Genomic DNA, 72,089 nt, shown 5'->3' on the forward strand with positions numbered 1-72,089 from the left:
ACATCAATTATCTTACCTTGTGAATTTACTGTTTAATTCAAGATACCTCTAGCATTCTAATTCTTCAATTATACAAAGAGAACCTATGTATTTGGGAAAATTAGCACAATCCTGTTAGACTACAGGGTCTTATTCTTTTAACCTTCTTGTCATCTCAGAATTTATTGTTACAATCCAAAGAATTACTGTAGTTTTGCAGTGGGAATATGCCTTTTTTGGAGACTGAATGTAAATTAGCAGAACGAGGCAGCACTCTGTGTAACTGTTAAGATCTATTAGTCATGTTAGAGACCATTGATCTTGTGAGAAATTAGCTAGAGCTATAGAGATCCATGTGAAGAAAAAGGTTTGCAAAAATATCCAGTGGCTCATCTTTCCTAACTTTTATGATGAATTTTTGGGCAAGAATTCTCAAGGAGGAGAAAAAGATTATGAAATTATCTGAGCCATAGGTAACAACATCTGGTTACTGATTTTTATTCAAGAAAATTCAAAGTCATATATAATTGCTGATAAAATATGGTGGAGCTATATGTTTCATCCCTGTCTGACAAGGAAAAATTTGTTTGGTTATAACCATATAGTTTACCTAAGCATGTGCCATCACAAACTCAAATTCTTAAACCAAATTTATTATTGGCTTAGTTATATGTGTTGAGAAGTAAAATGAGTGGTCATACTGTAATGAGATGATCTATTAACCATGCAGCACCTCATAACTTTATATTCACATCTCGTTTATTTTTTATTTAAAAAAATTTTTTTTTTAACTTATTTTTTCCAAGAGAGAGTCTTGCTCTGTTGCCCAGGCTGGAATGCAGTGGGACTATCTCAGCTCACTGCAACCTCCCCCTCCCGGGTTCAAGGAAATCTGCTGCCTCAGCCTCCGGAGTAGCTGGGATTACAAGCATGTGTTACCATGCCCGGCTAATTTTTGTATTTTTAGTAGAGACGGGTTTTTTTTTTTTTTTAACCATGTTGGCCAGGCTGGTCTTGAACTCCTGACCTGGTGATCCACCCACCTCGGACTCCCAAAGTCCTGGGATTACAGGCGTGAACCACTGTGCCTGGCCTACAGTCACATCTCTTATGTTGCTTGAAGATTTTTTTTTTTTTTAATTTCTTGTGTCTATAGAATTCTTTTAGTCCATTGCCTGAGTGAATAGTTCTGAGCTTGTTTATCTTAGGCACTGAAATGATAATGTGATAATACTTTTTACATTGTTGGAGCCCTGTTATATACCAAACAATATATTCACTCATTTCACCCAGACTGTCAACTTCAGCTCTGTAGAGACTGCTGACTTGTCAGTAATGGATCCTTGCTGTAGTCATTTCACCTTCCTGAGATTCTATATCATGATGTCAAATAAAGGAGCTGGTTTAGATGGTCTCTGAGGTTCCTTGTAGTCCTAACTTTCTGTGACTCTGAGAAAAGAAAATACCAAAAATACTACTTTAACTTCATCTCCAAAGAGCAGGTAGAAAATTGGCCTTAATATGGTAATGGAAATGATTTAAACAGCCTTTGAAAAATAGCTCTTTCAAGGTCTGGTCTAATTGGTCTTTCTCAAGCATCCATTGGAAATGATCTTGCCCCTGTATTTCTTGAAGCAAAGATGTCTTTGTCATGACAGGCCCTGATATTATACCACATTTGAGTTCAGATTCCAACCAACTGGCTTCGTGACTTAAGGAAGGTTACTTAAGCTATCTGAACCTCAGTTTCCTCATTTGTGGAATGTGGCTAGTACTAGCATTTGTCTCACTGTGTTGCTGTTAAGCATTCAATGAGTTAATCTATGCAAAGAGCTCAGCAGGGTGCTTGGCACAGAGTGAGCTCTCAACATACGTTGGCTATAATTCCTTTGTGTGGGTCTTGCTTAGGTAACTGCACTTGGATTTGCCTTTTTCTGGGAACCTTTAGCTCCCATCTTTGTGATCATCCAGAGTCCTCTGGGCTTCTTTACTTGACTACAGCTTTCCTAGCATCCCTCTTGCCTTATGCCATCCACCCTCCACCTACACATGCACATACTCACACTTTTCTCTTGCTACATGCAAACTCTCGTACTGTTTCTTGAAAGTACAAACATTATCCTGACAGCATTTTCCTTGAAAGTACTGGTTACCAGTCCTTCTCCTAGGTGATAACTCTACTCCTTCTGATACTTCAAGTTAGCAAAACTGGGGCTTGCTTTATTCCTTTCAAAAGCATGAAGGTGATGTGAGGACCATGCTCACTTGGGGATACTTTCATCCAGGGGGGTGTGATCTGTGTCAAGAATAGATAGATGAATAGAAAGTTCATTATAGTTGCCTTATGTTATACCTTTATTTCATTCCAATGTTTTGTCAAGGTACTTCTGTTCTTTTTTTTTTTTTTTTTAAATCCAAAGCTGGTAAGTTCCAAACAGATCATTGGGGTCATGATGTTATCAGGGCTGGAAATTGGAAAGTTTTTCTCTTCCACATCTGGGGTTAGATAGAGCAATTGTTCCACCAAGAGAACAACAGAGAAATAGAGTTTTCTAGAGTGCTCCATTCTTAGTCCTCCTATGACCACAGCCTACTCATTGCTGGTGGGAGCTGGAGTATCTCTACTAACATCTAAGCCAGGGGGTCCCAGATATTGGAATGTTATCACTCAGCTAAACAGACATACCACTGTAGGGGAATAATAATAATTCCCATAGGTTAGGTTCTGAAGGAGTTCAGAAAATGCCACCCCCAAACATGATGCTCCGGTGTGCTGATTACACTCAGCTGAGGCACGTGGGGAAAGCAGATGCAGGCAGAAGCTTTCTCTAAGTTCCCCTTGTCTGCCTAAAGAGCACCCTCCAAGAGGAACTCAACTGTCATGAATTCCCTCCCTGGGAATCTCATCAATCAGGGTTTCTTGGCTGATCTCACAGAAGAGACTGGGGGTCAGCACCAGCCCAGGCCGACTTCGTCACAGGCTATCACCTATTCATTTTTTCCGGAATTCATTTGCTGTCTCCTAAGTTGCCTACATCACCCACATCCTCATCCCTATGAAGAGGGTATATAAGCTTCTAGATCTCATTTACTGAGTTTTGGGATATTCAGTTCTCTTTCATGTGAGGCCCCTGTGCATGTAATAAATCTGTATACCTTTTCCCCTGTTAATCTGTCTACTGCCAGTTTATTCAGTAGACTCAATTATCAAACCCTCAGATGGTAGCGAGAAAGGTTTCCCTCCCCTACAGCTCTCTGTTGGAATGAACTCCTGCTATAATAGATTAACAAGAGAAAAACAAATTTATTAACATGTATATTTCATATATACATGGGAGACATTTATAAAAGCAGTAGTTGTCAAAGAAGTAGCTTTGAATTCCAGCTTACGTAGCATCTTCAACAAACAGTAGTCAACAATTTTTTGTTTTCTAGACAGGGTCCCACTCTGTGGCTTAGGCTGGAGTGCAGTGATGCAATCCTAGCTCACTGCAGCTCAAATTTCTGGGTTCAAGTGATCCTCCTGTCTCAGCCTCCTGAGTAGCTAGAATAGTAAATTTTTAGAGAAATGACAAGCCAAAGGAAAAGAACTTCGAATCTCTACAGGTGGCAACTTGGAAAAAGGCAACTGAATGGCAGATAAAGGGTGGTTAGTAAAGTTTGTTACTGTAGATTTCCTCTTGTACCATCTCTAGGCTGATGAGGGTCTAAAGCTGTCTTCAGTGGTAACCTTTGTTCTCCCATGTAGAGAAATGGGCAGAATACTTTCTGTTCTTGTAAATCTGTGTCCTGCTTTTGGGCTGATAGAGGGAGAACAGGGAGTTTTCCTGCATCTATTTCTTGTCTTGAGCTCAACAGTCCTTCATATTTTGGGGATATTCTGGTCTCCTACAATACAAAGGCAGCAGTTGTTAACTTTCAATTTTGCCAGTAAGGGCATTTACCAAAACCAAAAACAAGATGAAAAAAATAAACCCCCATTCAGGATCACAATTATCTCATGAAAGAAATGACTTGCTAATACCAAAAATTAGGACACATATAGTAGCAATTTTTAAAAATTTGAATAAGCCTAGTCTTATGAAAAATTAATTGAGTGTTTTTATTTTTAAGAATGTGCTCTGGACCGGGAAAACTATTAGTATGAGCTGGCATCTGTCTGTAGGCTGATGTTTGAGGACCACGTCTTTGATGTGTATAAGGACTCAAAAAGTGTAAGAGAAAAGACATGAGTAGGGGATCCATTGTCTTTAGGAAAAAATGGTACTCTGTTCTTCATCTTGATTGTTATATTTTTAGTCTCCAGTCCTTACCTCTTAATTAAAGTATTTCAGAATAACACACTTGAAATAGTAGAAGAAAGTGTTTTCCATTGATAAAAAGGCTAATGACTTTTCTTCTGTTTATAGCGGAATGATTTGTTCCTAGCTCAGCTGGCCTCTGCAGTCCTTACAGAGAGAGTTCTTGCCTGTCTCCTGCTGGTGCCATTTGCATGCTAATCATTTCTGTAATTGATCTTCCGAGGTCCCTTCAAACCTTGGAGGAGGCAGCCTACTGCTGCTCTGAAATTAACTAAGGATTGCAGAGTGGGGCCTTGCTGGTGGGGGGCTGGTCACGTGGGGGCTGTGGCGCCAGCAGTCCCTCCGCACCAACTCTGCCCCGTGACCCCACTCTGGAGCGAGAATTCTGGTCAGTGTGCAGGTTAAATGGCCTTTATTATAACATCAAGCTCATGGTTTAGGTCAGCCAGGGTTTATTTTCAACAAAATGGAATAAGAGAAGTTTAAATTTTCCCCCCTTGTGTTAGTAGAAAAGTAAGAGTGGTGCTCGTGGTCAGGCAGCTAGCTCGGGGTTATGTACTTAGATTATATGCCAGAAGAGGCTCTGGTCCATGGTGGGCCACTAACGTATGATGTGAAAGAGGAAAGAGAGGGAAAGTAAGAGAGAAGGATTCTAAATTTGGCCAAAGATCTAAACCTGTTTTATTTATTCATGGGTTGCAGAGTGAAACAACTCCAAAAAGCCGTAAACATTTCTTATTTTCACTCTCAAGTTATCCAAAGTGGAAATGAAAATTCAGAGAGGTTTAACGATTTGCCCAAGGCGACATCCTTGCCACACTGCACTGCCCATTGTGGCAGTCATTAGCCACAGGTGGCTGTTTAAATTTAAATTAATTAAAATGAAAACATCAGCTCCTCAGTCTCCCTAGCCATACCTCAAGTGCTCAGTGGCCACCTGTGGCTAGTGGCTACCATATCGGAGAGCACAGATGCAGAACATTTTCATCACCAAAGAAATTTCTTTTAGATAGCTCTGCCCTGTAGGCTCTTGGTCCAGTGTTCTCTCCACTGTTACCGTAAGAGTCCCTTTTCTCCCTATACCTATAATATGTACCTATAATTGTTGTGTATAGCGCAAAAGATATATTTTGACAATGATTTAGAAACCTATCCAAAGTCTCTTATTTCCTGCCCTCCTGTGAAAGTGGGAGGAACTTAAATAAACTTCCTACCTATAATGCTTCTTACTGGTAAGCATTTCTCATAACACAGAAATATTATAGTGTAGTTTAGCAATGCAGTTGCTTGGACTTTAGGGTGCAACTTTTTCTTTAAAGCTAATATTGAGCTAACAGTGAATTCTTTACAAAACCCATATGACTCCTTGAGGAAAAATTGGCCAAGGTGGTATGGTGTCACTGATGTCTGAGGGCTTTAAATTAACACTGTAAATCTCAGGATTATGGGGGGAAAGCTAGCAAATTTATTGAATGCCTCCCATCTGGCTGTGCTTCAGGCAGCTGCATGATTGTAGCAGGAGTGGTAGGTATAAGACCAGAGATTTTGGTATCAGAAAGTATTTAATAAAGAGTGAGTTTGGTAACTATACCTAGGGATTCCATTTCAAATTGAGTTTTCTAATTGAGATCAACAACAGGATATTATGCTCTTGGCAGAAATGGGACAGGACTAGCCCAGCCTATGAAGACTACTCTGCTTAGCACAGAACTGGGATGGAGTGGGTGGGGTTTGGTGAATGTCACAATTAGAGGGCATCCTGAGTTTGGGGATGTAATAGACTCCCCAGCAGGATGTGGCGTGGTGAGCAGGACTGTGTTCTGTTCCCATGGCAGTTAGAGTTTTCCTACTGCCTGCTGGGCATGGGCAGCCCTGAGTCTTTCGGTGTTTGTTGATAACAATGGGAGGTGTTACTGTTCTGCAAGTAACTGAAATGACAGAACCATATTCTATCAGACCGCCTTTATCCTCATCAGTTATCCTTTAGAGAGAATGGCCTGTCTAGGATGTTTGATAGTGCAATTGTCTCTCGATATCCATGGGGTTCTGGAATGCCCCATGGAAAACAAAATCCAAGGGTGCCCAAGTTCCTTATATAAAACGGCATAGTATTTGCATATAAGCTATTCATATCCACCTGTATACTTCAAATCATCTCTAGATTACTTGTAAGACCTAATACAATGCAAATACAATATAAATAGCTGTGACGCTGTACCGTTTAGGGAATAATAAGAAGAAAAGTCTGTACATATAATGTACAAACGCAGCCATCCATTTTTTTCCAAATATTTTTGATTTGTGGTTGGTTGAATCTGAGGATATGAAACCTTTACATATGGAAGACCAGCTATATTTTGTTTCTCTTTCATTTGTTCTTGCATATTTGGGCTGTTTCCACTTTTTGGTTATTATTAATAATGCTTCTGTGAATGTTCATGCGTAAGTTTTTGTTTGCATGCATATTTTCCTTTCTTTTGATAATATACCTAGGAGTAGAATTATTGGGTTCTATGGTGGTATGGTTTGGATGTTTGTCCCTCCACATCTCATGTTGAAATGTGATCCCCAGTGTTGAAGTTAGGGACTGGTGGGAGGTGTTTGGGTCATGGGGGAGGATCTCTCCTGGGTGGCTTGGTGCCCTCCCTGCTGTAATGAGTTCATGAGAGATCTGGTGGTTAAAGAGTCTGGGACCTCACCCCCAATCCCTGCCCTCTTGCCCCCTCTCTTGCCACGTGATATGCTGGTTCCCCCTTCCATTCCACTATGACTAAAAGCTTCTTGGGCCTCACCAGAAGCTGAGCAGATGCTGGTGCCATGCTTGTACAATCAGCAGAACTGTGAGCCAAATAAACCTCTTTTCTTTATAAGTTACCCAGCCTCAGGTATTCCTTTATAGCAATGCGAATGGACTAACGCCTATGGTAACTCCATCTTTAATATTTTGAGGAAATCTGTCCCTACGCAGTTGTATCATTTTACATTCCCACCAGCAACGTATGAGGGTTCCAATCTGTCTTTTGGATTATAGCCATTCTAGTACATGTGAAGTGGTATTTCATTGTGGTTTTGATTTGCGCTTCCCTAATGGCTAATGATGTTGTTAAATATCATTTTATCATTTCATCATTTCATGTGCTTATTGGCTATTTGTGCCTCTTTGGAGAAATGTCTGCTCAAATCCTTTGCCCATTTTCAATTAAGTTATTTGGTTATTTGTCTTATTATTGAATTATGTGAGATGGCTTTATAGATGGGGAATTCATTTTGGTAATACTAGATTTTATTTTATTTTTAACCAGAAAGGTGCAAATACAATTTCTACATCTTGTAGAGTTCTGATGGTTGGTTATATTTTCCGGGTATATGGTCCCTTCATTTAAGTAAATGTTTGAATGTATTATAGGATAAATGCCAGGGAATTCTGAGCTGAGGAAGAGGAAACCAATGAAACATGTTTGGAAACTTATGTTGGAGACCAGAATATGCCACCCCAAAGTATGACTGTAGAAAATGAGAATATGCTATACCAAAATATGCCTCTTTGGCATAAGGATTACTTCATGAGACTACAGCCACAGGGAAAGCTCTAAAAATAAAGCAGAAGTTACCTTTTTGTAAGGAAAATTTACATCTATATAGGAAACCTCCATTTGTAAGGTTGTCTCCCTCTCTGAACCAGGAAACGAGGATGACTGAAAATCTCCCTCTCTGAACTAGAAAAACGAGGATGTTAGTCCATTCGCACTGCTATGGAGACTCTTATCAGTGGAGTAGGCACCAACTTAAATCTGCAGAAAAAAACTTACTGTTGCTTATTGTATTTTTTCCGGACCCCTCCCCATAACCTGCCTTCTCCCATACCCTTCTGTTTTTGTTTTAGAGAACTGTTAGCAGCAGCAAATCCATAAGGGTGGGTCTGCAGCAACCTCAGTTCTTGCCTCCTCAGAAGAAATAATTTGACTGAGGGGCATAAGGCAGAGTGACAGACTGAGGCAAGTTTTAAAGCAGGAGTAAAAATTTATGAAAAAGCATTAGAGCAGGAATAAAAGGAAGTAAAGTACACTTGGAAGAGGGCCAAGCTGGTGACTTGAGAGATCAAGTGCGTGGTTGAATCTTTGACTTGGGGTTTTATACGTTGGTATGTTTCCAGGGGCTGTATCCCTTCTCCCTGATTCTTTTGGGGTGGGCTGTTCACATGCACAGTGGCCTGCCAGCACTTGGGAGGGGCTGCATGCATCGTGTGTTTACTGGCGTTGTATGCACGTTCATTTGAGGCATTCTTCCCTTACCAGTTGAGCATTCTTCGAAGAAGGTCGTATACCAGTTAAACTCTGCCATTTTGCCTCTTAGTGTGCATGCTTGAGCCCAATGGCCTAACTCCTGAAATCTTATCGGAGCTGTTTATCACCAGTTTCAGGTGTTTCTATCTATTGAAAGACTGCCTTTCCCTGGTGCCAGCTGTGACTACCTATTATTTGGAGAGACAGTTTACAACCATCTGACCATCACCTGATAATTGTCTGACATTCCTGGTGGTGGTGGGGCCTCTTCTGCTCTGTTCAAGTCTGAATAGCTACCTATTGTAACAGAGCTATAGGTTTTAAGCCTGAACTCAAAGCCCCCTCTTTGAGATTTACTCATTTTTCCCCTGGGTATCTCCTTTGTATACAGGAGGTATCCATGTTACTAAACTTTGGTTGTTTTTCTCTTGTTAACCTGTCTTTTGATGAAAGAAACTGTCCTAAGAAATAGAGAAAATTATTTTTCCTCCCCTATATTTACTCTCCAGTGAAGACTTTTGTCATTACAGAAGTTTTGGTGCTTACTTTCTTTGTGTGACCCCACCTTTCTAGGGGGAAAATATACATATACATATGCATATATATACACACATACACACACATATATATATGCTTTTATATATACTTAGTAGCTAAGTACCATTTGTTGGGCATTTGTGTTTATTGTTCATAGATTTATATATATATAAAAAACATATAGTATATGTATGTATATATGTATATGTATACATATATACATATATAAAACATATATAGTATATATATGTTATATATATACATATACACTATATAGGTTTTTTATATATATATAAAGTCTTTTCCTCTCTTCCTAGAGAGAGTTCTTTGTGTGGTTTTCTTATTTCCTTTAATTGCTAAACTCTGGACACAAGAGTTGAAGGTAAGCCGAATAAGTTGTTCACCTCCTGCTGAACAGATTCTGCCTTTGTTATTTGGACCAAAGTAGAGAGCCTTTCCCCTCTGACTATGCAAATCTAAAGCAGATAAATGTGAGCTATCAGGAGCCAATTTGCTGGAAATCTTCCCCTTAGTAATTGGCTTCATATTTCAGCTCTTAGAAAAAGTCGGCTCTCATTACCACCCCTGCCTTCTCCCCTCAAGGCCAACAGAGAGAGACGTAGGGTTCATTGGTGACAAAGAAGGGAGAGAAGGAAACTCCAGATGAGTTATTATTTTTTTTCTCTTCACTGGCTTTACTTCCAGGTGCCCCCCCTCAGTCATGCTTCCTCAGAAAAGCAGCTCATCAGCCGGCCATGGCCTCCTTGCCAATGGTGATTGTGTCCTTCCCACCCAGGGCTCACTTTACTAAGATAGGAAGTGACAGGCAGGGAGACCTCCTGCTCTTGGGTTCTTGGGAGGGGAATACAAAGCATTATATCAAACACTGCCACCAGGCCAGCTCTTTTGGGTTGCATTAGGCAGTCGAGCATTTTGCTGCCTGCTGAATGTCATCTCATTTAACATTTTGTTAAACAACTTCTAAAGGTCTTAACAATATGACAGATGGGCCATTGACTGGGTACTTAGTAGCTAAGTACCAGTTTGGCTGGGCTGGATTGTGTTTATTGTTCATTAAATGTTATTTAAAGAACTCAATCGTTTATGCCTCCAACCCCTCAATGCACACTTTCTGCACAACCCCGGGTGTCACATTAGAGGCTGGTTTCTATAGAAAAGCCCAGCAGAAAGGAAAGGGTGAAGAGAGGTGCAGAAAGAAGAAATGAGAAGACAAGTGGAAAGGAGTAGAGGAGGGCAGAAAAAAAACAGTGTGTGTGAGGGGTGAGGGGTGCCTGGAGGGGGATTATGGCACCCCTCACCCCTCACTCACACCTTATGTTAAAGGCAAACATAATGGCCAAATGAAACAGAGAAAAGTGGATTACTTCTGCAGATGGCAGGTCCTGTCCATCTTGGCTTCAGTTCTAGAGAGGGCCACCTTCCACCTTGATCCCAAATTCAGAGGAAGGAAAGAGGGTTCCCTAAAGTGGTTGCACAGATTGTAGCTGGCATTACACTGTCCTATGTGTGTCTTGTGTCTTGTCTTCTCAGTTAACTGGGAATGGAGAGCAAGGATCCTCTTTTCCTTTGTTTACCCCAAGACCTGAATAACAATGCCTGACCTACAATAAGCCCTAAGTAATTTGGTTTTGTTCGATCCTGAAATATGCCAAGGCAGCACAGTCACATGTCTACTCATGAGACTCCAGATGAACAAGTCAGGGCCACCAGGGCCAGTGCCATTTGATTGGCTGGAAGCATAACTGGAATAGGTCCATTGCCAGATGCACACAGCAAGTCAGTATACCAAGACATGGTGTTGCAGTAGACAGGGAGGTTTAACTGTAGGCTGCCTAATGAGCAGATGGGAGGAAATCTCAAATCTGTCTCCCGAAAGGAGTTCGAGGCTAGGGTTATTAAGGGGTTTGAAGTGGGCTGAAGTGTGGAGATCGTTGATTGGTGGGAGAGTGCAGGGTGAAGTCATGAGACAGGGAGCTGAAGAAACTCTTTTCATGCAGATTTGGTTTCTCCGAGGGGGTGTTTAAACTGGTTGGCATCAGCTGTTCTGCTGGAATTCAGGATTCGCTTAAGCAATTCTTAAACGAAAGCCTTATGATTCTAAATCGGAGATTCTATCTAGCTAATGTCAGAAATCCTGTCTATAGGTACAATGGGGATGTGAATGGTCAGTATCCAGTGTTCCATGACTTTCAGTTGCAAGGAAGTCAGCCAAAGTGCAGCCTGATTAATGCTTAATTATAACTCTATTTCTGTCCAGAATTGTTAACCCTATGAGGATGGCTTCAGAACTGAAGTTGTTTTAAATAACTTTCTTCCAGCCCAGTGCTGAGATGCCAAAGCCCTCCAGTGAGGGAATAAGAGCTTCACACCATTCTGGTGTTATCAAGCACAAAACTACTACTGAAGACAATAATAATAATAATAATTAAAAATGGCACAAAAGCATTGGTCATTATCACAATATGGCAGATCAGTTGCAAAATTATGTTTTAATTAGATTTAACATTGCTCTAGAATGTCAAGTCTAGAGAGTGACTTAGAGAACATCAGGGTGTTATAAATAAAGTTTTGGTGCTGCAAAAGAAATAGCACTTGAATGTAAAATGTTCTTTTTAATTCTCAGCAAGGCAATGTACTTCTACAGAAGGGTGCACCCTTACAGATGGAGCAATGGTTAGCGCACACTTGGACAAGGGAGGGGAAGGGGTTCTTATTGCTGACGCACGTGGCCCCTGCTGCTGTGTCCTTCCCCTATTGGCTAGGGTTAGACTGCACAGGCTAAACTAATTCCGACTGGCTAATTTAAAGAGAGTGATGGGGTGAGTGGTTTGGTGGGAAAAATGGTTATGGCAGAACAGGAGATCAGAATGAGTCAGGGTGGAGAATGAGCAGGTTATTGGAATGAGTCAGGGTGGAGCAAGTAATTGGAAAATGTTGCTTTATGAGGAAGTTAAGTTTAAAAGTAGAAGACAAAGAATTGAACATACTGGCATACTGATTCTTTGAAGAGAAACTTAGAACTCATACCTAACAAGGGCTACTAGGAACTTTAGGAGTCAGTCTGGTTCAATGGCTTCATGTAATCAGATGGAAAAGTCCCAGGAGTTTACCTGTGGTCACACAGTTAGACAGCAGGGAACAGCAAGCAGACAGTCTGCCTCTCGGTGCAAAGTGGTTCCCATTGCTTCAACCAGAACTCTTGATTGTAAGTGAGAGAAACCTAGTGGCTTAAACAAACTAAAAAGAATATATAAGCTCATATTATTGGGAAGTCCACGAGTGCACTGACTTCAGGCATGGAAGAATCCAGGGACTTAGTGATAGGATAAGGACACTGCTTCTTTCTCCATCTCTCAGCTCTGCTGTCCTCTGTCTTGCCTTCATTCTTAGGCCCTCCCCACATGCTAGAAAAAGTGAACATCAAGATCTCCAGCTTGGCAACCCCAGTCGATGGAGAGCAGCTCTTTCTTACTGGTTTTGGTAGGTCCTAGACTTGACTTTCTGTGGACAACTCTGGCTTCAGGCCCGCTAAGCTAACCCCTCCTGGATGCTAGGAGTAACAAAGAGTCTTTACTTGACCAGACTTTAGTCAGAATCCTCTGAATTTTCTTCTTCCCAACTAGGCCTCGACTTTTGTACTTTCATGTCTGTCTTTGTATCACCCAATTTTGGCAAGAATTTTGTTAAGCTGATTTAGCCAGAATCCCCCACCTTTAATATCTGATTGCCAAATATCTCATGAAATTCTTCACCCCCACCCTCCCCTAGGTGGCCTTCAGCAATAATCTTGTTAGTTTGGTTTAGGCAGAATCACCCCTCACCCCTGATGTTTCCTCTTAGTAATTTTTCATCTACCCACACTGCCCCCACAACTGGCTAGAAATTTCTACTTTTCCTCATTGTGTTCAGAGTTGAGCCCAATTTATCTCCCCACTGCAAGACCCTGTTGCAGTAGTCCCTATAACTATCTTGATAGTCTCCCTCAGTAAAGTCTCCCTTACCATTCTTTAAAAAGTGTCATGAATAATTTTTTTCTTTATTGGAGGAGGGAGACAATGGTTGAACCTGAACCATGTGATGGGGGAAAAAGGGGGGAAATGAACATGATCTGGCAAAAACAACAGAGGCCCAGTACATTTCTATACCATATGATGGTGTTGTGGACATTTTTCTGCTGCCCAGAGGGAAGGTCTCTGTTGCTCTAGGTGCCCTTCTGGGGAAGTTAAACTGACCCCTCTTGAGGGACTCTGTGCCCTTCTTTTGGGCACAGCCAATCACTCTGGTCTTCACTGAGGCATGAAATAAGACTATGTTCTTCATCAGATCAGCCCTTCTGTGCTCTTGAGACAGGGTCTGACTCTGCCACCCAGGTTGGAGTGCAGTGGCCCAATCGTGACTCACTGCAGCCTCCAACTTCTGGGCTCGAGAGATCCTCCTGCCTCAGCCTGCCAAGTAGCTGGGCCTGTAGGCGCATACCACCGAGCCTAGCTAATCTGTTGTTTTTTGTAGAGATGGATTCTTGGCTATGTTGCCCAGGCTTGTCTCAAACTCCTGGGCTCAAGTGGTCCTCCCTCCTTGGTCTCTCAAAGTGCTGAGATTACATGCCTGAGCCACTGTGCCTGGCTCCCATCGATTCTGGTGTTCCTGCCTCTGGGAGAAGAATTCAAGTCTGGAGATGGAATCCCATTTTTATTTCTTCCACTTCCAAGACCTCTCAGCCTGTTCATACCTAATAGAAGGATACAGTTCAGACCTAATAGAAGGATTCATTCATAAATATTTCTTGATCAGCTCTTTATGTAGCCACAGTGTTAGGTACCAAGTGTCATAACGATAAAGAAAATAGATGGCTCTGATCACTTTCTCATTCAAGTCTAATGCTCTAAGTGCCATGGATAAAGAAATAATGGTGGAGGAGGCCAGGTGCGATGGCTCATGCCTGTAATCCCAGCACTTTGGGAGGCTGAGGCGGGCAGATCACCTGAGGTCAGGAGTTCAAGACCAGCCTGGACAACATGGTGAAACCCCGTCTCTACTAAAAATACAAAAATATTAGCTGGGGATGGCGACAGGTCCCTGTAATCCTAGCTACTCGGGAGGCTGAGGCAGGAGAATTGCTTGAACCCGGGAGGTGGAGGTTGCAGTGAGCTGAGATCACACCACTGCACTCCAGTCTGGGTGATAAGAGCAAAACTCCGTCTCAAAAAAAAGTGGTGGAGGAGAGAGACATATCTGAGGAGATTTTGGAATGATCAGGAATGTCTTCCTGAGGAAATGACTCATGTTGGAGGAATGGGAACACAGACTGGAGTGAAATATTGTAGGGGGAAAGAGAAGAAAGCATTATAGGAAGAGATAATAGACTGAGCACAGTCATTAACCCAGAGAGGGGCGGGGCCTATGTAGGGAACTGTGAATATTTCAGCTTGACTGGTAAGAAAGTACCTTTCCTTTGGAGATATGGAGGAGCCCAGTCGGGAAGTTAGTAGAGTGACCAGGAGCAAGGGGAAGGGAGCTCGAGCCTGGGTGGTAGCAGAGAGAGGACAGGCCCCAGCTGACCTGCACTATTCTCTGGAGATCATGTTGATTCCTATGGAGCTGAGTCCTCGGAGATATATCTGGATTGCTCTGAGGAAATAGTCTCATGTCTCATATTTGCCAAAGGAGATTCCGTTGTTCTGATTTTTTTTAATGTTTTTGGAAGCCAAAAACATTCCTCATGAATGACTTCCTTCTGGATTGACTACAAACCGGTGGCCTCTGGCATTATTGGAAGACAAATGTGTGTGTGTGTTTTTTTTTTTGTCAAGTATCAGAACATATTTTAGGGGATATATTTCCTATCGTAATAGGTTTTTATTGTTGTTATGCATAGGCCCAAATAAATATTTTAAGAATGTATTAAGGCTGAATCACAAGATTGTGAAGAAATTGTATCACCATTTCACTTCAAGTTATTGTGACCAGGAACTTGGGATGTCAGCCTAAAAATCCATTTTTTTTTTTTTTGAGACGGAGTCTGGCTCTGTTGCCCTGGCTGGAGTACAGTGCACAATCTCAGCTCACTGCAACCTCTGCCTCTCAGGTTCAAGCAATTCTCCTGCTTCAGCCTCCCAAGTAGCTGGGATTATAGGTGTGTGCCAACATACCCAGCTAATTTTTATATTTTTAGTAGCGATGGGGTTTCACCATGTTGGCCAGGCTGGTCTTGAACTCCTGACCTCAAGTGATCTGCCTGTCTCAGCCTGCCAAAGTGCTGGGATTATAGGCATGAGCCACTGCACCTGGCCTAAAAATCTCATTTTATAAACTGTTAATTGATCAATGTGTGCCACTTTTTTTATCCTCTGACTGTGTCCTTTAGGAGGTAGAATTTCCCTCTGTGGCTGAGTTTGACTTTTGTATGTTGATGGGCAATTTCTTTCCTCTCTTCCTTTCACAGATGTGAACTGGGCTGCACTTATACTCAGGGCTCAGTGTTAGCTCTGTGTGGAATGCAAAGTGGTATCACAAATACACCCTCTTTTTAAAAAGTTCATCACAGGGTTCAGGTCTAGACACAAAAAGAGTTAAATAATAGAACAAGACAAGGTGTCACGCAGTAGAGACTGCACCTGCTATGTGCTCACAGGAGAAAAAGGAAGAAGGAGTTGGCAGAGACGGTGTCAAGAAAAAGACATCCTTGAGCTAGGCCATGCATGGTAAAGAATGTGCACTTTCACACTGCGCTTTTTCCTGGAACACTTGGACTGCTAGAGACCTTGTTCTGCTCCAACCCATGTGAGCTTGCACAGCTACCTGTAGTATCGCCATTTTCTCCTTCCTTGCCCGTGGCTGGGGGCTAGTGCTTGCCTTTTTACAGCCCTCTACTTGGCTTACAGTCAGGGGATACCTGCCCAGAAGGCACTAGGGCCCTTGTTTGTGGGCAGACTACACCTTTTGCATTTTAGAGGTGGAAAAACTGGGTCATCCTGGGTTGGGGATCAGGGAGGCTGCCCTGGGAGCTTGTGCTGAATCTATCACGTATGTGGCTTCTTGGTTTAAGTAAATTGGGCCCTTAAATGACAGCCAACTTTCTGGGTAATTAACCCAGCTTTGCCTTGAGAAATATAACTGAAATAGACTGAGAGACAGGGAGGCAGCCTTCTAAATTTTTAGTGAAAAGGGGAAGCTCAGAATAACTTTGGCTTATCAGGGAGGAAAGGAGGACTTTTTCACGGAGACCTACAGCAAGGGTCACTGAGAAGGTAGTGGGTGACTGCAGACCCTCCCTACCTGTCTTGGAGTCAGGGAAAGTAACCCTGACCTCAGGCCCTTTATAAAGATTTGCCTAGAAAGCAAAATTAACTGAAAATTGACTATGAATAGGCCCAATGCATAGAGAAAATGGGTTAGATAGAGGAATGACTTCTCTTTTTATAATGTGATTTATGCATTGTTATATGTGCTTTTTGGGTTTGTATTTAATACCACTTTCTCTTTTCTACCCTAGTGCCTCAAAGCCTCAATGACATTGCTGGCTGTTGCTCTGACAAGAGTGACAAACTCCTAATCTGAAAGGGGAGTTAGGATCACAGCCCAGAGTCATGATGTCCTATAATTAAAAGAAAATTAAATTGTGCCACTTAAGAGCTAGATTATGTCACATAAAATTTTGAAGTTTCTGGAATATCTTGAAAATATAGCAACACTGTCTATGTTCCTGCACAGAACCAATGGTCTCAAGCTTGACATGGGTTTCTCCTTATTAAAGGGTCAAGAACTCCCCTGTTGAGGATAGTCCAAATGTCTATTTCTCCTAGCTCACTTCACCCATTTAAGTTACCTGTCTGTTCTCTATTGCTATTTGAATTTGTGATCTCCACTCTAACCAGAAAACAACCATTACATTATTGGTGATAGGGAACAAGAAATGGAATAGTCCAAAAAGAATTCAATGCATCTCTTTGGGACTTACATCTACCTTAAAATAGATGGAATGTCCTTTCTACCTATATTGGATTCAGAATAAATACCTGCGATGTTTTAACACTTTCACTTAGTCTTTGGCAAGGGTAAAGGAATGTTCCTATACCTCCAGGGACATTAGTCTGGGGTTATGGCTCTCTTGGAGAAGGTTTAAATGTGAGAGCCCTGTTTAACCTTGCTGCGTGAAAATGGGAATACCTGCCTAGAAACATTTGCCATTGTCTTTCCTCTACCACTCTCAAAGTCAGAACAGTTCTTTCAATTCTCATCATTTCTAGCACGCGATGGCCTCCTATATCTCAAGACCTTTTTATTTGCCTAGGTATGTGGCTAAAGGGAGTGGGTAGGACCAAATCTTTATTTCGGCATTCAGCTGCAGAATGACATATGGATCTGATTAATTTTCATATTTTGTTTTATTCAAAATGTCTTATTGCTCACTCCCAAGGTTTTTTTTTTTTTTTTTTTTTTGCTTAAACTTTGGATTTGAAATAACAAAATATTACAGTGGAGGTCTGATCATTGCCCTTTAAAGTTTTTTCTTTTTTATTCTTCTATATGACCAGGCTTTACAGAAAGCTATTTTACTCTAAGAAATTAGGTTTCTGGTTATCAGGAGCCCTAAATAGACATGAATTACAAGAACGTCCTTTGAAAACCCCATGCAGCACTTGTTTCATTAAATTCCATGAAGCGACCTTAATTTAGTGGAACACTGGATAGGCTGTTCTTTTAACCTATTATCACTTTGGCCAGGCCCATAAACCATATTCATGGATGATTCCATCAAGAAGGACAACAGTGGGATTAATATTATTTCAGGATACAGTAAATGCCACAATGATGAAGCTGTTTAAGATCTGGTGCTCACAGTGTCACACTGAATGCATTGACATTTACTCTGCTATCACTTCATTTCCAATATTCCTTCCAAATCAGCCGATGCTAATACTTCAGCATGTGTGCAGAATACAATTTGTGCGGGGATGGTGAGACTGGAAAAAGATTGTACAAGTCTTTTGCCCTCTTTTTTTCCTTTTGGTACTGAGAATGGGGAAATATGCTTGGATGGTATTTTAAATGCACTAGGCCCCAAGATGTTAGGATTGTAGGTTTCCAGGCACTGGGTTTCCTCCTGGAGTTGCATCAAAATAAGTCATGGGGCCCTTTTTAGCTGTGACTGAACATGTGGTATTGGTCGGATATGAACCAAGAAAGCATTGCTTGGCATCCTTAGCGTGTTGGTATGTGAAATTGAGTACATATGAAAATGAAATGTCTATAATGGCACACCATTTAGAAGGTCTTATTTATAGCATTTCCTGAATCTGCTTGGTTTTTAAATTTGATGCTCCCAACAACAGTAAAGGTAGTTTTTGGGAATCTCTTTTAGAGAAATAGCAAAGATGTTATCTACAAGAACATTACTAATGTCTAGTCTCTTAAGGGGTTTAGCTCCTCATTTTGAAGGTGAGATATTCAGGTTTGAAAGGAAATTCAAAAGTTGTCTAGTTCATGGTTCTCAACTTTTAATGTGCCTACCTGGAGCAATTTCAATAACTAGATTCTGGGAGATTCCAATCTAGTAATTCGGATGTGAGGACTGAGAATCTACATAGCATCTAACTCCCAGCTGATGTAGATGCTGCTGGTCTGTAATCAGACCAATCATTTTAAATATCAACCATTGCCTAGATTCTGTTAGATGAGTAGCTAGTATATATTTAAACCTCCCTTAGTAGGAGGCTTCTCATATTCTCTTAAAGCAGTCTGTCTCATCTTTGAACTCTGAATATGAGTTCTTTTTTACATTGTACCTAAAGTCTCACTCCCTGGACTTGTCAATCTCTGGCACTGGTTCAAGTCCTTGGTCATCTACAATACATATGGCAAGGTAAGAAGACATCTCTCCTGTTGAAAGAAAGTTTAGATTCTCTGAGTTTCTAACCTGAGGGAAACTCTCTAGGTGGGAAGGGGATCACCTATCCAGCTGACCCGGGGTAACTTTTGTCTCTTGGGGTTCATGATTAACCTAATCATACTTTGCTGAGCCCCAAGGAACTCTGGTTCTTAGTTTGGCTCTCCCTCCCTGCCCGTTGGGTGGGACATTTCCCCTATTTGAACTCTCACATCTATCTATCTATCTATCTATCTATCTATCTATCTATCTATCTATCTATCTATCTAAAATATAGTGCATCATAAAAATTAATGTTTCTACTTCTACCATATTGTAAATCCATGGAAACAGATTATGTCTTAAGCTTTTTCAGACTCCTTTAGTACCTTGCACATACTAAGAGCTCAAACCATGTGTATTAAACTGAGTAACACACAGAACCTGCCTCAAGGAATTTCTAGTACTAACACAATAAAACATAAAGACACAATGTAGTAAATTAACACACTAGTGAGTAGTACAACAGGTGGATTTCAGAGAAAGAAAAAGTTCAGCATAGGTAGGAGGAATGGCAAGGTATTTGTGGGCAAAGGGGACGGGGTCTGTAAATTTAAATTGGGCTTTACATAACCCATTTAATTTAAGGATCCTGGAACTGGGTGGGAAAACAGTCTAGCAGATGGCTTAGGGGTGCATATGGTTTCTTCCAAGGAAGTTGGGGGTGGGGAGAGATGTAACTCAGGTGGATTTAAGGCAGGCATCAGCAAACTTTTTCAGTAAGGAACTAGATAGTAAATATTTTAAGATTTGTGGACCTGCTGTTGTAGTGTGAAAGCAGCTACAGAGAATATGTAAATGAATTGGCTTGGCTGTGTTCCAACAAAACTTTATTTATGGACACTGAAATTTAAAGTTCATATAATTTTCATATGTTATAAAATGCTATTCTTGTTTTAACTTTTTGAAAAAACATTTAAAAATGTAAAAACCATTCTTAGCTTGAGTGCCATATAAAAACAGGCAGTCAGTTGAATTTTGACTATAGTTGTAGTTTGCAGGTCCTTGGTTGATGGCCTGCGTGTCCAAGCAGAACATTTCCCTGGTAAGGATTCCATGGATGGGAGGTTTGAGAGACACTGCCCCTGGGAAGGGAACTAACTATCAGTAGTTTTCCCTAGAGAATGACTGTTCAGAAAGATTTGCAAGGCTGGTAGTGAGATGACAGTTTACAGGCATGGTTAATTATCCAGAATCTGTTTCCTGTGTGAGTTGGCTCTCAAGATATGGAGAGATTTTGATGCTTATTCTCTTCCCCTCCCAACTCACCCTGCCTCTTACTGTTTTCTGTCTTATGACCTTTCTGATGTTACCTTGCCAGAGCATCATTTCTCTACCTCATCAAGTTGTCTATGGCATACCCTCAGGCCTTTAGAGTTACTGTTTCTTCCTGAGAAAAAAAATCTCTCTACAATTTTGGAATATGATCATCATACTTACCTGATGATATGTGGTTTTACTATATGTCCTAGTGACATAAGAAATGAACAGTCTGCATGAAGCACTTGGGAAAACACGTATGTTTGGGGAGAAAAAGAGACAATTGTGTGTCTAGAGAGAGTGAAACAAACTTGCTCTGTGACTGGGAAGAGCCGCTTTCTCCCTGGAGGAGGAACAGGGTAGATACAGTGAGTTCAGGATGGGACACGTGGAGCCTGTGCTCCTTGGATGACGTTTGTCAGGTAGACATAGGTAACAGGAGGTTGGGTGATCAGACCCAGAGTCTAGGAGAGAGGAATGGGCTGGAGATATAGGTTTGGAAATTATCATTCACATATTGCAGTTGAGACTCTTGACAGTGAGAATAGAGAAATTAACAAGGCAAGCCCCTTGTAAGCCAGGGGCAGAGAACATATGAGAGGAAAGTGGAGGCAGCCTGAGAGGCAGAGAGAACTGGGACAATGGTGCCAGTCACAACACCAGAGGAGTAGAGGGAAGACCTTGAAGGAGACAGTAGCCATTATCATTGAAGGCCTCAGGAAGTCAACTAAGAAACGTCTGAAAGTTAGCATTGGATTTGGCAATAAGTAGATCATTAGTATTTAGGCTAATGTTTGGGGAAGAAACAGAATGTGATGCTTTGGGCAACATGAAGCCCCATATTGGACATTAAATAAAACTGATATGAACAATGCAAAGCAATAGAGAAAAGCTTCTTATTGTGGACTCTCAAGTTAAGGTTTAAAGGATTGTTTGAGGAGGTGTGGGGAAGAGTTCTCCCTGCAAGCCTTCCATGTGTCTGTCTATAGGGCCTCTGCTATAATTTGGACAGCCTTGTTGGATTTCCAAATAGGGGAAGCTCACACAAGCTCATACAAGGCCTTAGGGTGCATCTCTGGTCCTTTGCCTGGGAGAAGCTGGGAGCACCTGCTCCCTGCATCCCAGCTGCTGTCCTGTTTAGAGTCCTTCACAGGGCTGCTTCTGTGAGAGGAGAGGCGGCACACTGTAACTTCACTTTGTAGATGAGGAAACTGAAATCTAGACAAGTGAAGTGACTTGTCTAATATGACTTGTTGAATTGGAGCTGGCTCAAGTGGCCAGTGTCTTAGTCAAAGGGGATTTCTATTATACCACACTCTCTGAGTTGATTAACTGAATAAACGATACTTTTTTGGTGTGCCCAAATACATATAGCGTAACATTTACTGTATTTTAACCATTTTAGGTGTGCAATTCAGTGGCATAAAATACATTCACAATATAGCACAACATTCACTACCATCCGTCTGCAGAACTTTTTCATCTTTCCAAACAGAAACTCTGATTTCATTAAACAATTACTTCCCATTTCTCCTTCCTCTAGCTACTGTTGATCTCTATTCTGCTTTTTGTCTCTGTGAATTAGCCAAGTCTAGATAACTCATAGAAGTGCAACTATACCGCATTTTTCCATTTGTGACTGGCTTATTTTACTTCACATATCTTCAAGGTTCGTCCGTGTTGTAGCATATGACAAGATTTCCTTGCTGTTTAAGGCTGAATGATAGTCCATCGTATTTACATACCATATTTTGTTTGTCTACTCATCTGTCCCTGGACATATGAATTGTCTCTCCCTTTTGGCTTTGTAAATAATGCTGCTTTGCAGTTGGTGTAGAAGTATCTTTTTGAGTTCCTGCATTCAATTATTTTGGCATATACCTAGGAGTGGAATTGCTGGCTCATATGGTAATCAACTTTTTGAGGAACTGTCAAACTGTTCATAGATATTTCTTGAGCACCTAGGATGTCCAGTAGTACCTTGAGCCTTAGGAATACAGTGGTATTGAGAGAAAATCTCTATAATTAAGGAGCTCACACTGTGGTTGAAAAGACAGTAGTATAAATATAGATTATGACAGAATGTTGTAAGAATGGTGAAGAGTAACCACCCCAAGAACTGTGAAAGTCCACAGCAGAGTCAGACTACCTCTAGGGGAGTCAGGGAAAGCTTCCTATCAGAGGTGACCTTGGAGGAGCAGCTAGTGAAGGATAAATGGCTAGAAAGGATAGCAGGTTTGAGGGCAGTGTTATTCCATTCCAGTCACAGGGAACAGCATGAGCGAAGTTATGGCAGGTGCATAAGACAGGCTTGGGAAGTCTACAAATAGCTGTTTCTAACTCCGACAGAGCAGACTCCTGAAGCTGTTGCCAGCATTGCTGTGGATACAAATGGCGAACATGGGCCACCCAAAGCCAGTCCTGTTCTGAGTGGTGTCTTGGGAAAAGGCTGGTCCATAAGGCAGAAATCCTGGGTTCTAGTCTTAGATCCCCCAATAAGCCAGATCTTTCATGTGTCACTCAACCTTTTTTGATATGCATTTTTCTTACATGAAAAATAAGAATAGCATTAACTGCCTTCCCTTGTACATGAGTGTTTTGTGAGCATCTGATATTGTAAGTACTTTCAAGTGTTTGGAAAAGTGTAAAGCATACATTAGCCATCTGTTATTATGCTGTTTGGGAAAAGTACTGTAAGTGTATGAGGCAGATTCTTTTTTTTTTTTTTGAGACGGAGTTTTGCTCTTGTTGTCCAGGCTGGAGTGCAATGGCTCCATCTCTGCTCACTGCAACCTCTGCCTCCCGGGTTCAAGTGATTCTCCTGCCTCAGCCTCCTGAGTAGCTGGGATTACAGGTGCCTGCCAACAACTTCCTACGTGAGTTGGCTCACACCCGGCTGATTCTTTTGTGTTTTTACTAGAGATGGGGTTTCGCCGTGTTGGCCAGGTTGGTCTTGAACTCCTGGCCTCAAGTGATCTGCCCACTTTGGCCTCCCAAAGTGCTGGGATTACAAGCATGAGCCACTGCGCTCAGTCTCTATTTTCTAAAGATATAAAGGTAGCCTTTTTTTTTTTTTTTTTGAGACAGAGTCTTGCTCTGTTGCTCAGGCTGGAGTGTTGTGGCATGATCTCAGCATCCAGGTTCAAATAATTCTCCTGCCTCAGCCTCCCGAGTAGCTGGGATTACAGGTGCCTGCCACCACACTCAGCTTTTTTTTTTTTTTTTTTTGGAAAGATGGGGTTTCACCATGTTTGTCAGGCTGGTCTTGTACTTCTGACCTTAAGTTATCTGCTCACTTTGGCCTGGCCCCAACATTTTTTTAAAAATTATTTTTATTTATGAATTTTTCTTTCCAACTCTGACTTTAGGTTCAGGGGATACATGTGCAGGTTTGTTACACGGGTAAATTGCATGTCTCTGGGGCTTCATATACAAATGATTTTGTAACCCAGGTAATGAGCATAGTAACTAATAGGTAGTTTTGATCCTTATCCTCCTCCCACCTTCCACCCTCAAGTAGGCCCTGGTATTTATTGTTCTCCTCTTTGTGCCCATGTGTATTCCGTGTTCAGCTCCTACTTATAAGTGAGAACATGCAGTATTTGGTTTTCTGTTCCTGTGTTAATTTGCTTGCTATAATGTCTTCAAGCTTCATCTGTATTGCTACAAAGGACATGATTTTATTTTTGTTTATGGCTGTGTAATATTCCATGGTGTATATATACTACATTTTCTGTATCCAATCTATCATGATGAACACCTAGATAAATTCCATGTCTTTGCTATTGCCCCCAACATTGATGATTCTATACACTGTTCCCCATCAAGAAGGAAAGTCCACTTCTCTTCCCCTTGAAACTGGTGATTGTCTTGATGAATAGAATGTGGCAGAAGACAAGCTGTGTGTCTTCTGAGTTAGATCATATGGTGATCTGGCTTCAAACTGGCTGTCTATGAGGTGATGTCCATCCTGGGAACCCAGCCACCATGCAGGGAGGAAGCCCAGGCTAAATGGAGAAACCATGCATAGGTGGTATGGCTGACAACTTAGAGCTAAGGTCTCAGCATCAACCACCATCAGCTGCCAGGCTCTGCATGACTCCAGCCCCCAGGCTTTGGGTCTTCCAGCTGACGGCTCAGTCATCATGGAGCAGAGACAAGTTGTTCTCACTCTACTCTGAATTCCTGACTCAGATAATTTGTGAGCATAATAAATGGTTGGTGGATACCACTAAGCTTGGGGTAAATTTGTTTGGCAGCCATGGTCATTTGAAAGGTTGTGTGAATGTATTCTATGTATGTATATGTGTATTTAGACACATATGGACACACAAGTGTGGCCCATGGCCCTAGGAAACCTCCTGGGTGGGGAGAGTTTGTGTATATCATTTTGCCTTCCTGTGCAATCAGATAAACCAATTCAAAAAGAAAGCACCAGTAACTGACGAATAGTAAACCGTAGAATTTTTGGCAAGGTGGCAATTTGCTAAGGGTGGAAATTTAGTGTGGGGTTGAGACTGCTGGAATCTTCCTCTCAAATCTTTTCTCTCCGAATGAAGGAGAACTTTGGACGACAGGGCTGGTTCACACCAGTCTTATTTAATTTCTTTCTTTACTCCAGTTTTCTACAGCTCTTAAGAAGGCACTGGCAGCAGTGGTCTCCTGCAATGTCCCAGTGAGGCAAAAGCTATGGGGAGATCCTAGTGGCAGGAAGTCAGTGAAAAGAACAAGGGAAGATCCTAAAATAATGTGCGACCTGAAAGGGAGGCAGCCTAGGGAATGACATCAGTCCCTTCTACACAGTCTTGACCTGTCCTGGATGTGGGGGTGAATGTCCAAGCTACCCGCCTCTGCCCTTGGGCCTCAGGCTCCCCTAGAGCACTGCCCAGGCCCCTCCACTCACCCCGCCCAGGGCTGTGATGGAAGGTACTTCTTTCCTGTTTCTCTCCTTTGTTCCTGCCTGCAGCTCAGAGGCTGGAATCCTATGACCCCTGGACTGCCCTTGTTGGAAATGTCTCTGCCTTTTATATGTTAAACTGTTTTGATTCTCAGGAGGAATGAGATAAGGGAGACAGTGATTTAGATTTCCCTTTGTTTTTCCTCTGCTAGCTGCCCTCCCCATCCTATCTTCTTCCCCCAACTTTCTCCTTTGACTTTCTCTCCCTTTCCATTGTTCTTTCTTTCCCATTTTCCTCCAGCCTTCTCCTTTCCTTTCCTTTCCTTTCCTTTCCTTTCCTTTCCTTTCCTTTCCTTTTCCTTTTCCTTTTCCTTTTCCTTGCTTTTATTATCCCTCAATCTCTCATCAATCATTACTCTCGTTTCCCTTTTTAAACCACTTATTTTAATTTTGGCCTGAATGGTGGTAAGCTGAGGCAGGGGGTACTGATTGCTGTTTTCTTTGACAGCATCATCTTTTCTAACTGGCTAAGATGACTAGGAGGGGGAAAGTGTAAAGTAAGAGTTTTTCTGGAGGTGGGGCTGGGTGGGAGGAAATGAGTATAGAAACAGGACAAGGAACTTCCTAGCCAAACTTGGCACCACTAGCGAAACAGGAGGTAGGAACCCCAGCCTTCTGGCTTCCTCCATCCGATCCAGGAATTCTCTGACGATTCATCTGGAAGGGCCTAGCTGAAGCTGAATGGAACTTGTGGGCACTATTACAGCTTTAAAAGACTTGCTTCTCTTGCAATGTCCTCTGGGAAACCTGGTCCAAATGGATTGCTGTTGAGTTTGTAGGTTATCTGCTCAGGGCAGGTCCCTCCCCCAAAGCACAAAAATATACACTTCAAACTTCTTTCTGATTCATTTTCGATTTCCAGGTGGTTAGTGGAATAAAGTTGGAATTTTGGCTCCCTGTCCTCTCTTGAGCAACTGACAAATAGCTATTTTCTGTGGGATGGCTACCCAGAGCCATCCTATTGTCGCTGAGCCAAGCTGGCTGCTTGAATAGATGGGAGACCAATCACTCTATTTTCAGCTCTGGTGATTTGCAAGCCCATCCAGCTCTGCTCTTCAACTTGGTCTGAGCTATGGGGTCCATGGGCTTAGACTCCAGCTGCTCAGCATCTAGTGCTTTGGAACCAGAAAATGGGGCTTTTGGATCACATGCCTCTCACAAGCCACCCTTTCCTAGTTCCCATTTTGCCTGTTTTATGGTAGATTTGGCTGTTTGCAGGTTGGACTGGATCCCCTCGCCCTCCCCTCTTTTTAGCTCCTCTCCATCAGGGCCCTTCCTCCACTGCCACCCTCTTTGTTCTTTGGGATGTCCTGGAGGGGTTCAGAGCTGGAATGCCCACCCAGTCGACAGGCCAAGCAGCTGGGTGGTGTCGGCTTACCACGGCACCAGATGTGATGCGCAGTGTCTATCATCAGTCCTTTGAAGAATGATGCTCAGGTGCAGCAGACCAGTTTTAAACAGGGACTCGATGCGTGGGGAGAGCCAAGGGAAATGGGATGGGCGTTTCCAGGCTTGCTTCATTTTCTGTTTCCTTTTTAAAGACCATGATCCTTTGGAAGCTTTTAAAACATTCACAATTTGGCTGAGTGGAGATGGTCTGCCTCCCTCAGTAGGCTGAGCTGGTGAGAAGCAAGCATCTGGCTTATACTGATGAAAGGCAGGAAATTCAGAATTTCTGCTCCAGTACTTTCTGCTTCAGTGCAGGATTCACTAACCTGGCAATGTGGTGAGCCAGCGGACAGAGGACCTGCCAGGCCATGAAACAGACTCCATTTTTGAGTTGAAGGTGCAGTGTTCAGGGCTGGGGCTAGGGAGACAGACCAGAAGATGGGGCCTCTTCTCCCCATGAGCTGGCACAGGCAGAGTTGTGTGTTTTGGATGGGAGCAGTGATGTTTTCATGAATCCTTTTCTGATTGGATCTTAGGTTTTTTTTCTCCAGGGAACACCTATGGTCTTTGCTTATTTTCTAACAAGATCCCTGACCATGGAGACCTGGGCCTTGCCCCTGGCTGGCGGTGCAGCCAAATGTAAACAAACGAGGGGAGTGCCTGGTGTCAAACATTATGTTTACTAAACAAAACTGACAAGTCCCCATTGTTGCGTGAGGAAGCCCTGCAGCTCTCAATCCCCCAGAGCTGAAGAGGATCCATTTTATTGAGTTCTGTAATGACAGCCCCGCTGGAACAGCTGGGTAGTTTGTATTAGCTCTAAGAGACTCGGGAGGGCAGTTTTTCTTTAGAAAAATTATGTTTTTCATTTAGACCAACAACAGCCTAGCTGTCTCAGCATACCTTCCTATAATCTTTAAAAGATTGGGAAAATCATAGCCCAGGCTGTTCCCTCAACACTTACGGTGGCTAGAGTTAGCAAGTGGCAATAGGAGAAACCAAGTTAAATTCAAATTTCAGATAAACCATAAATGCTTTTCTCACATAAGTAATATTTGGGACATACTTATCTGAAAAAAATATTCATAATTTATCTGAAATTAAAATTTAACAGGCATCCTGTATTTTACCTGGCAATACATGACATCTTTCTGAATATCTCTACTTGTATACTTCTGGTGACATGACACTCATAACCTTTTAAAACAATCATTCCATCATTAGACAGCTGAAATTACTTAAAACTCTTCTGCACATTAAGGTGACCTTTCCTAGTATGAACTTCCTAGCATGTCCCTTGGAATATGTTTAATCCATCTGCCACGTGACAATTCTTCAAATGTTTACTAACAGCTCTGTGTCTCTTTGAGTTTTCTCTTCTCCAGCCTGAACATCTCCTACTCCTTCAATTTCTCCTCCAATGATATTGTTTCAGAACTGCAGGCCCTCCTACTAATGTGCTCTAGCTTGTTTAGAGCCTTTGTAATCAGATGGGATCTGGCAACCTGGACAATGGCTCTGATCGACATGGCTTTGTGCCTGTTGTTGACAGTCTGTGTCTACTGTGCCAGGGCAGTTCTGTCCTCATGAGCCTGGCTTCCCTGTACCCTGCAGTACTGCTGCCTGTCAGACTGGAACTTGTGGCCATTAGAGAGGTGCACGCTCCTGTACATGCCAAATGCAACTTTGGCAGCTCCATTCTTATTTATTTCTTATTTATTTATTTATTTATTTTGGGATGGAGTCTCGCTCTGTTGCCCAAGCTGGAATGCAGTGGCGCGATCTCAGCTCACTGCAACCTCTGCGTCCTGGGTTCAAGTGACTCTCCTGCCTCAGCCTCCCAAGTAGCTGGGATTACAGGTGTGTGCCACCATACCCTGCTAATTTTTTTTGTATTTTTAGTAGAGATGTGGTTTCACCACGTAAGCCAGAATGATCTCGATCTCCTAACCTTGTGATCTGCCTGCCTTGGCCTCCCAAAGTGCTAGGATTACAGGCGTGAGTCACTGTGCCCAGCCGGCAGCTCCATTCTTAAGTGATAATTGGAAGTTAGGACAATTAGCATTACCAAAAGTCATCTTAGATTCTTATGAAACAGACTTATTTTTTATGACAACATTACATGTTTCTGTTTCAGGTCACATTGAAGTCGTGGACAAAGACATTAAGCTGGATTCAGAAATTTGCAACAAACCAACTGTGGAATTTTGGGAAAGTCACTTCACCTCTTTGACTCTCAGCATCTTCATGTGCAAAATGAGGAGTTTGAGTTAATTCTCTAAAGCAGAAGAATATCGCAGGAAGACTTGTGGGTGTGGTTATTAACCCATGAAGTAGGTCAGTATAAAATAGATAAAGACATATTTTTTAAAAACCAATAGGGAAAAGCCGTAACTGTCTTAGATTTAAAGTAATTTTTAGGTCCTCAACTTCCCTTGGGAAGAAAATAGTCTTAAAAAATTACACATGGACTACTTACTGATGCCAGTCTGTGAACTGTTTGTCATTGGTCTGTGACAAGATAAATACAGAGACTGAGAAGTATTTAGAGACATGTACATCTACTGGGCCTTGCTGCGACGTCTGAGTGCATGAGCCTGTTGAATGGGTATAGACCAGTGTGGATGCTGCTAAATGTGTGGGTGTTGAGTGGCAGGTGGCATGAGCTATGCATCAGTCAGTTCCAAACAATCTGGCCTAACCCAGTGGTTCAGACAGGAATTCTGATCCCAAGCAAAAATGTCAAAACTCTTCTTTCTTTCATGAGTATCTTTCTTTTAAAATTAAATTTATGCTGATCGTAGAAACACATAGGTATGACCTTTAAGATCAAGTAGTAGTAAAATATTAAAAACATGAGTCATTTGCACCCTCCTTCCCCAAGCCTCATGCAGGTTCCCTGGCAGCAGCCACATTAAATTGGGAGCTTCATTGTTTGTAGAGAAAGGAGAGAAGCCCAGGAGGCTCAGTGCTGGGGGGCACCAAGCACCATCAAGTGGCATGGGGGAGGCTGGGTGAAAGTCTGAGCACAAGCAGTTGGACCATGACCCATCCCAAGACCTGCTCACCAATCCAGCATAGCTGATCAATCCCCTCCTGCCACCTTCATTCTCACTATACCCTTTCCTTCATCTATCCCACATATATTTAATCTCTGGCCAAAAGGAATCTGAGAGGCCCTGGACTCTGGGATGCTGGGCATAGCAGAGGGCAGAGGTGAGGTTCAGGGCTGAAAACTGGAGTTTTCTGTGAATATCTATATATTGAACTGCATCACTGACAGCCCTTCCCTCTGACTTACTCTCAAAATTATCAGGGGCTATATGCCACCCTGGGGAGGAGATCAGAGTATTTGTCTCTGGAGAAACGAAACATCCTCAAAAAGAGACCCATATGCTGACATATGGAGACCTCTACTGAAAAGGCCAATTCTTTTCTGATTATTCTACAGTGATCTCCTGCTGTCAACAAGCCTTGTACCTACCCTCATCCCCTCGCAAACTTTCAGGTGACTTTCCATTGCCTCAGTCTTACAACATATGAATGGACAGTCAAGGATCATAAGACATTTAAGAGAGTTTCCCATATGAAAGATAAATGCTATAGTAGATTGATTTTTATTAATGGTCCTAATTACTGTCCTCACAGTCTCTATGCCTTTTGCCTTGTAAGTTTGCAGACTCCTCTTACTCTAATTCTTGGCTTGCCCGTGTGTCTTAGTCCCTTTTGTGCAGCTATAACAGAATACCACAGACTGGTAATTTATGAACAATAGAAGTTTATTTGGCTCATGGTTTTAGAGGCTGGGAAGTCCAAGGTCAGATTGAGGGTCTGCATCTGGTAAGGGCCTTCTTGCTGTATCATATAGCAAGAGAGAGAGAGAGAGAGAGAGAGAGAGAGAGAGAGAGAGAGAGAGAAGGGGGTCAAACTCATCCTTTATGAGGACATCACTCCTGTAATAATGAACCCATTCCTGCAATAATGGCACTAAACCATTCGTAAGAGCAGAGCCCTCATGACCTAATCACCTCTTAAAGGTCCCACCTTTCACACTGTTGCGTTGGTGATTAAGTTTCCAACATGTGAACTTTGGGGGACACATTCAAACCATAGCACCACATGACTTGCATTGGCCAGTGAAACAATAGCAAACTTGATTTAAGTGGAGACTTGAAAAAGTACTTGTATATTTCCTTTTTTTCTCTTGGACCTATGCCACTCACATGAGAGCACACTTGAGCTAGCCTTCTGAAGAAATGTGGGAAACATGGGGGAAAGCCAGGTTCTCCCAGTTGAGCCCTCACTGGCCAGCCAAACACCAGTAGTCCCACTAGCTGAACACAAATGCATGAATGAGCCCAGCCAAGATCAGCTAAGCCTGACCTGGCTGACTCATAGGCAAGTACTGTCCTCTGAGAAAATCAAAATGCTGTGGCATCAAATCTGTAACATGTTAGTGTAAACGAACATACCTTCTGCCTTCTGGTGTACCACCAAGTTCTATCTCTCTACTACTTGAGATCTGAGAACACTTTTTTGGCCTTGAAATCCAATTGTCTGCAGGAATGATAGCTTGGAGGAAGCCATGGATATAAGCTGGGGAAACAGATTGTCAAATAGGCCTTGCTGGACACAGGCTTCCTCCTCTGGTTCCTGGTCCTGCCTTTTATTCTTTCCTGGGCCTTTGCCATCTTGCTGGGGGATGTCTTCTTCTTTTTGATGCTAAAAGAGGACTTACAGTCTCCTGGGAAGATGAAGTCTGATAAATCAGTTGTTATTGCCCTGGGCTTTTCATCTAAAGCAAAGGGAGAGCTGAGGTAATTGAATAATCTGGGCAAAACAATCAACCGTTGTCAATGCATCACACAGTTTGGAGTTATCCAAATAATAGCACGGTACATGGCATCTGCGTAGCACATTTTAGTTTCTAGGAAAGGCACACCACCTCTTTTGGGGGGATACTTTGCAAGGACTAAATCAGCATTCTCAGTCTCATCTGGCCTATAACTCAGGGGTTTCTTCTGCCCCGGGGTTAATAAAAAAAGTCTCAGAATGCCATACAGCCCAAGTTGGTTAGCTGGGTCCTCAACTCAAGTCTCTGCCTTTGGGCTTATCAGTAAAGCTGGAGGCAGAGGAAATTGTGATTTTGTTTCTGTTTTCTGTTTTTTGTTTGTGTGTGTGAGACAAGGTCTTGCTCTGTCACCTAGTAGCAGTGCAGGAGCATAATCACAGCTCACTGCAGCCTCTATGTCCCAGGCTCAAGCAATCCTCCCACCTCTGCCTCCAGAGTAGCTAGGACCACAGGCACGTGCCAGCACGCCTGGTGATTTTTAAATTTTTGTGAAGATGGGTCTTACTGCATTGCCCAGGCTGGTCTTGAACTTCTGGACTCAAACAATTGAGTCCAGAAGACTGGACTCCTGTCTCAGTCTCCCAAAGTGCTGGGATTACAGACGTGAGTGACTGTACCTCGTGGGAAATTGTGAAGTGAGTAAAAATTATCTACCACACCAGCCCCGCCTATGCCTTTCTATGGGCCCTTTCTTCCTTCCCTATGCCCATGTCACATACAGCTCTCTCTTTCAGGAGAGTCTGCAGTCTGCTTACACTCAGGGCCGTTTTTTTTTAAACTTTTATTTTAAGTTTAGGGGTACCCATGAAGGTTTGTCATATCAGAATAGAGACAGAAAATTAACGAAGATATTCAGTATCACAGAACATTTAGACATTACCTTTCTCAGTGTTTCTTACAATTAAAGTTTTTTTTTTTTTTTTTTTTTTTTTTTTTTTGATATGGAGTCTTGCTTTTGTCACCAGGGCTGGAGTGCAATGACACAATCTAGGCTCACTGCAACCTCTGATTCCCAGGTTCAAGTGATTCTCCTGCCTTAGCCTCCTGAGTAGCTGGGATTACAGGCACCTGCCATCACACCTGGCTAATTTTTGTATTTTTAGTAGAGATGGAGTTTCACCATGTTGGCCAGGCTGGTCTCGAACTCCTGACCTCTGGTGATCCTCCTGCCTTGGCCTCCCAAAGTGTTGGGATTACAGGTGTAAGCCACTGCTCCCAGTCACAATTCAAGTCTTATCTCCAACCGGAATGAGAAGCTTTTTCCTCTTTTAAACGAATTTTCTCTAGAAGGCAAAACTCCGTTAGAGGGGGTGTGTTTGTGTTTTTCGATGATTTTGAAGTGGTAACCCATGGCTAGGTTCCTGTGGTTGGAACCCAGCGCTGGCACTGTTCTTTTGCCAAAAGCATTCTAGACATGGTCATTAGCTCACTGGGGACCCAGGGAGATAAAGTAAATAAGAAAATTGTCTTGCAAATGAGTATTGTGTTTTGTAATTTGGAAGCCCGCCCTGCTGATATTCAAACCACACACACAGCCGCGTGCTGTTACCTGAGTAACAGTCCTTGAGTTGGCATTTTAGGATCAAATGGGGTTCAGAGGAAAAATTTTATTCTTTCCTGGGCCTTTGCCATCTTGCTGGGGGATGTCTTCTTCTTTTTGATGCTAAAAGAGGACTTACAGTCTCCTGGGAAGATGAAGTTTGATAAATCAGTTGTTATTGCCCTGGGCTTTTCATCTAAAGCAAAGGGAGAGCTGAGGTAATTGAATAATCTGGGCAAAACAATCAACCGTTGTCAATGCATCACACAGTTTGGAGTTATCCAAATAATAGCACGGTACATGGCATCTGCGTAGCACATTTTAGTTTCTAGGAAAGGCACACCACCTCTTTTTGGGGGATACTTTGCAAGGACTAAATCAGCATTCTCAGTTGTCCCAGTGCCCCTCCCTGGGAGTGGCATGCAGAAGGAACCCTACGATGCTAACAACAGGGAGAGTTGTCTGAGCTGTTGCATGTTCCAGGCACTGTGCTAAGCAGCCTAAGTAGATCTCATTTAGATGTCGTCACAAGCCTGTTACCATCTCCACTCAGCAGATGTTGAATATGAGGCCTGCAAATCTTCAAGGAACTTGGGTGAGGCTCACAGCTGATAAGTTGCAGAGTTGAGTCAAGCCTACTCAGTCCGACTGCAGAGCCTGTCCTTTCAAACATGAAACCTCTAAGCAGGATTATACCATGAGGATCCAGAAACCCAGAGAAACTTGTGATCAGATCAGCTTCCTTAGCAGAAGAAGTAGGATAATGAAAAGCACCACTAAGTAGCTGGATGATACAAAGCAAGAAACGTCCCTGCTCTGGGCCTCAGATTCCTCTGGACTAAATAAAGGGACCGGCCTGGGTAATTTGTAAAGTCTATTTCAGGTCTCGCTGTCCATGATTTTTAAGGTAGTCTGAGTCTGTGATCTCAATATACTCATTTCCTGAGCTCTGATTGAAGCTGAGACCAGCACTGTTTGAACCCTGGTGTACTAACAAGGAGGAAAGCACTAATAGGGTAGGCTGAGCCTTTAAATCTCAGTGTTCTCAATAGCACAGGGTTATATCTTTTGTGCTAACATAATTATCTCAGGTTTTGGAGTTGATGTGTGTGTGTTTAATAGTCACCCAAAACCCAGGCCGATGGGGTAGCTCCCATCTCTAATGTCTTATGTCGTTCTGCCAGAGGAAAAGAAACTTCTAGGAGGTATTAAACTGGACATTAAATGTGCTGGCCCAGAAAATGACAAGAGTCATGATCTCTCCTAACTTCTTAACCAGAACTAGATCCATGGGCCTATCCAACCAGAGGAAGTGACGAGATACAAAACCTACATATGCCCCAAACATGGAAAACTGGGAATTTTTGGAGGACAGCATTAATGACCACCTAAAATAGGAATGCTGCAATGTTGTATAAGGATCCTACACTATCGGATCCTACAAAAGGCAGAGCTGCTCACGTTCCACTGTGTTCAGAGAGACAGAATGGACAAGAGAATGCTTCATTTTCAACAAGATCCTGGAAACCAGGTTGGGCACAGGGCACTGGGGTAAGGAGAGGTCACTCAGGGTCAGATTTTCTCTAGGGTTTACCTTGAACACATTCCTTTCTTTAATATTTCTTGTAACCCACTAATTCAGATAGCTAAAAAAGTTACCATGAGCTAAAGTCAACATCAATTAAAAATCCCATATATATTTCATGGCAAAACACATGGTCTTCGAACATGTGTGATTTTCATCGGACCTCCTCATCTGTTTGCCATTTAAGGTTCAGGCCATTTTCCATATTTCTATCAAATGCTGGCTGCTGCAGATGAAAGCCTGGCAAATTGCTATGCAAAAGAAACTTTCTGAAGTTATAAATAATCAAATGCCTGTGGGGCGTTGACTTCATACACAAGAATACACAGTAATGATCAGAGCTCAGAGGGAAAATGAAGCTAAATGATGGCCTTACTAGTAAGGAGAAGGTTGTGGCTTTGCTTAGAGTAACATGAGTTCCATCCTCCCGGCTTCTCATCCTCTGGCACAAATGGGACAGGTGGAGCTATGAAGAGAGTTGGTGAAGTAGCTGAACACAGACAGGGGCAGTGGTGTGCTGGTAAATGTTTAATAATTGGCTCTCTGGGGAAAAAAGCCCGGATGTGTAGTGTTTGCAATTTTCCTGGTGTAAATACCCCCACCATGGCTGATTTCACGGTACCGACATGATGTCACTGAACGTGGATTTGGGAAGAGTATATACAGTCGACCCTTGCGAACTAGTGCCGCCTGGCCCCTCCACATCACTGAGCAGGGAAATTGGGACGGTCGTCTGTCTTTTGTCCCCTACCCTACTCTAGTCCCAGAATAGGGTGTCTAGAGCTTAGATGGCAGGAACTGTTCAGAGGAAGGCAATGGCAGGAGGAAGGAAGATGTCACGGAGAGGAAGATTGGCAGCTCACATATTATATTGATTTCCAAGGGCTGTGGCAACAAATTACCACAAAAAGTGGCTTAGAACAACAGAAATTTATTCTCTCGTGGTTCTGGAATTCAGAAATCAGGGCTCACCATATTGGCGGGGCTGGTTCCTCCTGGAGTCTTTATGAGAGAGACTGTCCCATGCCTTTCTCCCAAATTCTGGTGATTTTTAGAAATCCTTGTCATTCCTCAGCTTGTAGACACATCACTCCAATGTGATCATCTTCTCTGTGTGTCTGTGTCCTCTCTTCTTATAGGAATGCCATTTCATCTTGAGATCCTTAACGAACTACATCTGCAAAGACTCTATTTCCAAATAAGGCCACATTCTGAGGTTTCAGGAGGACATGAATTTTGGGGAGACACAATTCCATTCACTACACATGCTCACACACAGTACAGAAAGAGGGGTGGGCAGGACCAGCGCGGGCTGCCTGGCTGTAACATCCTCCTGACTTTCCTGAACCTCCCTAGGCTGTGATCTATTTCCTGATTTAGGATCATGGGTCGGCAGGGGAAGTGGTCTGTGATGAGTGGGTTGCTTTTCCACTTAGTCACGCTCCTCACCCCCAAACCCAGGTGGGTGTGGAGCGGAGTGACCCTGCCCTAGTTCTCTTTTAAAGCTGTGTTTGGGCAGTTGTCTACTTATATCATCTTCTAACTCCTTTGAAGACAATTTGGGCAAAAATAAACACAAACCTCTCGGAGAGTTCTGTTCTTTAATTAGTTTCATGTACCCTACCTGTAAAATAGGCCATTAATCGATACCGAAAGAGTGAATGGACAAATGAACACAGTCAAGGGCCTCTTGGGTTGATTAGAATGGGCCTTCTCTGGAAGAAAACATATGAGCTTTCAAGTTCAAAAATATTTTTTCAATCTGAAAGACTTACTCCGGCCCATTAGGTCAGTGGAAGACAGTGACTGAGGATCAAGTGTCAAAGGCCCCCGGGGGGGACATTAAGTAAGGCTTTCCTTGGCCCTGTAATAGGAGCTGCTGCCAGTGGAGCCATGCACCGCTCCTCCCTGGGGCCCTGATGAGAAAGCCAGCTTAGCTGGGCCTCTAAGGGCAGGGAGAGGTCACTGAGACTCCGGTGGCAACTTTAAACTACATCGTGTGGATCCTTTCAGTTCGGTGCAGGAAGCTCTTCTCTTAGCCTGGAATGCAGAGGAAGGGATTGGGGGTGTGGGGGTCAGGTTTCCAGGAAAGAATTTAGCTTCAGTGTTTCCTTGATTGAGGCAAACTCATACTTGGGGAAGCACCATGGCTTAGCGAATCTGTTGCACCAGTGAGGTTTTCACATTTCAGGCCCAAGTTCCTTGTTTGCACCAACTGTGTTTGAGATTAATTGGATTTACGTGCCGTGGCTTAAGAGTCCGTGGCTTAAGAGTCCGTAACAAACCCCTTTCCCCCCGTTGCAGCTCCTCCTCTCCTCCCACTAGGTTGCTCTCACTCCTGGGTTTCAGGTATGCAGTCATTTGGCTGGCCTGTGATCACATGAAACAATGACCACATAAAACACACCTCCATTTGGAGATAAGCACTGATGCATGCCCTGCAGCTGAGATTAAAATCTGTCCCATAAATCTCTCCACAATGCTGTGTATTCTGCTCACAATGATGAGGAGTGAGCTAGTAAATAAATGACTGAGAAAAAAAAACTTCTCCCAAAGTACCTTATGATTAAGAGGTTTGTTTCCAGTATTGCTAAAAACTACAGGAGGGGGGCAAGCTTTGTCACTGATGTGAGTTCTTCCCTATGGCACTGCATGGAGGGTTCAATTTCATTCATCATACATTTTTTAAGAGCCTACTATGTGTATAACCAGGGGTATAACAAGGACACAACTGAAGATATGCATAGGTTTAACTGGGAGTTCATGGATACAATTAATAAGATAATGGAATTTAAAAACATATTAACTTGAGATCTAGTTATAAAAAATTCTGCATGTGTGTATTCATGTGCTTTGGAGTTTAATTGTACCATTGTATAGAGATATTTGATAGAATTTTTGATATACAGTGGAATATTTTAAGTCCCTAAGTTTCAAAATAAATAATGGAATAAACCAATCATCTCCATGCTTTTTTATGACTTTATCATGATGATAGATTTTCTAGAAAAGGATTTGAGGATTCACCATGTTCCTTGGTCTGTCAGTAAACCAGGATAAATCTGAACCTTGGTGCTGCCATTTTCCCTCAACTGAGGTAACAAGGGGTGTACGTATATGTGTGTGTCCATTATGTGCACATGTCTGAGTATGGTTGTGTGGATATTAAGGCTAGGAGGCACAGGGATTGCTGAGGAAAATGAAATTCAATAAGAATACATTCCAAGGTCTCAGATCAACCATTTTTAGCCTTGGAAATCCCTAGCTGCAAGTGAACCCAGAGTTGACAAGTCACTACATTTGTAGAATTTAGATCACTGAGGTACTTCCATATGCAGAGAAGATGCCCCTTTTGCCATGATGGCTAAACCTTGAGGTTGCAACCTTAGGCTGGGGGAAGGTTAGACCTGCCTCTCTGGGCCAAGTAAGAGTGGGAAGAAGAATGGGGATAAGCAGAGGAGAAAAGCAGACTTAAGCATCTTTGTTCCTCTCGGCCCCTTGGGTCTTTGTCATTTGTACCCAGATAAACATGGGGAAGAAGAGCATTGGGCTATTGGGCTGGGAGATGTGCTTTATTGAGTGATTTTGTGTGTGTGTGTGTGTGTGTGTGTGTGCGCGCGCGCACGCGCGTGTGCACTTGTGAGAGAGAGAAGAGTGAAGAGATCCAAGTCTCAGACCTCCATCATGGCTGGGGAGGCGTGGTGAAGAAGAGGCCAGGCAACAGAAGGCTGGATTGAAAAACCGGTAGGCCATGCTCCTGGCTACCATGGTCTAGTGGTGACTTGCAAGGAATTCAGCAGGGCCCATCTACCTGGTGAGGGGATGAGGAAGGGCTGAGGCAGCCTATGGACTTGCAGGAGGCCTGTGGTCAGAGTGAAGAGGCTGCAGTTGCAGGGCCTTGGAGATGGAAGCAAATGGCAGGGAACATGCACCGCCATGGTGAGTGCCAGCACACTGACCTCAAATGACAGTGCCCCTTCACTCCCTGCCCCACCCAAAAAGGAAGCACACCATGAGTCTTGATCATCTTCATTGTCACTACTGTAGGGAGCATATCTGTTCCAGGTGATATGCAGCCGGGACTAGGGGATATCCAGAGAAACGTCTCCCCTGCTGGCCAGAGGGTAAAATAACCCTTCATATATCAAGATGGCATTTTAGAGAACAGAAGGGGAGGTGAAATCCGAGAGGCCAAAATTCATCTATATACCTGGACTCACTTGAAAAGGAATGACTTTTGATAGGGAATTCAGTTTTGAAAAGACTGAGTTTCTAAGGGGACATTTGCCATGGGACAGGCCTGAAATACTATTATTGGCCAGTCAAAGTGTTCCCAGCCACCCAGCTAACATGGGCCCTCTGAGGAAGAGCAGAGCCTTTCAGGGGAATAAAGAAACTGTTTTCCCTACACAATGGACTGTGCTGTGAGTAACAAGCCAGCCCTGATACAGATGGATAAAAATAAAGTCGGGAATTTTCAAGTACTTTCATCTTAAGTAAACAACCTTAAAATAGTCATGAAGGCTTTTGAAACTTTTCAGTGGTCTTTTAAGTCTTTCATAAAAATACTCTGGGAACAAGAAGCCCTGTTGTGCTATCTCTCTGGCATTCCACAAGGAGAGACTAAAAGACCCTGAGAATGCCTATGGCACAAGTGTCTCCATGGAACCCAGCAGGCTAAGCCAACCTGGGAGTGTTGGCACCATCTGGGGACACCAACCCAAATACTGATGAGAAAAAAGGCCCTGAAGGATTCAGCCTGCAGGGACCATTTCCCAATGGAAGGGGAAGTCCCTGGAATTCCATGCTTCTGTGGACAGGAAAATTGCTTTGCTTGGGGATGCTTTCTGAATAAGGGAGATAGATACTCGTGTGACTGGGACAGTTCTGGTGCAGATTGTTTTGGACACAGGGGAATGGCCTAGGTGACCTTCTAGGGGTCTCGTACCTAATCTGCGATTCTGTAAGTAATGAGTTGACAGAAAATTGCATTCTGTCTTTGGTTGGCCATCTGCTGTTTCCCTAATGCTGGCTGATAAAGGCATGGTGATGTGGGGAGAAGGTGAGCTGTAATTAATTATCTATGGCATTGATGAATTTCTTGTAGGATATTCCCCTGTGAATCCAGCAGTATAGCTGCATTCCTCCTCCCTCCCAGTGTTAATGGTCTATTTATGGACTTGGCTCCATAATTAAATGTTTCATTTGCAAGAAAATTGTTCCTAGGAAAATCCAAGCTCTCTTTATGTGCCTGGAATGGGCTCTTGCAGACATTACATAAGAGATTTGTCCATGTTGGCCTGCTGCTCTTAGCTTTCTGGATAATCTAATGAATTATGTTTCCAGTGTATGTAAATTACTAAACGTAATTTTCTTCAATATGCCTGCTGAATAAAACCAAATGTATTGTGGGCATACTTTTAATTATTTGTATGCTATAAAAATGGAAGAAATCAAAAGTACAGAAACAGTGTTCTAAAAAACCCCTCTAGTTTTCTTTTGGGCAACAGTTTAATCAGATTAAAACCATAATTGTTTTTCAACTCTTGCCTCACACTTGTTTTGGCCATCACTTTTGTCAGCATGTGGCTATGCCCCATGAAGGCATTTAATGTCAATACCGAGTGTTTGCCTTACTAGAAAACAGCACATATTAGATGTCTGGGTTCAAGGCAAGGTGCCATTGGGAAGGCTCAAGACTCACTTGTGAGCTTTGCTTTCTGTTCTTGCAATTGGTCCCTGCCAATTCCTGACCCATTTTCTTCCGAGTCAAGAAGGTGGTAGCTAGGTAGACAAGGCTATAAAGCAGAACTGGCAAGGAGCAAAGGTGAGAGGCCTGTGCTTATCTCTAGGTGTTGCAATGTGAAAAGAATAAAAACCAGCCACTTTGATTACCTAGCTAGAGATCTGGAGGCCAGACTCAGTTTAAGATAAAGATAAAAGGGAATTTGGGTATCTAGCTATTCAAGCCCCTTGGACTATTACCTGAAATATGTTTACCCAGTGGTTTCTATCACACTGTGACACTATCACACTGTATTTCTATCACACTGTATTTTGGGTGAATCACCTTGGGCAAGACCTTACTTCTCAAAGCCTCGATTTTCTCATCCATCAAGTAGGACGCATACTAATGCTGCTTGATTGAGATGTCATGAGGAGCAAATGAAATGGTGCATAGGAATGTGATTTATAAATGCTAAAGGGTGGCATAAATGGACGTTTTTGTTATCATTACATCCTTCTCCTGCCCCATAAGCTGCAATGACTGGCAAATCATGCGTTGATTTTTTATGGCTGATGGGGAGGAAAAAAAATATTTTCTGAGTTCATCCAGTTGCCCTAGGAGAGCAGCAGAATTCCTTAGGGTGGGAAAACTTCTCTTTTCTTTGGGAATACACAGTAAAGGGATATTTGGATTCCATAAAGCAGGCCTTTTGGGTCAGTCTAGATCAGTGCTTCTCCAAGGATCCATGTGAAGAATTAGCTTTTAAAACTCTATTCTTTCCTGGACTGGTACTTTTGTAAAATATCATGAAATATATTATTAAAAACATGAAATAAAAAAGACATATAAAGCACAAGTCTCATTTTTATTTTATGATTAGATTCAGCAGACATAAAAATTACTGTGTCAAGTTGCCATAAAACCTTAACATCTGTACTTATCTCGTCGTGCACTGGCAACCAAAGTTCATGGCCTGGCACCACACTCTGCACTCCATTTTAAGGAATGCAGTTGTAGGTGGAGGAGATTTCCAACAAAAAGAGAACAAACGTGATTTCTGTACTATAATAACAGGCATTCTGAGATTTTGGCAGATGGGCTGATAAACGGATGCAAAACTCAGAAGAAGGGATAAGGGCAAAGGGCCTATTTTGAGAGGGTGGCGGGGGTGGGGGGGGGCTCCAGGAGGAAAAATGACAACAGCTGGCCAAAGTTAAAGAGAAGGACAGTAGTATATAGTCCTGTGTGCTGGGAACAATGTCCAGTGGTCCAGTGACAGTTTTAACTTGTGTTCTTTGGTAGGCTGTACTCATTCCTGAACCTTCAGTAAAATTTGTTACACACAATGTCTGCCTGTTCGTGATGCTTGGGGATCGAGGGAGGGTCCGTGTCTACACCTGGAGGGAGAGCAGAGAGCAGGAGAGCAGCCGCTGCAGTCTCAGTGGTAAAGGGGGATCGGAGTCGAGCCTAGCAGAGGAATTGAGAGCCAGAGCTGTCTGGGAGGAAGTCAGCCTTCTCCTGAGTGTCTGCAGATATGTTGAGGTGAGCACTGGATTTCCATATTACATGGGAAGGAAATATTTGTGCCTAATTGCTATTAAGAGGAAAAGGGACCCTGGAAGTTTGAAGATACGAAACGCTCAGGTCCCACCACAGTCTCAGATAGAGGAAACCTTTGTCCATATTTTGCCACCGAATCTCCTGCTCATTCAACGTGGAGCCCTTTCTCCTTAAGGAAGGAAGGTTGGGTCTGTGCAGATGAGTCAGAAGTTGGGTTGAGAAATGTGTTCTGCCTATTTCTTAGTGCCATTTTATGTTTTCAATAATTATCATTACATTTATTAAGAATTTGTTGTGCTAGGCTTAGCCCTTTGCATTAGTCGTCTCAAATCCTTATGGTAGTTCTGCAGTTGTATAGATCTTTAATATCTTAGATTTACTATCACTATTTACTATTACCTTGACCAGATTATTTTATCTATCCGAGTCTCAGTTTTCTTATCTATAAAATAGACATATAAAGAGATACAACCTCATGATGTTATTGTAAGAATTAAACAATATCTTCAAAGCACACTGCCTGATGCACAACAAAAATAATAATAATAACAATAGCGATGATAATATTAACAATAACTAACATTGGAGAGTGCATGCTATGTGCTAAGCACTAATTAAAGGACTTTACTTTTGTTATCTCATTTAATGCTCACAGTAAGCCTATAAGCTAGGTACCATTGTCATCCTCACTTTACAGATAAGGGATCTGAGGCTCAGAGACACTAAAGTGCTTGCTCATGTCACAGGGTCAGTATGCGATGCAGCCAGGTTACAACCCAGGCTGTTTAACTCCCGAGCACTCACTCTTAATTATGATACTACACTTGACACTCAAGAAATAGTTTATTATTATTGCTATTGTTACTATTACAGATGAATACATTGAGTCCCAGGTAGGTGAATTACTTGCCCAAGCCAACACAGCCATGTCTCAGAGCTGAGATTGAAAGCCTCTGGCTTTCTGTGGCCCCAGTTTGTTGTGTGGCTGGGGCCTGGGAATTTGAATGGATTAAATGGCCTCAATCTGTTTAGGATGACCACACCAAGAGCCATGCCCTCTGCATGGTGGATGAGGATGGAGGCAAGCAGAGTTCGTGCCCTCTGATGTCCCCTGGAGGAGCCCAGGTCTCTGCAGTGAGTCTGAGTTATGAGGTTGGACAGCAGACTTGTTGGAGCCCAGAACCCATCCACAACCAGTCTTGATTTACATGGGAATGTTTCCTCACTGTTGGCATTTGGAAAGGGAAATAGCAAATTTTGGGTGTTTGCTTATTTCCATCAGTAATTTCAGCTAGGAGCGGGGTGAAGGCTGATTAATTATACAGCAGCTCATTAAAACATAATATCCCTTTGAAGCCCAAAGCAGCAAGTGGAGAGCTGTTTTGCAACGTTGGTAGGACATTGGGTGTTCTCCAACTCATCCCTTTGATGCAGCTGGATAATATGGCTACCCTAGAGTTGTACCTTTCAGCACAGTTGAGGCAAACTTGGAGCTGGGCTTGTGGGATTGTGGTGTAAGGAGGACTCTGGGAACACATGGCTACTAAAGAATCCCGCAGAAGGAACTCCCAGGCTGAGGCTGAGCTTAGCCCATATCCTGTCCCCAGGCTCCTGATGGGGCCCCCACTGGGCAACTGCTACCTTCTGCAGTGAGCCAAACCACCCCAGGGAGGCTGGGGGCCACAGCTGGCTGAGAATGCTTGTGGCCATCAGTGTCTCCACCTCAGGAAGATACCATAGGCCAAGGAAAACACTTGGTAAACTTAGCCTGTGCAGCTCTCAGTAACTCATTTAGGATTTAATGTTTCTTTTTAAACAGAGCACAGAAGGCTTGGAAAGCAAGCTCAGTTACTCCTGAGAGGATAGCCTAATTCCATGTCTTATTCATCTTTGCTTTTGGCACCTAGAAGGTGCTCAATAAATGCCTGTTCAATTTCAATCATCTTCTGTGGTTTTTTTTCTAAAAGTTTGGAAATCCCCCAACCATCATTTATTAGATTGCTTGGAGTTTGGCTGTGGCCAAGTGTTGAAACAGTGGGTTGCTTAAGACTGATTATTCCCGATTAAACAAATAGTCAGTGAACATTTATTGGTCAGGCATTGAGCTGGATGCTGTGGTAGAGGAAAGACTTGCCAATTGAATTGTTAAAACACAGAACCGGAGCTGCCACAACAGGAATATAGGTAGGTCGGCTTCAGTGAGAAGATAGAAGAATGGAATAAGTTAGATTAAGAGATCAGGAGAGACTTCATAGAGAGAAGCCCTGTGAGAAGAGCTTTAGAGGATGAATAAGAGTGTGAAAGATGTTGGGTCAAAATAAGAGGTTTTAGCTGGAGTGAATGGCATGAGCAAAGGTCTTAAGGCATGAAGCTGCCCTGGCAGATACTCCATGTGGCTGAGCTTCTGGTATAAAAGTATAATTAACAAAAAGTTTAAAAATAAATCATACAAGTATATGGTGAATGCATGTCAAAGATTTTCTTAAAAATTCATTAGTCATAAACTGGTTCAAAGAAGAGCTTGAAAGACCAAAGCATATCTAATCTATAAAAGAAGGAATACTGAAAGAAGACAACACAGTTAGATAGGAATCTGGTTAATGCTCTACAGAGCAAGAAAGCCATACCCTGTGGAACTATCATTTCTACAGGATAGAATTCATTTGCAATCTTACTGGACAAAAAAAATCACTTGTAACTTGCCAATTTTATAGCTGTTAACATCCAGTTTTATAGAATCTGGGCCTGAATCAATGGTAAATAGTAAGTCAAACAAGTTACATTTCTCTAGAGCATTCAATCATCCCAAAGCAGGCCTTTTTTTTTTTTTCTTCAACATTCTAGGATGACTTTGAAAATATATGCAGTAATCTTGTTCCTAATGTTTATTATTTGGATAATTTCGCTAAAAGGAAAATGTTTTGGTCAGATTTGGAGGACCTCATGTTGGAGTTAGGCTGATTCTGTCTGTTTTAGCAGGTGCTATAATCTGTACCAAGATCTGGGAAGATGGTGGGAAAAACGGAGTGGAGAGAGGAGAGAATAGTGAAAGAAAACCTAGGTAAAAGGTTATGGTAATAATAATTCAGGTAGAGATGACAAAAACTTCAGTTTCGTGGTGGCAGTGGGTTTAGGAAGGAAGAGGCTGACATGAGATTCCATGGGAAGATGAAGAGATTTCACGGGAGTTGGGAGGAAGAGGTCCACAAATATTTACTGGGCATCCACCAGGAGTCACATCCTATGATAAACACCAGCAATTCAAAGAAGAGTAAGGGATTACTATTGTCCCCCCAAGAGCTTACAGACACATACAAATTATCATCAATTTCATGAGGAAAGGCCAGTGATAGAGATATGCATAGGGTGAATGGGGCCAAGGTTGGATCAGGGGAGGATTCCCAGAGAGGTCTTTAAGGGCCAACAGGTGTTACTAGGCCAAGAAAGAAGTTAGAGGAAGATGCACCAGCGCTGGCTGCACATTGAAATCACCTGGGTAATTTAATCAATTCCTGGGCTTGCCTCCCCGACCCAGAGATTCTGATTTAAGGGACTGGGCGTGGCCTGGTCTCAGGGAGCTCCAAAATCTCCCCAAGTGATTCTAATGTGCAATCAAAGTAGAGACTGTTTGAGGTGGAAGAAATAAGAGGAGCATAAACAAGCATGTTATAATCAGCCTAGAATGTGCTGGGGAAAGAAATGCAGTACTTCAAAACTACTGTGGTGATATGGAGAAAGTTGGGAAGAGAGGCTGACTGGCTGCAGCTGGTGGCTGTCACAGCAAGCCCTGCCCTGTCAGCTTGGAAGCTCACATCACTCTATGTATTTTCTACACTGGGAGATTTGAGGAATGGGTATCATTAAGGATACAAAATAAGGATGGAGAATTTGAGTGAATATTCTAGTCCCAGGTCTTCCTTGAATTTGCCATGTAACTTTAGTTTCCTTATATGTAAAACGAAAGATTGAACTACATGGCATCTGCTATGGTCTGAGTGTTTGTGTCCCCGCCCCCTGCAAATTCATGTGTTGACACTTAATCCCTAATGCGGTAGTATTAAGGGGTGGGGTCTTCAGGAGGTGATTAGATCACGACGGCTCCACCCTCATGAATGAGATTAGGGCCCTTATAAAAGAGGCCTGAGAGGACGCTTGGTAATCCCTCCCAATGTGTGAGGACACACGGGAGGCCCTGAATCTGCTGGTGCCTTCATGTTGGAATTCCCGGACTCCAGAACTGTGAGCAATAATAGTTCTGTTCTTTATACATACCCATCAAGGTATTTTGATATAGCAGCCTGAACTAACACAGCATCTACGTTCCTTTCAGTTCAAGAATTGCAAATTCCTACATTTCTGTCATCACTCTGATATTACCAATGTTGGGTTGAGTTGTACTTGAGATATTCATGGTCAGAACCTGGGGAAATATCTTTATTTTCATTTTTGAGACAGGTTCTCACTCTGTCCCCCAGGCCACAGTGCAGTGGTGCAATCAGCTCACTGCAACCTTGAGCTCCTGGGATCAAGTGATCCTCCCACCTCAGGCTCCCAAGTAGCTAGGACGGCAGGTGTATGCCACCATGCCTGGCTAATTAAATTTTTATTTTATTTATTTATTTATTTTTGTAGATACAATCTCTTGCTTTGTTGCTCAGGCTGGTTTCAAGCTCCTAACCCCAAGCAGTCCTCCTGCCTCAGCCTCTCAGAGTTCTAGGATTACAGGTGTGAGCCACTGCTCCCGGGCAGAATATCTTTTTAATAAAAATTATGTTGTTTTTTCATTTAATTAAAAGAGCACTACATACTTATGGTAAATATAAAGCAAAACTTCCCCTTCCAGCATCCTATGTCCCATTTCCCAGAGCCTCCTGGCATGGTTTCTTGTGTATATAGGAATAAACATTTTTTCTTTTTTCTTCTTTATATATTCATTTTTATGTATATATATGTACAATATGTACATTTGTTTACACAGTGGGGCCCTATTGTACAAATTGTTCTGTAATTAGTGTTTTTGCATCACAATATATTTTTGACATCTTTCTACGTCTGTGTATTTAGAAATACTTGTTTTTCTTGTCAGTTGTACTGTATTCCATGATATAACACCATTATTTACCAAACCTATGATAGGCAGTCAGGTTGTATCAGTAGTTTGCTTTGTCAATCTGTTCCAGAGAACTATCTCATATATATGTGTGTGTGTGTATACATATATATATACACATATACATACATACATGCATACATACATATATCTCCAATGGTGCAAGTATTGTTTATTGATAGGACAAATCCTGAGACATAGAATTGCTAGGTCTAAGGTTAAATCCATTGGAAATTTTGACAGACACTGCCAAATTGTCCTTCAAAACTGTTGTCCTAAATTATATGCCCAACCACAAAAAGTATCTGTGTGCTTTTTTCTGACTGCCTTGTGAGTGCTGTGTAGTTTTCAATTTTTAAATTGTATTATTGGAGATGAAAAATGTCATCTCATTGTTTGAATCTGCATTTATTTAATGTGAAAGAAGTTGTTCATTGTTTCTTATATCAATTGGCCATGTGTGACCTTCCCGTTCAAACTACCTATTCATGTCCTTTGTTCCTATTGCGTTTTCTTGTAATTTGGAATGCCTTCTTTATCATGCACTAAATTTCTGTATGTATTTGTGTTTGCTTCTGGACACTCTATTCTGATCCAATCATCCACTTGCCTATTCAAGTATTAATATGATACTGTTTTAATAACTGGCTTTGCAATACATTTTAATATCTAGTAAGATGAAGTCATTCTCACTCTCCCTATTCAGAATTTTCTCAGATGTTTATTTTTCCAGATGGACTTTAATATTTTACCAAATTTTAAAAACTCCTGTTAGAATTTTTAATAATTGGAAAGAAATTTAATTATTAGATAAATCAGAAGTGACATTCTTATTATAATGACTCTTTTTGTTTAAGAATAAGGTTTTAAAATTTTCAATTTTTTTGTTAATATGGTTTTCACGTTTTCTTCATATAGTTCTTGCACAATTCTTAAGTTTATTGTTACATATTTTACATTCGTCTTTGCTATTGGACAAAGTTTTCTATTTTTTATCTGGTTTGCATGTAAAAAAGCTACTGATTTTTATATATTCTGGAAGAACTGTGATAAGACATAGGAAGAGGAAGAGAAGGAGAAGGGTGGGGAAAGAATTAGACGACAGCGTAAGCTAGGAGAGAATGCATTGTAAGCAGGAGGATGTTAACACTGTCAAATCATGTCAAAGTCATGCGGGAGGGCATGGGTCCTGTACTAGGAGCTGGTTGAGAGAGGGATGAAGTAAAGGTGTTGAATGGTTAGGGATCATGCAGGAAAGAAGAATATGCCATTCCTCCTGCCTTTTAAATGCTATTCATTGCTATAGACAGCCCTCCATATGCAATAGAGAAACCCAGGAGCTTGGATGCATTTGTGGGGTGTGTGCATGTTAGTATATGCGTGACTGTGTGCAACTGGACAAGGAGACCAGCTATCAGTCTCAGAATCTGTGGAGGTCATGTGGGAGCTGTTGATCGATGGTTTCATTCACAGTGGGCATGCATCAAACCCTAAATTGGCATCCAAGGCAAATGAAAGGAAGTTAGCTTTCTCTGATGCTGTAGTATAGTGGGGAAAACTAGGACATAGATTTGCTTTTCCTGGTAAGAGAGAGCAGTAGAGGAATACCAAGACATTGTTGTTGTTGTTGTTGTTGTTTCAAAACTCATTTCGAGTGAAGATTTGTTTGAATGGCACCAGAGTTCCCCAAATGGCCATAAATCCCTGACTTGGCTGAAGTCTAGCCTCCCTTTTCCTGCCCAGGCTTAGCAGCCTTGCTGCCAGCCATAAAGGTTCTTTTGGCAACAGCAGAGCAGGAAGAAGAACTGCATGACTGGCTTATGGTGTTGCCTTCTCCCTGTTGCTTTCTGTTTGTCCAGTCTCTTGCTTTAGCAACATGGGCACTTTCATTAGCTGCGGTGTTAGAATAGGGTAAAGATTTATAAATATCTTTCCATTTATGAAAACACCCTTTCCAATAACTAGATCCCCAGGGCAAGCCAATGAATTACAAAGAAAGCTGACTTCTCCAGTTGGAGAACCTGAGTTGTCCCTCTCTGAATAAAGAAGGAATATTCATGTGGATACAGATGGTCAATCCATGGTGTTTGACTTTAAGACTGGAGAATAAGGATGGAATTTACCCATATTTGGAGGAAAGGCTTTTTGAAACAATGGAATGGACTCTCAAATTGTAAAGGAGCACTTCTCAGATTGCCAGATAAAATACTGGACACCCAGTTACATTTGAATTTCAGATAAACAATAAATAAAACTTGTTTATATTTTTTATCCACAAACTCTGGCAATACTAATCAGCTAGTCTTTCTAAGGTGGAGATGTCCCTATAATTTAGGAAATGCATAGCAATGTCCAGCTGGGCTTGGCCAGTTACCCTGTGGATTAAAGGGCCTTTGGAAAATATTCTTTCTATGCGCCTGACATGTACTGGATTCTAGTTTCTATCCACTCTTTGTATACTGTGCTTCTCATATCCAGCTTGTCCTCTCCATTCCATCACCACCAAGGGGGTTCCAATTATTTTTTGTTTAATTTTTTAATTTTTAAATGGAGTTTTGCTCTGTCGCCCAGGCTGGAGTACAGTGGCACGATCTCAGCTCACTGCAACCTCCGCCTCCTGGGTTCAAGTGATTCTCTTGCCTCAGCCTCCCGAGTAGCTGGGATTACAGGCATGCCCGGCTAATTTTTTTATTATTATTTTTAATTTTTTTAGTAGAGATGGGTTTCACCTTGTTAGCCAGGATGGTCTCGATCTCCTGACCTCATGATCTACCTGCCTTGGCCTGCCAAAGTGCTGGGAATACAGGCATGAGCCACTTGCCCAGCCAGGGGTTCCAATTATTAACAACATTAACTCAGAATGTTTGTGTGATCAGTGATTTAGTTTAGTGGTTCTTTTCCTTTGCAAGAATCCTCTGTGGGTGTCTCAGCCAGGTTTCTCTCCCTCAACACTCCCTTTATGCCATACCAGATTACTATGAGTGCAACCATCTGAAAAATGATCCCCAAGCCCCACTTTATCATATCCTGTGGGGATGTGCTGCAGATCACACCCACCTACCACATCCATATATGAACCTGAACCACATCCATATGTGGCCTGAGATGTTCAGCCAGCTGTGTAATTTTCTCTAGCTCAGTTACATCGGTGAGTCTTGTTCCCTGGGTTCTCAAGAGCTGGATTTTCATACCTCGTTATAGCTCCTTGCTCACGAAACACAGGCTGGTTGATTGGTTCCAGTAAATCCTAACAGAATTAGCCAAATTTATAGAGTGGAAAAGTCGCTTGAAGCCCAGCGTTCTTGTGCTGGAGAGATTCAGAGACACCGGAAGATGCCAAATCCTGCTCTCACTCACACGAGCCCCTCTCTTCCTGTTATTTCTAGTTCTGGGGCTAAAAGGCAGAAATCTCTGCATTTAAACTCCCAGTTAAGGTAGTGCAATTGGCAAATGATCCTCTAAGCTCCCAAAACAGTTTAAACAGAGAGGGACTCGATAAATGCCGGTGATGGAACTGAATTTAGAAGTTTACTCTTTGAGCCACTGAATTCCAGATTTCTAGGTTGAAATCTATGATACACTTCTATTTGGAACTTACCATTTGTGTCTATAGGTCTTGTTCAACAGAATAATCTCCTTGACTGCGCTATTCAAGAACATTATAGAACCCTGGAAGAAGTGAGGAAGGGAGATTGGAATCCAATATAGTAGCACTATTAATAAAAGTAGCTGAAAGTTATAATCACAATAAAAATGACAATAATATCAAGTGTCCACTGTGTTTCAGGTGATTTATGGAAACTTTTACTTATGTAACTTCCCTAGAAGGTGTTTTTGTTACCACTTCACAGATGAGAAAATTAAACCCCAGAGTGATTAAGCAATTTGCCCTTGGGTAAAAACCTATTGTGTCCTGGGCCAGGTGTGCTGGTTCATGTCTGTAATCCAGCACTTTGGGAGGCTAAGGCAGGAGGATCATCTGAACCCAGTTCAAGACCAGCCAGGGCAACATAGTGAGACCCTGTCTCTACAAAAAATAGAAAAAATTAGTGGGGTATGGTGGTTCGCGCCTGTAGTTCCAGCTACTCGGGAAGCCGAGGTAGGAAGATTGCTTGAGCCCAGAAGGTTGAAGCTGCAGTGAGCTCTGATCATGCCACTGCCCTCAACAAAGTCAAGCATCTGATCCCTGGGAAGTTAAAGAGGCTCAGCTCATCTGTTGTTCCAGCCTGGGCAACAGAGAGAAACCTTATCTCAAAAAACCCCCCACAAGCAATAACAAAAAAACTTGTATGTACTGGAGCCAGCATTTGAATAAATGTCCACCTGGCTGATCTCCTAGGTTTACCCAATATTCCAGGTCCCACCTCTCTTCTTGTTGGTTGTTAGGGACTTTTTGCTTTGTGATTACAGACTCAAGAGTTTGAAGGGAAATGTTAGGGGCAAATGGTAACCTGGTGCCCAGAGCTGAATGACACCCCATTTAGAGGGTTATCTGACTCCCATGACCAAGAGGAATAAGGCAACTGGACCCAGCTCCTGAGGGTCTGGAATGTGATAAGGATCCCCACGCAGGCTTCTCTGAAACCAGACCCTGCCTCGACCCTGGTTAATTACTCTGTACTTACCCACACAACTGAATTCCTGCTGTCTGTGGGTGCTGTGAGGCATGTCAAGGCTGTCAATGAACACAGGGCAGCGCTAATCCTGGTGAGCTTGCCCCGGGGCTGGGCAGGCCGTCCTATCGAATGATTATCATGTGATGAAGCTCCGGGGCTCCCGGGCCCATCCTGGCTTTCCGGCTGCAGTGTTAACAGGCTTTTCTTCTGGGACATCCCGGAGCTGGAAATCTCTCACGTGGATCACACACATGCTGTTGCCAGCCCTGCTGAAGGCCTCCCGCACTCTGGCTTGATAGCAATCAAGCCCTCCCAGTTGGAGCTTGTTTCCTGGGAACTGTCCAGATCAAATGATGAAAACTGACTAGGGTGTCGTCGTTACGGTCAATTACTGGCAGCACATTAAATGAGGGCTGGCAAACCTAGGCACCACTGAGCGCCATTTCCAGCGTTTTGGGTTCGTTGTTTTTCCAGCCTCTCTTCTCTTAGCCTACCTTGGCTCCTTTGTTTTCTTTCGTGGTGAAACTCATGGGAATATGAAAGGACATGGAAGCCCTGGGTTTCTGACTCACAGTGTTGTGACTCAGACGGTAGTGTTGTGGTGTGAGGACACTCTGCACTCAAAAGGTTGGCTGAGCCTCTTTAGCTTCCCAGGGATTAGATGCTCAACTTTGTTGAGGGACAGTGAATGGAATCACTAGAGAGGCTAGAATGTGACTAGAAACCTATTTCTGCAGGGTTCCTCTGGGCTTTCCTTTGGAGAATCTAGTTTTTTCTTTATAGATTCTGAACATTTGTCCCAGGAAGAGAGGATGCCTACTTCTAAAGGAGGTCTCCATCAGGCCTTTCCAGCAGCTGTTAGAAGCTCTTCTCAAGTAGAATCACCCAGAAAAGTAGCTGGTATGCATCAATTTGGGCTGGGCATAACTCCAGGATTTCTTTCTAGGGAATTCTAGCATTTGCATCATGAGAATTTTAGTCTGTTAACTAGGGCCCATTTATCCTAAAGGCTAGATTCTTCCATGCTAATATTTATACCAGTGGTTTAAAAAATGTAATCCCCACCTGAGGTCAGATGTTCCAGACCAGCCTGGCCAACATGGTGAAACCTCATCCGTACTAAAAATACAAAAAAATTAGCTGGGTGTGGTGGCAGGTGCTTGTAATCCCAGCTATTCCAGAGGCTGAGTGAGGCAGGAGAATCACTTGAACCCGGGAGGCGGAGGTTGCAGTGAGCCTAGGTCACACCACTGCACTCCAGCCTAGGCGACAGGAGCGAAACTCTGTCTCAAAACAAAAAACAACAACAAGAAAAGTGATCCCTGGACTGGCAGTATCAGCATCACCTGGAAACAGGTTAGAAGTACAATTTTTCCAGCTCCACATGAGACCTGCCAAATCAGAAACTCTGGAGGTTGGGCCCAGCAGTTCATCTCAGCAAGGCCTTCCAGGAGATTAGGAGGAAAGCTTAAATGTAAGATCTACTTCTTGAGACCTGTGTTACTCAGAGCATGGTCTGGGGACAACGTCAACATCTCCTAGGAGATTACTAGAAATGCAGGACCTCAGGCCCACCTCCCAGATTTGCTGAATCAGAATCTGCCTTTTAGCAAGATCCCCAGGTGATGTGATTTTACTTTAAAGCTTAAGAAGTGCTACTTTAGAGCAATGGTTCTCAACCTTGGCTACACGTCACTCACCTCATGCCCAGGCCATGCCCCAGCCCAATTAAATCAGAATTTCTTGGGGTGATGCCCAGGCACTGGTGTTTATTAAAAGTTTCCCTGGTGATTCTAATATATAGCCAGGGTTGAGAACAATTGCTTTGGGCCACCATAGGCTCCAGAATCACAAGGAACTAGTCTGTTGAATAAAAAAAACCCCAGCCAACCAACCAACCACCAGAACAAAACCAGTGATATAGAGCTGTGCTTCCCAACAGTATGGAGGGACATGTTGGTGAATCCTGGATGTGTAGGTCTTGTGGAATTATTGATCCCGCTAGCCCTTGGGAGACAGGATGGGACCTGGGTTGCTGGGAGCAACCAGTGACCCTGGAGGCTATTACAAATATTCTCATTTTCTTTGTGTGCAATGACAGAAAAAAGGCAGCAAAACTTGCTGCAGAGAACCTGAATAAGTCAATCCTTGCCATGTTAATGTGATCACTGTGGTGATGGAGTATGGATGAGGATCATTGGGATTGGGAGGACAGCAATGTGCCTTTAGATATTTGATGACTTCAATAATTCAAATCCAGGCAGAGACTGGGTGTAAAGGCTCATGCCTGTAATCCTAGCACTTCGAGAGGCTGAGGCAGGAGGATCGCTTGAGCCCAGGAGTTCAAGACCAGCTTGAGCAATATAGCAAGACCACGTCTGCCTGAAAAAATTTAAAAATTAGCCAAGTGTGGTGGCATGTGCCTGTAGCCCCAGCTACTCAGGAGGCTGAAGTAGGAGGATCTCTTGAGCCCAGGAGGTTGAGGCTGCAATGAGCCATGTTCATGCCACTGCACTCCAGCCTGGGTGACAGAGAGAGGTCCTGTCTCTAAAAAACAAAACAAAAAACAAATCCAGACAGATACTTTCTAGGCCATCATTGCCGCCTAGTATTTATCGTTCTCTTGCTATTTAGAGATTTCCTAGCTTTTATCTGATTATTTCTTTCAATCGTCTTGTGCAATCTGTTGGGCATGGGTTATTTTCTTTTCTTTGGTGATGAGGAAATGGAAGCCCAGAAAAGTTGAACTTCTTTAAGGTCAGTTAAGAAGAGACAGTGAAAGAGCGAAGGGGTATTTCCTTGATGCCCATTGGAAAAGATCTAGAGAAGTAATTTCCTGCTTCGCAATGGCAAATGCTACCTCCAGAATGGGACCCTCAGCTCCTTGCTTTCTAGGTAGGGACTTGGTCTTCCTGCTGCTGCTGCTGCTGCTGCTGCTGCTGCTGCTGCTGCTGCCGCCGCCTTTGGTCCCGAAGATGCTGCCTGGAGCCTGGGGCTTTCTGGGAATATCCTAGGAAAGCTCTAAAAGAGGAACTGTTTAGCTAATTAGAAGGGCTATTGTTTAGCTGGCTTATGTGTTAACACTTCCCCCTCTGCACAAGTTTTCATCCTGGTGCTGGATGAACATATTGTAATTATGCTAATCATGCTGGCTGGGCAGCCCAAGGCCAAGAGGGAGGGGCCCCCTCTCCCTAATTGTTTCCCTCTCGGGGAGCAGTTGGTTGTCTGCCTGATTCTCCAGACAGGCTGAGAGAAGGTGTGGGGTGGGCTGGGCTAACAGGAGGTCTGAGCAGGGTTTCCTGCCCTTGAGGCAGCCAGATCTACCTGGTTTGAGGGAGGGAGATGACAGGGGTAGCTACTAAGGACTGAGCAGAGGGACTTCCTGCTGGATTCAGTATTCAAGATGGGCCCTTGCCAGAATGTTGAAAGAGGCAAATTGATTTTTGGTATCCTTCACCTTCTTCTTGGTGTTGGTGTTTCCTCCTCTTCCGTCTCCTCTTTCTTCTTTGTGCCTTTTCTGAATCTTCAGGCACACAGTGTTTTCCTACTGGTTTGGACTTTGCTGGCAGGCAAATTAATGATATAATTGTAGCTGTGGATAAGATACAGATATGGTTATAGATATATAGCCATAGATATAAGCATCCTCATGTATAGGCGACTTAATGAGCATTTAACTACTAAAGACAACTTGTTATAAAGGACAATGCTTAATGAACCTAAGGCCATGAATGAGGGGGATATTTTCAGTCAAGGAGGCCTGTCCAGTATTCTTTATTTGCTATAGGTTGTAACAAGAAAATGATTAACAATTGGCAACAAAATTTACCACTTTAGGAAAGAATTGACTTTGTTTCATGAAGTAATGTGGGTTATTTCAAGGCAAAAAGAGAGGTCTCAGGGAAATTTCTAGGAGAAGGCAGAAAAAATGGGAGTTCTTAGGACAATGGTAGAATTTGTTGTTCTGGGGTCAGGAAGGAGGGGAAGTAGGATGAGGAGCAACAGGTTAGAGCCTGATGGATTTTTAGATCTAGAATTGAGAACATATGTTGTATTTATTATTAAGTTGTTTGAGCTCACTTGTTATGTTGCCATCCATCTTCCTAAAATTTTCAGTGAATTGTGCTTCACACAGACTTCACTGGTGAGTGTGGCTCTATGTGCCGTGTAAGTATGTTTCTATCACAGGGAGAGGAGGGACTCCCACATCTGAGTTGGTGTGGACTGCAAAGGGGCTCTTATCCAGAGGTGACCGTGAGACAATCAGCCTCTGGTCATCCACATAGGTTATTAGGGGATGTGGGATGCTGGCCCAAGGCAGTTTTAACCAGATTTTATAGGACAGCACAGATACAGTCATTATTCTGGATTGCACTGAAGTAACAGTTAAGAGGGCAAGCCCTTACCCGTCTGTCACTGGTGAGAGCTACGCAATGGCTCTATTTTCCACTTACATTCACTTTTCTATATTTCCACTGGTAGTCTCATATCCAGCTATCAGGAAGACCATGGAAAGAGTTCTTTCTTCTTCTCCTTTTTCTCTTAAGCATCATCAAGTTTTTTGGTGTTTTTTTTTTGTTTGTTTGTTTGTTTTTTGAGACTGGAGTGCCGTGGCGTGATCTTGGTTCATTGCAACTTTCACCTCCTGGGTTCAAGTAATTCTCATGCCTCAGCCACTCAAGTAGTTGGGACTACAGGGTGTGTGCCACCATGCCTGGCTAAAATTTTTTTTTGCATTTTTTTTTTAGTAGAGATGGGATTTTGCCATATTGGCTAGGCTGTTCTCAAACTCCTGGCCTCAAGAGATCTGCCAACTTCAGCCTCTCAAAGTGCTGGGATACAGGCATGAGCCACCACACCTGGCCCATCCTGTAGTTCTTTATAGCCGCAAAGGATTCCAGGGAAATGCTTAGCTCTGTGTAACTGGCAATGGGTTTCATTTATCACCACAATTCTATGGGATTCTTGTTCAGTGTCAACCATGTAATTCATGATTTGATCCAAAATTTCCTAGCCTCAACTAGACTGGCTGATGGTATTGTGAACCAAATATGAAATAAAGATTATTAGCTTACTTAATGTTATCTCTCAGTCAAGCCCAAGCTGCATCTTCAGCACTGGACTAGACTCTAGAGGACAGCGGATGCACAGAGTAGAAAACACAATTCCTGTGCATAGGAGAGTATATTTTTGGGTGCATCTAATCTGTTATCCTTTGGTGTCTCTCTGAGTTTTTCTTTCCTGATCTTCTCCCTCTTTTCCCTTTGTTTTGTTTTTCTCCTTTTGTCTCTTCTTCTTTTTCTATTTCTGTAAGATTTGTCTTCACTCAACTTTTCTGCAACTACGTATAACTGCCATTTTCCTTCACTTCTATGGCCATATAAATTCTTTTGGATCATCTGATTATAGCTTTTAAAGTAAACAAACAAATAGTTAAACAAATAGGTAAATAGTTAAACAACAGACATCTCTACAAAGCCTGATGCCTGAACAGTCACCAACGGGTTAAGCAGAACTTCCCTATCCTCATCCTGCATAACCTGACCCGAGTAGCATAGCCCAAATGGTCCATTATCCGAAGGATCTTCATAACAGTGGGGTGGGCATTCTGACCTACTAAGCAATATGGTTATTCCCATAACCATACACAACAGGCTTAATGCAGGGCAGAATTTCAATCCTAGATCAGAATTACCCTGGATTCCTGGCACTGTAAACCAGATTGCTAATACCCAGTGATTTTATTAAAGTATCTCTTGTGGGCGTGAACTTTTTTTTTTTTCTTTTTCATTCTAAATGCTAGTTAAAAGGGAAAAATGAAAAGCTAATTTCTCCTAAAAAGGATTTTGGCAGGCAGGCAGTATGATTCTGGAACAGACGGTTTAAATATTATTTACATGTTGTTTAAAGTCACAACATGGTCTTGAGCATATTCTTAAAACATTAAATAGCTTGTCAACTTGCTAGTCTTATAAAAATTAGACAAATTTAATCAGAAAAAGAGAACAATTAGAGTGAGTTGTTATTGCTAGGAAAAGCGAAGCCTACTACAATTAGTACAGTATTTATACAGTTGGTGAGAAGAGAATTAGCCAGGGCATTTTCCCTACCAGGACAAACAGCCTGCAGAAGTAACTTGGGCTAGAAAGTGCTGTCCCCCAATATGTGCTTACTGACCTGTTTAAATGATTGCTTTTATTTGCTTCTTCAGACATAATCATTGACTATATTGGGGACTATTTTTGTTTACCATTTTGAATAACCAACAATATTTTCAACTTCAAGGCTGGGACAGGGAGGTAATTAAACAAAATTCAACAATAATACAAAACATCATGTAATAAGGCAAATCTCATTCTACTTTTTAATCATTATTTTAAGAAAAGTGGGATGTATGCATTTACCTGAGAAAACATGAGGAACAGTCCTTGCTATGTTGGACCACCTCTTGCCACATTTTGGCCAACAAAATATTTGGATACCTAACATGAAACTCATATGTAACAAACACACACAAAGAAGACAAAAAAGGATGGTTCATAAAGATATGTAAGTCAGGATAGGTTAGGTTATGCTGTAGTGACAAACAATCCCCAAAATCCCAGTGGCTTGACATATAAATGCTTATTTCTTCCTTATGCTGATTCTACTAGTAGGGCGTTGAGTTCTCCAGGAAGTTCCTTTCCAAGGGATTCAGATGGCTTGCATCTTGTGGCTACACCCTCTGGAACATGTCTTCCATTGTGGTCACTAATGCATGGGAAGAACATTGCATTCTGGCTCTAAATGGCTTCATCCCGAAAGTAACACACTTCACTTCTGTTTCTAGCTTATTGGTCACAACTAGTCACAGTGTCCTTCCTAACTGTGACTGAGCTGAGGAAAGGGGAGGAACATATAGATAATGACTGGTAAATGTCTCTGCCACAAAGCATAAATGGGACCGGTGCTATGTTAAAAGGGTCTCGTTTTGCTAACTACCAATATTTGTGTGGTGCCAGTGTTTTAGAGAAGCTTGTAGAGGGCTGGACAGCTGGGAGTGGCAATGGTTAAGGCTGTTTCAAAGGCAGAAGAGCTGGAGTTCGAGCTAGACTTGCTCCCACTGGTGGGTTTAAGTAGAGGAGATTGTGAGAGACCTCAAAAGAGGACTCTGGGAGAGGGTCTGGTTGACCTTAGGGGGCCCTAACATACAGGGCAGCCTGATGATCTGGGGGGTTCTGAAGCTTACCCCTTAGTCTTTAGGTTTGTGAGGGCCCTGATGTTGCTTTAATACCATGCAGATTCTAAACATTCCTGCCTTGTAGTCTTTCCATATGCTGAACTCTCCAAAGGTAGGGGACCAAATCTTACTAGTTGTGTCTGTAGCAGTGTGTAATGTGGTGATTTACCCAGACAACACCAACTGGTGACTAGCCAAAAAACTGGGCAGTCAGAGTGAAGGTCAATATATACTGCTTCTGTGGTATAAACCGGTGCTTCTTGAACTTTATGTTTACAAATGACCTGGCAATCTGGTGGAAATGTAGATTCTGATTCAGGAGGTCTGGGGTGGGGCCTGAGATTCTGCATATTAATAAAGGTTTCACATACCAGGTATGAGTATTAACACCAAGGATTCCAACTGGGTGCATTTATCTACAACAGACTAAATTGTCTGAATACAAAGGAAGGTTTCGGATGCCTCCACTGTAGGAGACAATAGTCTCAATTTGGTGATTCCCACTGCTCAGGTTCATTGATGGGAAACACATATGGGCCATAGAAAAAAAGGAGCCTTACTGAGTTGAGCTATTTGAGACTATATACGTTCTCAATACACCTGGTTTTGTTTTCCCCTCTTAAGGAATCTGACAGGCAGTTAATAGCTCATGAAAAAGCTGTATCCAAACTATTTTGAAAGAATCAGAAAATGCTGCTTTTGAATGATTTCCTTCCCCTTGCAACTCCCAAATCTGGTCTAGCAAGAGACCTGGACGCTAAGTGGCTTCTCAGGCATTCAGATGTGTCTGAGAAAACACAAGAGGCAATCAAATTACCCTCACACTGGCCACTTCAGAGCGCTCACTTGAGATGACAGTTTCAGCTTCAAAAGAGGTATGCAAACCGGAATAATGAAATGTTCCATTTTATTAAGTTCCTGGCCAGAGGGAGGGATTGTATTAGAAGAGAGAAAAGGTGGGGAGGTTTTAGCTTGATTTCTGTGACGCTGATAAGCAGTAATTTTTGCAGAGGCGGGAAAGGTAATCCACTGCCATAAAACCATTTTCATAATACCATGGGTGTGAGTTATTGCACAGAGTAAGGCATGGCTCCTAATGGCTGCTCGAGCTTCCATCTCCATCTTTCATGGGTCAGTCCGGCGTTTTTATAGTGCTGACACAAGAGAGAGCATTTATGTGGCTTCCATTCTCCATCTGTCAACAGTTAGGGTAGAGTGCCACTACCTCAGGTTCACTTTTGATCTGATTTCCGTGTCAGCTCAGCGCAGGACTGCGGGCTATGCTGTGGGAGCAGGGTGGCTCTGGAGGTTAGTTGCCCCATGTTTTCAGACCATTAATGGTTAGAAGGACGGAGAGTAAATCGTTTCTGCATGACTCAGAGGAAAGTGCCATTTCCTCTCCTTTGTGGTTCATCAGAACCTTGGCCACGCTGCGTTGGCCTTACTTTCCCTGGGCCTCACAGAACTTTGTCCAAGTTCCATTTCGAGAAAGTGGGACTTTCTGTCTCTCACTGGATCTGGTGTTTTCCTGGCCCCGAAACAGCAACCCAGAGAGCTGGTTAAATGATGAATGAGAAGGAAATACTTTTAGTGTGTGCCTCCACACTTCTGCCCTTACCAGTAGCGTCTGTGTGATTTGTGGTGTAACAAGCTTGCTTTTCCTATCACTTCATACCCCACAAAATCTGTTGGAACTGAGACAGTTGCAGAGATGTACAATCTGGGAATGAGGGTGACTTGATGTGAATGAATGGAAGGATTTGCTTCTTCCCACTCTCCTGACAATAGAATCTGTGGATTCTATTGATTTTTGGTGCAACTGGTCTTGGTGAATAATTATCAATGGGAAAATAGAATCTCTTCAAGATAATTTGTTCCACATAGAATCATTTATAAAGACGCCATGTGGCTAGCCATAGGCCAGAGGTGGGTGAAGCAAACTCAAAGATAAGCATAGACGCAAACTTTGTCAGGGAAGTTTCTAAGAGCACAGGGATCCGTGGAGCATCCAGGGGGAGGTTTTAGTTTGGTCAGTTTCTCCTAGTTTCTTAACGACTGTTGTTGTGTTTTATCTTTTTCCTCTTAAGAATGTAAGAAGAAATAAAGAGAAGCAGAGTTTTGAGCTTTGTTTGCTATCGTGGGTGTCTTGTGAGCTGAGAGTCCTGTATGGCAGAGTCAGGAACTTATTTCACCATGGAAGGGAGATGAGGAGGAGAGTGAGCTGGATGATTTTTGTTGAACAGAGTAATGGGAATAGATACAGTTTATTTAGCACTTTTATGTGCCACTGCATGCTTTATTTACACGATTTCTAATCTTGACAAAAATCTTGCAGAAGAGATGGCTTTGCTCCTGTTTTTCAGGTGAAGACACAGACTCAGAGAGGTTAAGTAACTTGCTCAGACTTTATAACTAGTAGATAGCAAAGCTGGAAGCCTAACCTCTGTCTGTGTGACCCCACCCTTCACCAGTGCTATGACATTTCTACTGTGTGAAATCTACTGTGCTAAATCTCGTAAGTTTGTGAGGAATCAGCATCTAAGCTACTTGCAAGGAGGAGATTTTCTGAAAGAAATAACATCAATTCAAGAACATGTCCTACATGTAATACATGTGTTAGCATTATTTGTCAGCATTTATGAGGCACCCACTTCGTGCACGGTTCTGTTCTTAATTCTGTCAGAGGGATGGTGAGGGGGATGGGGCGGGAATTGTTTAACATTATTTTTGAGATCCCTAAACTCAGAAGTGACCATCTCCTTTCTAGTAAGTTTTGACACTTAACTGTTTGAGCTACCTCGTTAGGATCCACTCACCTGTATTGTTGTTAGTTACTTAAAGTCTTGAAGACCACAGAATGTGTTTTCTTCTTTATGTTTGCCTCTGTTGAGAGTCCTGACACAGTACCAAGTAGGTACTTGATACATGTTTCATCAATTGATTGATTGATTGACACAGTGTCCACTTAGATCTGCTTACCTTTGAAAAGCCAGGGTGCTTTGAAGGGGAGACAGGACAGCTGCAAATGCATACACAGAAAGCTAGAAAGTATCATCTGAGGCAGCTACAAAAGTCCATCCACAAGCTGGTGGAGACAATTCCAGCATGAGAAAAAGGAGTCTGTGTACAAATGCAAATTGCACATGAAACGGATTGAAGCTTGATTGCTGAACCCAGCCATGTCTCTGAAGAAGCCCCGAGTGCCTTTCGGAGCTTCTTACTCCTAAGGATCTCCTTCAGCCTTACACATTTACCTGTGTTTAGGGTGGTAATAACTTAAACTCCAGCACTGGATGGCCATTGATCAATGAAATGAGCTGGCAGTTTTCACAGACAGATTCATGAAATGAAATACCTCAAATTGACCAGCCTGAGAACATTTTTCACAGCCTATCCATCCCTTCTGAGCTATTCAGAGAGCAGAGTAAAAGAAATTAGAACTTTGAAATTGCTGCTTGTTCAGTGGCAACCTCTCTGGGACACTGAACGAGTTACAATTTATCCCGTTTTCCCACTTAGTGAATTGGCAACAGCAGCCGCACCAACCGCACTTAATGAGAGTAGTTGTGTCAGGTGCTGTACTAAGTCTCTTGATCTCATTTAATTTTCACTACAGACCGGCAAGGTAGCGACGGCTATCCTTATTGTATGGATGAAGAAACTAAGGCTCAGAGAAGGAAGTGAGTTACCAGAAGTCACACAACTCGGAGGTGGCAGTAGAATAACTTGAACCCCAGTTCTCTTTGATCCAAAGCCATGCTCTTAAATGTTTGATAAACCGCATTTTCTCTTTTCCAACATTTCTTCTTACATGAGAAAATGCTTTTCTTTTCAGAGTGGAATTTGAAGACAGTGGATTCTGATCCATGAAGTGTGTTCTTGTGATTTGGAAGATAGGAAACAAAAACAAATTTCTGCTATTTATCAGTTTGGTAGCCATTTCAACTATTGAAGAGACATAAACTAACAACTGGAACTTTTGTTGGGGAACTCCATTCCCCTTTGAGGCCTATTGTAACAATGCCACTGGTAGGATTTAAATTTCTCTTAGGGGTCAGCCTGCCAAGGTTACCAGCCGAGATGGCCAGGAGCTGGGCAATAAAACCAGGTGAGTCTGAGGGAGAAGTGATGAGGGTAGGAGGAGAGGAAGATGGGTTTGGTTCAACACATTTCAATCACTTGAACATCCAGATGCAAATGTTCTGCCAGAAGATGGAAGAACATGGCTGATGCTTTGAAGTGAAGCCAGGATGGGGCAAAACAAATATAAACACAGGTAAATGTGTAAGAATAAGTGAGGTCACTGGAGGGCACAGTGTGGAAAGGGAAGGAGGAAATCAAGGTAAGAGGACTCATAAGGGACAGTGAAGATTTTTGTAGCTGGGAGAGGAAGAATTGGCGGAATAATTGTTCAAAGAGTCTACTACATTGTGAGATTGCTAAAAGCAGTATCTACTTCCTGTAGGGGAACATGTACATACTGATGACCGTGGACTTCCTCCTTGCTGTGTGGTCCACAGAAATGGGTAAGAACAGGCTTCATATGCCACGTATAAGAATATTCATGCGCTGAGTGCAGTGACTCACACCTGTAATCCTAGCACTTTGGGAGGTTGAGGCGGGAGGATCACCTGAGGTCAGGAGTTCGAGATCAGCCTGGCCAATATGGTGAAACCCCATCTCTACTAAAAATACAAAAATTAGCCAGGCATGGTGGCATGTGCCCATAATCCCAGCTACTCTGGAGGCTGAGACAGGAGAATTGCTTGAACTTGGGAGGTAGAGGTTGCAGTGAGCCAAGATCTCGCCACTGCATTCCAGCCTGGATGACAGGGTGAGACTGTCACAAAAAAAAAAAAAAAAAAAAAAAAAAAATTCATGGTAGTTTTATTGTGGGTAAAATATCTAAAGAATTGAATTGTTTATTCTTCAATCATTCATTTTAATCCAGTGGAATTAATTCATTAGAAATATCTCTCTGTGTATATATATATATGTATGTGTATGTGTGTGTGTGTATGCATATTGTATATGTATATGTTTGAGTTGGGATCTCGCTCTGTTGCCCAGGCTGGAATATAGTGGTGTGATCATGGCTTACTGCACCCTTGAACTCCTGGGCTCAAGAGGTCCTCCTGCCTCAGCCTCCCTAGTAGCTGGGACCATAGGTGTGCCTACCATGCCTGGCTAATCTTTAAAGTTTTAGTAGAGATGAGGTCCCACTATATTTCCCAGGCTGGTCTCAAACTCCTAGGCTCAAGGAATCCTCTCACCTCGGCCTCCTAAAGCTCTGGGATTACAGGTATGAGCCATTACACTTGGCCAGAAACATGTTCTTTTATAACTGATTATTATTTTACTTTCTTTTGGGAGATTTAAAAGCATCTACAAGAGTAGAGAGAATATTATGATCCTCAAGGTACCCATTACTCATTACCAAGTTCTAATAATTATCAGTAGTTTGTCATTCTTGAGACATTATTTTTGGAAGATGAGCTCAGGGGAATTTCAGCCACAAAATATCCAAAATAGAAATATTTTTAGGATTGTTTTTATTTCTTGGGAAGGACAAGTTGGCACAATTATGACAATTATGGGAGTGGGCAGAAAGACCTTCTGGGGTTAGCATTTGTTGGCTCCTGTTATAGACTAGACCTCAGCATCAGATGGTATCCAGCAGAATGAGAAGGATCCCAGCAGGTTTTGGTACCCCCAACCCTTTTCTCACCCTGTTGGACACTTCTACAGATATCCTGGAGTTCAGGATCTCTTTACCTGTCTTATCAGCAAAGTAACTTTGGAAAATGTTTTCCTATGCTTATTCACAATGACAATGGATGGGTGGTAATATTTCATGTCTTATTGTGATGGGTATCTTCATTTTAACTGAGAACAAAGAACTGGATGAAACAAATAAATCTGTAATTGCAGAATTGCAGATGTTAGGCAGCAGCTTGGGAATTTATTTCTTCAGGATGCAGGCTTGGAACCTGAAAATCGCTTGGTGTAGGCAGCCACCTACGTCTATTTACAGCATGGCGCAGCAGGTTGGTGATATCCCTAGCCCAGGGGGGCCAGCTCACTTTCAAAGTCCCCTGGGCATGGCTCCCTCCTCAGAGGGCTGGTCTGCCTCCTGCTTGTGCTTTAGGAGCCCTTTCCCTGGGCAAGGTCAAGAGCTTGCGGCTGTAGTAACTGCTGGGCTTTGAAAGAGGAATGTGCAGCTGTTCGCTTTATTTTTACTCCCTCCTGCTCTTTTCCTTGCAAGGGTTGTCCACCCTCTACTGCCTTCTGAAGTGATTATTAATGCAATCCTCTTTGCTTTTTCTGAACTCTTAGTTTTTTCTCAGTTCCTGGTTATTTTAACTCTGCCAGGCTCTTTTTCATGTCCTTTGCCTGATGGCCCTTGATTTACAGGCCTTTCTCCAACTGGGGTCCTTCCTTTTACTCCTATGCTCCCTCTGTTCCTATATGCTCTCCCTCTCTTCCCTTTTCCTTGAGCGTGCACAGACTGGAGCAAATAAAAATGTACTTTTCAAATTTTACTGGCCCAGTCATTCTCTTTTAAATGAAGCTATGCCAGCAATCACACTGATTCTGAGACCCAGACAATGTGAGGACAGAATAAAAGTAGCAGCTCTATTCTTTCTTTGATATGATTTTATCTCAAATAATATTATGGATTAAATCATGTTGTATGTTCCATTAACATTTTCTCAACTATGAAAAGGGTAAATCACTTTTTTTTTTTTTTTTTTTTTTTTTTTGAGGCGGAGTCTCGCTCTGTCGCCCAGGCTGGAGTGCAGTGGCCGGATCTCGGCTCACTGCAAACTCCGCCTCCCGGGTTCACGCCATTCTCCTACCTCAGCCTCCCAAATAACTTTTATGTGCATATGCGTGTGTGTATGTATGTATGTGTGTGTGTATATACATGTAAGTGTGTGTGTGTATATATATATATATACACATATATATGAAGTTTTGTGGAGACAGCCTCCTTATGTTACTCAAGCTGGTTTTGAACTCCTGGGCTCTGGCAATCCTCCTGCCTCAGTCTCCCAAAATGCTGGGATTACAGATGTGAGCCATTATGCCTGGCCAATAACTATTATTTTTGAATGAGTTAGTACTAGTTATCCACTGTGTGCCTAAAATTATGCTGATCAGCCACACCTTGTGACTGGTGTGTTTTCCAAAATGTTAATGTCCCATAAGTCATTTACTGGGAATAAGAAAAAGAATGAAAGTATTATACAAGCATTAAATCATAGAATTCTCACATAGCTTATCTTTAATATAATAGCTTAGCTTGATCCTCGTCATCTCCATGAAGATTTTCCTTAGTCATCATTGTCAGAAGATCCATACTTGAATTAATCTACTCCTTTATCCATCCATCTAGCCACCCACTCTTCCATCCATTCATTCATGCCTCCATCCATCCATCACCCCACTCACACACCCACCTGGTGCTCACTTTGCATGGTACTGTGCAAATGCTGGTCACACAAAGAATGGTAGAGTCATGCCCTAAGGGTCTCACAGTTTGGTAGGCGAAAACTTACAATAATAATAGCAGCTGACATTAACTGAGTGCTAACTATATGCCAGGTATTGCAATAAGCATATTAAATACATTATTGCATTTAATCCTCAGAGAAATACCTGAAGTGCCATTTTACAGATTAACAAAATGATTGCTAGGCTGGAAATATCAGACAAGATGTTGTTTGACTTTAGGAAGTGCTTATCTGGAGTCCATAAACCTTAAATCTGATATACTCAGCCTCATAAAATGCTAAGTACGTATGTATTTAATTCTTACACATTTGTACTCTTCTTTCTCTGCTAAGATATAGGAGAGGCCTTGGGGGACACCACTGGATGCCCAAACTTGGGCAGCCTCTCTGTAGGGATGCCTTCCGAAACAAAAGATTAACCAAAATAATTTTGCTACTCAGAGACACTCAGGGAATGAATTTAAGAATGGAAGAGAACCTGACTCCTGAATCTGGGTTTAGGAAGAAGGGACTTCTCTGTTGATCTCCTTTTGTTTTGACCTCTGTGGTATTTTAATAATGTGAACTTTTTTTCCTTTTTTTAAATTAACATCCCAGCTTGAAGATTTTTCTTGATTATTTGCTAATGACAATGACGGTAGTTGTAAGGCGCAGCAGTTTTGGAAAACACAGAAATAGCTTGCTCAAGTTTACAGAGTTAGGAAGCACCAGAGTGATATTTAAACCCAGGTCTCCTACACTTAATCTGTTCCACTGGGTGCTTATTGGAGATGAGCTTGTAGTACAAAAGGCAGATGCTTGGAGTCAGATTGACCTGGGTGTGAATGTGTCCTCTGGCATTTGCCAATGCTACCCTCTTCGTCAGGTTGAAATTCTGTAGCTCCAGTGGCCTCATCTGCAGAGTGGATGGCGGTATCTACCTGGACAGGCTGCTTTGGGGACCATATGAGATGATAGCTGGAAGCACCACTGTGGTGTCTGGCACACTACGCTTGTTGTGGTGAGCCCCTATTCATCTCAATAGGGAAGACACATGGTTCAAGAGGCTGGAGAAGAGACCCAGAGCCAGCAAACAAGACATGGGGTTTTATTAGGGGCTCACATACAAGGGAGAGAGTCTGGTGGTGGCAGGCTGGACAAGATATCTGCCTTACCTACAGAAATGGTCCAGTGGCAGTGGGCTGGACAATGTATCCACTTTATCTACAGTCCAGTGGCCGTGGATTGGCAGGAAAAATGCAACCAACTTGCAAACAGTACATAGTTTATAAAGCTTTTTAACTTAATACCCTCCCCTTAAGGACTTCTATCTGGCAATCTTCATCCAACTCAAAACTCTCAATCCCCTGTACGGTGTGTGCTCCACAGGCCGGGCTGGGGACTCAAATGTTACTCAAAGACAAGGAATCAATCTCTGGTCACTCCCAGATTCCCTAGCTCGGAACGCACATTTCAGGTGCATCTGCCATACAGGGTCATTCTAAGGGTATGCTTAAGTTATTGCTGTCAGGTGCATTTACCCTACAACCCTCCATAAATGTCTGTCCTCCTTTAAATTCCATTCTCAGCTCTCTATTCGATTTTGGGCCCCACAAGGGCAGGGGTCAAGTGTATCACTGCCCACAGTGGGAGCTCAGGAACTATCTGATGAATGAATAAGGGCTTTGCTGTACCTTGTGAGACCAACCTTTGTCAGCTCTTAGTTCACCAATCAACTTTCTACTTTCCTTTTAATTTTAGGGGTTACACAGACATATTGTAGAACTCTGGACACCTCATACCAGCTCATCATTATCACTGTCATGATTATCTTCAAAGCTTTCAATCAGCTTTCAACAAATTCCCTGGTCACAGTCTTCAAGGGGTGGAATTTGGTCATCTGTATTCTCTTTCAGGTGATTCATATGGTCCATTAAAAATGGATCTACTTGGGGAACTTCTAGCCCCAGAATGTTTCCTTTTCTCTAATAGCCAAATGTCCTATATAGAGTTGATAGATAAAATATGGAAAGCCCAGTTAAATTTGATTTTCAGATAAACAGTGAATAATTTTTTAGCATTTCTCAAATATCACACAGAATATACTTATGCTAAAAAGTATTCACCTGAATATCCATTGAACCAGGCATCCTGTGCTTTAATGAGCTAGAGCTGACAATCCAGTCCCATGATGATTCAGTCATGTGGGGAAAAGAGACCAACATTTTCACGTACTTTCTAGCACTCTCTGAGATGCATTTACCCCTTCATAAAAGGAATTCTTAACTGGGGTTAGCTGAGGCTCCTGGGATTTAATTTCTCCTGCCACAGACATTATTTTGCATAATCCACCAATGAAGGTGGATTTTAGGTGTTATGGTAGAAAAGAGTCTTTCTTTGAGAATTACTGGACCTTTGACGTTCCAGGTGGCTGCCCTTTTGATGATGATACTGGGGCAGCCAGCGACAAATAATACTCCCCATGACTTATCTCCATGACTCAACACCAGTCCCCAGTTCCCTAAGTTTGTGTCACTGTGAATTCTCCATCCTGTCTTCTCTTATTTCCTTTTTTTTTTTTTATCTGCAAAGGCTGAAAAGATGAAAAAATGTTCTCAGCTTAGTCGAAAGTCTATCTATTAATAATGAGTCCTGCAGCAGGCTTGTAAAGAACACAGAACAGACCCACTTAACCATAATGGTCCTACAAAGTAATGAAGACTCAAGTGGTCTTTATTAGGTATCAAGCTGTGAATCAGAACTCATCTAACATTCTGATTGCTGAAGGAAATAGGTAATTGATGCAGCAGAATGGCCATGATGATGATTATTAGTACTTATTTTTTTATCCAGATATAACAGCTAGAAGAAACCTGCTCCCAGCCTCCTTGGGGTATACCAGGCGTGCAGGGTGAGGGTTGCCTTTCCATTAAATCTTCAGATGGGGGCTCTAATAAATTTTTCATTGAAATAAGTAATGACCACATTTAACGACCAGTGTGTCTGAGTGTTAACAGCTTGTGAGCCAACAAACGAGTCATTAACAGGTGTTAACTTCTGCTTTCTGGTTTAAACAATTCATTCTCATCTCTCTCCTGTTTGGACTGGGGGCTTATGCAAATTCCTGGCTGAGTTTTCATTTTTCTTCTGATAGGCAAGTCTTATTAATTGGTTAGATACCTCTCTGCTAATGCCTCCTCTTTTCCAGGAGTGTTTCTTATGGAGTCCATGGATGAATGACTTTTATTTTCAATCCATTTTTTTTTTTTTTTTTACCCCTGAAGGTTGAGTGTATCCTGGAATAGTTTGGTCCTGGAATGAATTAGGTAAAAAGTACTGCAGAAAAATCCACTTGAAATATGAAGTCTCCTACTCTGGAAAAGGAATGCAAATAGGTTGAAGATAACACAGGGTTTGAGGCAGCATTTGTGTCTGGAGAGGAGACATGACAAAGATTATTTTCTGTGTACTAGAAATGTGTAGACCTACTATGGGTCCAACAAGTACCTGTGATGGGGCTGAACCCTCCTGAGAAATCCTCTTCTCATAGTGACCCTCTTTGTCGTCTTCTTGCTTTTTGACAGACTATTAGCCAGTGGAAAGGACACACTTTCCTTTCTCAACTTACCATTGGGAGGATGGGTTTGGGGTGATGGGATGAAGAGTGGGTTTGGATCTTTGGTCCTAGAGCACCCTATTTCATTGCATGAGCTTCCTATAGACAGAAGCAAAGTCAGGAAACAAGAAGTCCAAGTTCTGTCCAGTGGGGACCATCTTGTGGGTGTGGAGGGTGCACTGGATCATACATACTTGTCTGTCTAACGCAGTGCTTCTCAAACCCTGTGTGGCAAAGGGCCATTTAAGAAAATTCAAATCAGTTGTAGACTGATAATCAGTAAAATACAAAATCATTCAACTTGGATGTCCTGGGGATGTTGAATTGCTATAAAGTTTCTAAATGCTTTCTGTCACTTTCGTACTTATCCTATCCTGGTAACAAACTGTGTAAATCACTGTCAGTCCAGATTTTGGGCAACACTTTTCTCATGAGCTTGGGTTTTGCCTTTTTACGGCTATGAAGGCTGATGAGCGAGAACTGTCTTCGGCCGCTTTTCACAATGGTCATTCCCCTGTGAGGCCTTGGTGAGCAATGACTGGATGGGGTTTTGAACAAGGAACATGTGTCTCAGCTCCCAATATATTTTAGCAGAATCTTCCATAATCTTTGGCTGACATGAAAGAAGCAGCTTAGTTATCAAAGCAATTTTCCCTCCTGGGTGTTCTGCAGACGAGGGTGGCCAGAGTCCTTGTTTTGATTAATCAAAGCCAGTCACAGAGATGAAGGCACCTTGCCTGGCAATGGTATGAGTATCTGGAGAAGAAAGGTAAGACTAGGCTGGGTCCTTCTACACATGGAAGTGATTCAGAAAATGGGGTCTTTATGAAGTTCTGTTTATGAAGTTCTGAATTATACTTTATAAATGTTAGAATTTAAAAAATGTAGCTTGTAGTGATGATGGAAACAATCTGTAAAATAGCATTTAAAAGCAAACGAAGTTTTTCTTTTTTTTTTTTCAAATGCTGTGAAGTTAATTGTATTAGCTATAAGAAACCATTCACCTTCTTGTTTATGGTTATTTCCAGTTTGCCACAGGATCTGAAATAAAAGAGCACTGTTTAAAATTGTGAGTGGGGTCTGACACTTTAATTCATTGCTTTTAAAGGTCATTTACATATTGTTCAAATCATATTGGAAAGCAAAACTATTCAAGTTAAAAGCAAGCATATATTTTATGAAGATTTGGTGTTGCTTAATGTCCTGCAATAATTATATGAACATCAACTATAATTTATATAACAGGGTTTGCTCAATTTGAAATACAAAGTCCCCTGTGTTCAAATTCTAGCACTGTAATTCGTAGAGTTCTTTTTCTTGTCTGTTCTTTTCTCATTAATACATTGTAGGTCTCAGGAGTTGTCTGTGTTTTCTTCTAGTGTCCACTGAATACTTACTATTAATGTTATGAGCCAAGATGCTGGACACTGAGAACCCAAAGGAAACAGGAAACATGCCCTGCCATCCCTGGTGCTTAGAGTGGAGTAGGGAAGGTGACAGGAAATCTCACTGGTAGACTGACATCCAGGAGACATACAGCTAGGCACTGCGGGAATGTAGACAAAGGGAGAATCACTTCTGACCAGTGGCCTGTGGGGAAGGTGGAAGCTTGGGGACAGGAGAGATGATATTCTAGACAGAGGTCCGTAAACTTTTTTTTTTTTTTTTTTTTTTTTTTTTTTTTACATCAACATGTAGATAGTAAAGATTTTAGGCTTCGCAGACTAGGTGGTCTCAGCTGTGGCTTCTCAACTCTTTGGTTGTGGCATGGCTGTGTTTCAATAAAAGTTTATTTGCAAAACAGGTGGAGGGCTGGATGCCCTCCAACCTATGGGCTGTGATCTGTCGATCCTTGTTGTAGACCTTTAAGGGAGGCGAGACAGTGGACAGGCTGAATGTTGGAGTGGAGCTGTGTGTGTGCACATGGAAGGTGGGGACGGGTAGGTAATGGAGACAAGTAAGTGTCAAGAAGAATTGTGAAAGGCTAATGGCCAAGGTATGATAGGGCAGAATATTTCTAGGGAAATAAAAGAGAGAAGAACCTGGAAAGAAATGTGGGTCAGTTCTACAGAAATTTGGATACAAAACTAAATAATCTTGACTTGAGGGTAGTAG

The sequence above is a fragment of the Rhinopithecus roxellana genome, chromosome 17 (assembly GCF_007565055.1).
Source record: "Rhinopithecus roxellana isolate Shanxi Qingling chromosome 17, ASM756505v1, whole genome shotgun sequence".
Classification (NCBI taxonomy): Eukaryota; Metazoa; Chordata; class Mammalia; order Primates; family Cercopithecidae; genus Rhinopithecus; species Rhinopithecus roxellana.